At 35.7% G+C, this 72089-nt stretch overlaps 3 protein-coding genes and 1 non-coding gene across 4 annotated transcripts in view; 2 read left to right on the top strand and 2 right to left on the bottom strand.

Moving 5' to 3' along the window:
* Positions 1-30784, top strand: part of LOC120631569 — a 39195-nt gene extending 8411 nt beyond the window's left edge. The window contains exons 2-5 of the mRNA XM_039901204.1: positions 22534-22633; positions 24961-25128; positions 29241-29370; positions 30049-30784. Of these exons, the coding sequence (XP_039757138.1) occupies positions 22534-22633; positions 24961-25128; positions 29241-29370; positions 30049-30146 (496 nt within the window). The 3' untranslated portion in view covers positions 30147-30784. The remainder of the gene's footprint in view (positions 1-22533; positions 22634-24960; positions 25129-29240; positions 29371-30048) is intronic.
* A 1788-nt stretch (positions 30785-32572) lies between these two features.
* Positions 32573-47218, bottom strand: LOC120631480. The gene is made up of 5 exons (XM_039901088.1): positions 47087-47218; positions 41085-41179; positions 37785-37958; positions 34117-34270; positions 32573-32775 (listed from the first exon to the last, which is right to left on the bottom strand). The coding sequence occupies exons 1-5, from the start codon at positions 47094-47096 to the stop codon at positions 32651-32653; spliced, it is 558 nt and encodes a 185-aa protein (XP_039757022.1). The 5' UTR covers positions 47097-47218; the 3' UTR covers positions 32573-32650.
* Positions 47219-49394: 2176 nt separating this feature from the next.
* LOC120631787 (tetra-peptide repeat homeobox protein 1-like) lies at positions 49395-71879 on the bottom strand. The gene is made up of 2 exons (XM_039901466.1): positions 71793-71879; positions 49395-50099 (listed from the first exon to the last, which is right to left on the bottom strand). Exons 1-2 carry the CDS (start codon positions 71877-71879, stop codon positions 49395-49397), a joined length of 792 nt encoding a protein of 263 aa, XP_039757400.1.
* Trnap-agg lies at positions 69935-70006 on the top strand. Its single transcript has one exon. It is a non-coding gene; the product is annotated as a tRNA-Pro (tRNA).
* Positions 71880-72089: the final 210 nt, after the last annotated feature.

Genomic DNA, 72089 nt, shown 5'->3' with positions numbered 1-72089 from the left:
ATTCGAATAATAATTATCGGAAACACACACAATTAACTTTTCTAAAACAGAATGTTAATGACGCGATGACATGATATTTTACCTATCCAAACAGACAACCACGCTTATTTAACAGTTGAGTATATAGAGTGTTTTTTATATATGGGTATTTATATGAACAGGCTGGTTTGGTACGCGTTTCTAATCTGGCGCAATGTCATGAGCATGTCAAGGTCATCGGTGACGCGAGCTCTAAGTTTTCCACTACCAAAAATTGCTCCATAGAAAAATTTCACTTCGAATTCAACTTGCACTGAAGCGTTCCTACATACGAGTATTGTTACCTATTGGTGATAGTGATAACTACAAAATAAAGCGGTGGTCAATGGTTAGGACTTCGGCTTCACTTTCGGGGGGCCGAGTTTGACTCCCAGCACACACCTCTAACTTTTCTATGTTATGTACGCTTTAGAAATTAAATATCACTTGCTTTAACGGTGTAGGAAAAACATCGTGAGGAAACCGACATGCCGGAGAGGGGAACTCTCATAATATTGTCAAAGGCGTGGTGGACTAAGGCTAACCTATTAGTGGGCCGGTAAAGGGTTGATAATGATAATAATGCACCTCAGTTTATGAAACTGGAGCATCCTCAGGTGATGTTGACTTGTGTTACAGTAATTTTATAACGTGGGTAAATATTTAAACTTTTGATAACTATTATATAAATAGATATTTGCCAGATATTTTATTAAATTGATTAAGGACTTTAACAAATGCTAAATTATTATCTATATATATATATAATGAAAATGGTCTTCGTTTGAGGCTCAATCACGCATAACTTATCGATATCCCACCCCAAAGAAGATTGCGGGGGCGTTAACAATTAAATTTTTCAATTTCCAAGCGATAGCTCCTATAGACTCCAAATTTAGTGAGAGTGTTCTATATGTAATATAAAAATGATCTTCGAGCGGATTTTACAATGAATCACCTCCAATAAGGTTCGCGGGGGTGGGTGTTAACAATAAAAAATTTCAATTTCGAAATATAGCTTCTAAAAATTCTAAATATGGTAGGAATCTTTTATTATTCACATAAAGAACATCTCAAAATGGATTTCAATAAAGTCTACTTCCGACAGGAATTGCGGGGGTGGGTGTTAAAATCAAAATTTTTATTTCTAACCTGTAACTTCTACAGACTCCAAATTTGGTGGGGATCTTCGTGTATTTCCTTACAACAATCGTCTTTTTGGCAGCGGAGAAAAAGTCATTGAGAGGTTTCAAAAACTTAACTTTACATGTAGCTATCCAATCAACGGACTAAGAATTTTACATTCATTTTACTTTTGCAGACTACATAACCGACGAATTCTTTTATTGCGGGATCGCGGAAATGTAACAGATTAACATGAATGCATTTTCCAAGCACATGAGATGTGGAAAAGAAATTTAGTTACTTATTCCAATAGAATTCATAAAAAACATGCACAATTAATTTTCTATAAAAAATTGATGTCACGGAGAAAATTTTAGTTAACAGAAAATTCGTCGCACTTGAACCTAGACAGATTTCAACTTCACATATGAGACTTGCAATGACTTTAACTTAAACTTTCAATGCTCATTTCAAATTTTTTTCTTCATGTCAATTATTATTAATTTTTGGAAGAAAGGCACGGAAATGTTATAATGATTGCACATTGAAAGTTACAATGAATATTAGTGAGAAAAATCACCTGGATGAAAGATAAATCGATGGAATTTGGAATTTGAGTAAGTCTAAACAATATCGATGCTTACAGTTCTATCCGCGGGGCCTATTTATGTTCATACAAAAATAAAAAAAAAGGAGAATAATAAAAATATGAAAAAAATAAATAAAAATGAAACATAAAATGTAATTTATTTCCTTTTTCAATTCGCCCAGCGAAGCGGGCTGGAAACGGCTAGTTTAATTAATATATGGTTTTCAAGAAACAATTTAAATTATATTTGATTCACAACCAACTTTCTTGAATTGAGTTTTTGGTGATTGGTGGGTATTTTCATTGAAATATCACTGCTGACAAACATCACTTTTCCATACAATAAATAAACAAAAGTGACGTTTGACAGCAGCGATTGCAAGATTTACGCCTGTCGCATTGCTGTCGCGAGATACGTAATCACCCTGCCGGTGTCTTAGTTCGTTATAATCATTATACAACGTGTAAATGAAAACCGAAATAATACATCGCAGGCTTAAGAGGTGCGTTATGTTAAGTCTCCGAGACTTGTCTATGAAACCAACCAAATAGTTTTTGAGTAAACCACAGCCATAGATGTAATAATAATATCTTTATTTTATCAAAATAAACGTACACATTTCATGAGTGTGAAGCTCTGTCTCCTGCGGTAGTTTAAACTGTGTTACAGGAGACAGTGTCTTCCCTATATCTATGATCTTCAGGTTATTAACAAACGTTTGACAATTTTATAGGGAAAATTATATAAAGGAAAAAAAAAAAAAAAAATGAATTAAAAAGAGAATTTTGAGTTTGTGTATAATTTTTTTTTGTTTCAATTCTAATTTTAATTTCAATTTGTAATTTGTTTTATTTAAATAAGATATTCGTATGAAATATTTTCTCTGAGATAACAATATAGTCTGGAATAGCTCGTAGGGGTCTTTTATCCCGGAAAAGCGCACAACTCCCTACAGGATAGCATCGCAATTTTTTCCGCATATATCTTTCAAAATCCGCGCAACGGAGTTGTAGATTGACGTAGATCGGCATAGTTGTAATATAATAAAGCTTTTGAGTTTGTTTGGTTGTTCAGCCAAACAAACTCAAAAGCTAATCTCAGAAAATGCTGTCGCGATTTCGATTTTTTTTGGATTGATACGATCAATTAAGGCTATAAGTATATCATTAATGAGAAATGTTGCAAAAACTGCAAAAATATCCTTTTTGATAGATTCCGGTGCGTGCGATGTGTGAACGGTAAACGTTACGCCAAACGACGGAATTATGTAGTAAGTATCGGAATAAAATAGTAAAACAGTCCGCGACAACATACGACTATTTTTTGCCTTTTTTCGATCCTCTAGTTTATATTATATAATAAGAACACTTTCGCGTGAAATAGTGTCAAAGCACTGAAGATCAGCCACGCGCGTAAATATATTTAGACTTGGCAAGTGTTCATTTAGATCAGCGATTTCGGTTTCAGAAATTGCAAAAATATTTGCTCAGTTAATAAAAATAGCGTCTCAAATTTTCGGTGAGTTGGAGCGAAACCACCACTTATTACGTGTGTAAGATATAAATCTCTAAATAATGCAGACCTTAATACGATTACTTACTCCATAAAAAGTTCTCTAACTGTCTGTGAAAGTCCGAATCAAAATTGTTTATGCTTTGCTAAGATTGGCACCTACCTAACCTGATAACAAATAAAAAAAAAAAACCAGATGTTATCATTTCAATTATCGAACATGATCGGGATTGGTAGAGTCACAGAATTAAGAACATACAAAAACCGTGTACGAACAAACGGTTAGTCACTTCATACCATTTAGCTGTTGACAGTAATTATTTTACCTCTAATGTTCTAAAAGTTTACCATAAAATGGGAAAAAAATTGTCAGCTAGCAACATTACGCGGGTGTAGTGAGACGTGCGCGAGGCGTTTTCACTCTTTTTGGACACAATGCACTGCATACACAATTCTATAGGTAGAGTATATTATAGAGACTCCCTTACAGATAAAAAAAAAATATTAATTTTACTGTATTTTACAGTAGTACTTGGCACCGGCATTGAAATATAATGTACTTAGGTCAATTTCATAAAAAACACACTTGATCCACACTCCAAAGAGTTATTAGTGCGAATACATAAAAGGGCTCTGACATTATGAGGCTTCCGTTTTTGCTATGAAACGGTTAAAGGGCTGTTACGTTATATGATTTCAGTTTTTCTACTTGTCTATGGATGGCTGTGACGCTATAAGGCTTCAGTTTTTGATATTTGTTTATGGAACGCTTAAAAGGGCTGTTACGTTATATGATTTCAGTCTTTGCTATTTGCCTATCTAGATGGCTATGGTTTTATAAGGCTTCGGTTTTTAATATTTGTCTAAGTTACAAAGAGCTGACTTCAGTTTTTGCACTCTGTGTATGGATGGCTGTGAAGCCATAAACTTCAGTATTTGCTATATAGACGGGCGATTGGCGCATTGGGCAGCAACCCTGCTTTCTAAGTCCAAGGCTATGGGTTCGATTCCAACAACTGGAATATGTTTTTGCAATGAAAATTAATGTTTTTCCGTGTCCGGGTGTTTTATCTGTATCTTATAAGTTTTTATGTATAACACAAGCTACGCTTACTTATCATAATTTAATAATTTATTTGTCTATGGAATGCTACAAGAGAAAAAGAAAAAACACTTTATTGCACGTATAACATACAGGAAAAGAAACAGTAAGGAGTATACAGTACACAATTTAGACATGCAAAGGCGGCCTTATTGCTGCAAGCAATCTCCTACAGTCTACAGGCAACCTTTGTAGATAGGAATTACAGCAAGAGAACGGGATAGAGAGAAAGAGTATGTTGGTTTAAGCTTGCCCACTGTCCATTGTGAGTGTATGGCGTATTAGCTTGCCTATTGATATCATTACTTATCTCAAATTGTAGTTTATTATGCAGGGGCGTGCGGAGCAGAACACTTTAATAACCTCGACCTTAGCATAATAGTATGGACATAGATATGTGACCTTCTAAGGTAGTGACCTCCCGGGATGCGCATTAGTGAGCGCTGTGGTCAACAATAGCCAACATTAATTTATAACTAGCGTTTGCCCGCGGCATCGCTAACGTCAAATTCAATTTTTGAATTGGTAAATTTTAACTACAAGCGGTTAAAAAGTCTTGCTGTCAGAAAAAATATGAACGGAAGTTACTTAAAAAATCAGAAACTTTCATAAACATTTTCATCTCCTATTTTTATGCCTTTGCCTATAATCAAAGTTTCTATGTAACTTGCATAAAAAATTGTTAAATGAAGGATTCTATACAAACTTTCATCCCCCATTTAACCCTCTTAGGGGTGGAATTATCAAAAATCCTTTCTTAGCGGAAGCCTACGTTGTAATTACTATCTGTGTGCAAAATTTCAGCACGCACCGTCAAGTGGTTAGAGCTGTGCGTTGATAGATCAGTCAGTCAGTCATCTTTGCCTTTTATATATATAGATTAAAGCCCCTTTAGTTATCTTTGACTGCAATCCCACTGAGTAATAACTGATGATGACTTTAAATACAAGCGATGGAAACTGTTAGAGGGTATGACAGTGATATTAAACCACCCCTGATCTGTTACTACACAGTATCGTACGGGAACGCAACATCGCTTGTCGGTGGGTTAAGGCTTCGGCCGTGGCTAGACCAAAGGAAATTCAGAGATTATAAATTCCCAAATTGCTGGGATCGAACGTGGACCTTCGCTAAAATTGCAGCGCTTACCTGATGACCTGCGCTAAGCAGGTCATCAGAATATTGTCACTACTACTTTTTTGAACGTCGTGTCGTTAATAAGGGCCCCTTGAGCTTATGGGGTTAAGGGCACTGCCACTCAGCCCTAGGCTACTTACGCCATTAATTGGAACGGAATTCGGATTGCCACGCGATAGATTTCAATTTCAATTTATTTCATTCATCACAATTTTACATTTATAATACAAGATTTAAGATAAAGTTAATTATAATAATGTATCGTATGAAGAGTTTATAATATATCTTTTAGTTTAAGCAATTTAAATATTATATATATTAAACGATGGAGGAAAACGTCGTGTGGAAACCTCCATCCCTGAGAGTTCTCCATAATATTCTCAAAGGTGTGTGAAGTCCACCAATCCGCACAAGGTCAGCGTGGTGGACGCCTGAACCCCTATTCATTGTGGGAGGTGCCCTGTAGTGGGCCGATAATGAGTTCATATGATGATCATGAAGATCGTATGAATGTACAGTTTGGGCGCTGCGATTTTAAAATTTAATACATGCATTTCTATGTAGGATATAGTAGGGAAACCGATTTTATTGTTGAATGGGGTTGTTCTATAATATCAAAAAAATCATTTACTTAAAGCATTGAGCAATACAATCAGGTGATGTCATAATTTTCATTTTCTCTGTTCCTAATAAAATCTGATTTTTAAATATCATAATCAAAGTCAAAAATATCTTTATTCAAGTAGGCCATAGGTGGCATTTTTGATGCGCACATGAGAATTACACGGTAGTGAGTTGATGGCGATAACCACATTGGTAAACTTCAAACTAAAGCTACGAGGGTTCCGAACGCTGGTCTAAGAAGAAGCCCACAACAAACTTAGCCGGGTGTTTTTTTTGTAATCACCATCTCATTTAAAATTATTAAAGAGCAACCTAGTTAAGAGTAATAATTCACACCCAAGCTTTTTTATCGACTACGTAGTCCTTTACTATAATAGGACTTTTATATAAGCTTACGTTCAATACAAACTTTGATCTTATCTTTTAGATTACTCCGTGTTTATGGAACCCTCAAAACACAGATAGCTTGCTACTCATATAACTTATACATATAATACAGTACATAAATTACTTATGAGTTATGACGCAGTAAATTGTGGACTGTAGAAGATGATTCGCGACCTCATTATCTCCACAACACGAATTGTAGTTCATTACACAGTACGGCCAGCGGAACCAAACACATTGTAATACTACTCGAGCATAACGCCTCGAGCGCGATATGCAGCATAGACAAGCTGCAACCTTCAAAGGATTATATAAATTATACAGCCTACATAATTATAAATAAGGGAAATCAAATACGCTTTAGAAAAACTGAAAAGGAAAATTATCGGAAGAATAATTGAAAAATTTCTTATTATTGCTGATATATAGGTTATGTTTATATAAATTGCAAATTGTATTTAAAAAAAATATTTCACGTGAAAACGCTCGCCGGGTGTCATGGCCGCACTTGTGACGTCAAATTAGAGTTTTAGTAAGTCTTCGTTCCATAGCATTGATAAAAAAACTTAGAAACTGATTTACTTACTGACTTAGTTTGTAATAGCAAAATACTCGTTCAAGCGGTACGGAATTATGTTTATAGAGACGTGACGTCATAATTTAGAATTCGGCGTTTTACCTGTCATGGCGGATCGAATATAAACAAACTTTCACGCTTATTGTGTACTAGAGAAAAAGGCAACTATACTGACGGTCCTTTTCTCAGTTACGCAAATAACTTCAAAGTTTGTTTAAATTCATTATTTATGTTCGTTTGATGCAGTTAACCTTATTCATTTAGAGCATCAAAGTGATGTAATAAATATAATTTTCTCATTCTGTTGGTCTAAAGTGTATATGTATTTTAACAAAGCTACTCTCTTATTTAATATTTATTTGAATACCACTACAAGTTAAAGAGACAAAAGAATAAAAGAAAAACGTAACTCTTCACAAAAGTAGGTACGTGAACAATACTGTTATTAGGAAAAAAATAGTTTTCAGAATTTCAATTTAATTAATCAAAAGTGATATATTTTGAAGTAGTCTATGACTTAACTAAATTGTGTTATAAAGAATTGAAAGACATGTTTTTTTCCATCAATAAGGTGAAGCGAATAATAATGGGAAATCCCGAGTAATCTTGAAAATTATTAAATAAAAAATATTATTATGCATAAGTAGAATAACTGCCGATTGGCGCAGTGGGAAGCGATCCTGCTTTCTGAGGCCGTGGGTTCAATTCCCACAGCTGGAATATGTCTGTGTAATGAACATGAACGTTTTTCAGTGTCTAGGTGTTTATGTGTATATTTTAAGCATTTATGTAGATTTTCATCAGTCATTAGATTATCACATATAATAAAATGTTAATGTTTTATAATATATAGTATATAGATTAACATGTCGAGCTACATTTTCGTGACACCTAACAAACAATGCCAAAATACAATTAAACTCAAAAGAAAGTAAACTCTATACTAATGGCATAGAGTTAACATTCATTTATAATTTAAAATTCAACGATACGACACAACGTGCCCACTTTCTCATGACCGTCATTTTCTGCCCTATTCATTAACTAGGACAATCTTTAAGGCGCAGCGCAAACGTAGACACTTTTTATTACCGAAGACGACGACGGCGTCGCGACGGGACATATAACTTGGTACGTTGCTACTTTTCGGCACAACGGGTCCAACAAGTACAGTAGAACGGGTAACAGTTGAACCTAGGTCTGGCGCTAGTATATACTTCTAGACACAGGTAACAGTTGATCACTAAGTTTGGCGCTAGTTTAGTAGCTACTTCTTGACACGGGTAACAGTAGGACAAAAGTTTGATGCTTATTTAGTTGCTACTTTTGGTTACGGGTAACTGTTGGAAAATAAGTTTGGCGCTAGTTTAATAGCTACTTCTGTACACGGGTAACAGTTACACAAAAGTATGGCGCTTGTTTAGTTGCTACTTCTGGACACGGGTAACAGTTAGACAAAAGTTTGGTGCTTTTTTAGTTGCTACTTCTGGACACGGGTAACAGTTAGACAAAAGTTTGGTGCTTGTTTAGTTGCTACTTCTGGACACGGGAAACAGTTCGAGAAAAGTTTGGCGCTAGTTTAGTAGCTACTTCTGGACACGGAAAACAGTACGACAAAAGTTTGGTGCTTGTTTAATGGCTACTTCTGGACAAGGGTAACAGTTAGACATCAGTTTGTTTAGTTGCTACATTTGGTTACGGGTAACAGTTAGACAAAAATTTTGGCGCTTGTTTATCTGTTATTTATCTGGTATATTACCTGTGTCCAGAAGTAGCAACAGTTCTGGACACAGATAACTGTTGGACAATACTTTTAATGTTCGTTTAGTTGCTTCTTCTGGTCGTGATTAACCGTAAATATTAAATAAATAAATATACCACGACAATGCTGGAAAGCATCCTTTTCAGCAATAAACAGTATCCTAAAAGAATTTATTAAAAATTGTCTTTGTTATCTGGCTTAGAAGATAGCTTTGCATCCCGGAGACGGATATAAAATTATTTTTATCCCGAACAAACTATCTTTCTGCGGGAGTTTTTAATGAATAGAAAAGTACGCAGATGAATATGGATTACAAAAAACTTTTCCCGCGGGTATCGTACGTAACTGAATATAACGGAGATCGGGCCTGAGCGTTGTCTGTGCTACTACTACTAACTAATTTGACCACCAACCAGTCTACCCAGCGTGGTTAATTATAGACAAACCCTCCCGTTGGGAGAGGCCTTTAGTCCAAGCAGTGGACTGTTATAGCCTTTTGATAATAGTAATTGTCATCGAATTAAACTACGTCGTATGTACTCACGTAACTATACACAAACTAGTTACGTGTAAATATAACCTGCTATGCTGATGCTTGTGCAAATTGTGTTAAACCCATTATTTGCACAATAATACTAGTAATTATGATTTACATTTGAAAACACGCATTCTAATGTGAAACGTGTAGAAAATAGAATGGAATAACGACACAAACTGATAATAATTATGTTTTACAGGCTTTCATTTCAAATTCAAATTCAAATTCAAATTCATTTATTTCAAGTAGGCCTACTTTATAAGCACTTTTTAAACGTCAAGTATGCATGTTTGTGTGACTCTACCACCGGTTCGGAAAGCAGATTCTACCGAGAAGAGCCGGCAAGAAACTCAGCAGCTGCTCTTTTCCAACATCAACATTTACAATCATTTTGCTATCTTGCGGGAGATCAGAGCGAGGCTGGCTGCTTCCATTCTACCTTGTCATTGAGGAATTCATCAAATGTATAGTAACTTCGCTGTACTAGATGCGTTTTTACACATTTTTTAAATGTATGCATTGGTAGGTCAAGAATTTCGTAATATGTATTTTATTGCGTTTATATTTCTTAGGTCACTATTCGAGTCTCCGTACTTCCTGTGGGGGGTCAAGCTGTACCGATCCCCCCCTCTTTAGCGTTGGGACTTGGCACTGGGTTGTGGGGCGGTTAGTAGATGTCCGGGAAGTATACAATAGGTTTCCCGGGCGGTTGTGTGGGAACCTAAAGCCTTTAAACCACGAAAAAAAAAGTTTGTTATGAACGCAGTAATAGTAGTAGCACGCAGGCTGCTCCTTCTCCGTTAATTTTTTTTGTAGTAGTAGCGCGTTTTGTGACAGAGCTCGTCCGAGTACTATCCCCGTGTTTATCTTTGCCGCTAAGAAGCATGATTGCAATGCTGTGTTCCGGTCTGTAGGGAGTGATTGCCGGTGTAATTACAGACACATGAGGCTTAACCTCTGAATCCATCCTCAAAAATCTAAATGTCAGTTTCAAACAGTACAAATTTGGAAGCCGTTCTTTTTTTTTAAATTTTACATTTACGACACTTTTTGGGGAAATGCGTATAGAAAAATATCCATCCCACCTTTTATGATTCTGTATTGGCTTCCTAAATAATTTATCTTTATCATAGTGCTATTTATAGAAGTATAAGTCTACAATGAAATATATAAAAATCGTAAAGAATGCGTAGACTTGCACCGAAATCGCATGAAAATGGCTAAAACGTGGTGCCGGTATTTGACCTTTATAGCGATAAAAATACAACGAAATTGACAAATCCAATTGATAAAATAGCTTTCTTGTTGCTTTATGAACATAAATTAACACCTACGTCTAAAATCGATGGTCACAGGGCGGCATGTTGCAGGACGTGCTCCTTGCATGCCCTGTGAAATGTTACTCTGTTTATATTTGAGGTGGGCCATCTGCTCGGTCCGTCAATTAATACTACAAAATAAATATAAGTATTTTTTTAAATACCGGGGGTCACAATTACCAGCAATATTCCGGCATAAATATTATCCTATGTCTACAGTGGCGTCAGTGGCGTGCATAGAGGGTATGCACAGGGTATGCAGATGATATTAAATTAAGAAAATCTCCAGTGCGAGTTATGAATACTTAAGGGTAGGCGTTTTATAACTCTTACAAAGCCTATACTTTCGTTTTTTATAACTCGTACTGGAGATATTCTCAATATTGTGCAGAGTTATAAAATGAAGAAAATCTATATACTTACTACATAGAATTTCACCGAGACAGCGCTGAAAGAAAATGTTATAGATGCATGGTCAGTGGCGTGCACTCCATACATGCACAAAAGCACTGCATACCCTAAAATTGGAATATAGCTCGCATTGGAGAGTATGCATACCCTGGTAAGAAACCCAGTGCACGCCACTGTGCATGGTAGGTGGTAAAATACATATATTATATACAGTGGCGAAACTAAGGATTGCAGGCATTGTAAGCGTTACAAAAAGCCGCCACTGTATGTTTATCCCCAGGATGCTCCAAGCTGCAATTGTGCCAAATATCATGAAGATCAAGGTAACAAACAAACAAACAGACGTACTTTCGCACTTACAGTGTTAGATTGGATAGGAGAATATATCGCATCGTTATTTTCTTTGGAGGTTTTTTATCCCGGGGCAAAATCGGCAACTGCGAAATTTTTTATAAAACCAAAATAAACGCGGACTATGTCTCGGGCAACAGCTGGTTGTTTTTGATTTAAAACCTGTTTTGAATCGAAAAACAACCTGTTCTTGTAAGTTGTTGATAAATAAATAGTATTAAAGATACCCACTTATCCTCGTGTTTACATATACTATGTTCTTTGTACTGACATATTGTTTTTGGTACATAAATGTTTTACATCTAAATATTATGCTTTTGCGAGCAGATACCGATAGGTTACGTAAATATGCAGCAAAGTCGCATATGTTTATTTATTAACATACCTATAGTTACCTACAACTTTTCCCGTTTTTCCATTTGTTTTCACGGTTCCCGCTGTTAGAATATGAATAGGTAATTTTATGATATTTAACGAATTTCCATTTCTACTAACAAAAAAAAAAATCTTTTCCATTAACTTTATTGAAGTTTACTTCCTTTTATGATGCTTTCTTTATGTTTTTTTTTTCTTTCTAAACTGTGATTTTAAAACCGGACTTCCCTCAACTCAATAGGTAGGTACTGACAGAATACCAGCGTTGTGGGCAGTGGTTCACAGGGTTTTTGACCAGGGTATGCATAACGAAGAAAGATGCCATAAAATAGAAAAAACCTTCGCATTTATGAGTGATACAAAAATTTTAAGTTAGGCAGAGCTTTTGTGCATCTATGAAGTGCACACCACTGGTTGTATCCGGAACATTAAGCTGAGTAAGAACCTTTTTATTGCCACCACGTTATTAATAACTAAGTATAAAATTTTAAGCTACTCTGTATGGAAGCCTGTTTGTGTTGTTTTGGTAAATAAACAAAGGCTGTTCCATTTTAAATAATCATAACATGAGCCAGCAGTTATTTTAAAAACACGGACGAAAACTCAAAAATTTAACTTATTTCTTTCCCAAGGTAATGGTTTTTTTTCAATACCTCATTTACCTAGGTCATCATTTAACTTGTTCTTTATCGGATGCACGATGGTCATCCGCTATCACATTCATATTAATTTACTGTATCATATCACATATCTTACAGTAAATTAATATGAAGTTAGACCAATTCTCACGCAAGTGTTTTATCTTTTAAGTAATCCCTAACATTTTAATAGGATTTTTCTGTAAGCTTACGTTTTATAATATAAACTTTGAACTTATTGAGACACCTCAAAGATTTCATTCAGTAATTTGTTATAAAACAATATACAGTTGCCCTTGAATGAATTAGCAATTGTATGTAGTCTAGTAAACTGCACAACGAGTTTATTTTTGCTTCTAATATTTATAATTTTACAGTCCTTTTTATTTTTAAATTTTGTTTTATTTTTATGGGTATAAATTAATTTTTCAAATACTTACTGACTATGCAAAGTCAATATTTTAACTTCTTATAGTTCTTATAGTATTATAAGTATTTATGTATATTATTCAAAAAATATTCAACAATCATCGTAGTAGCCATAACACAACATACGTTTACGGCTAGATGGCGATGTGTGTATTGTCGTAGTATATTTATTAATATATTCTTACATGTCTTATGAAAATATTGTTTTTTAATAAAATATAAAATTTGTTACTATCTTTTCATAAGACATGTAAGAAATAAATGAGTAGTTATACGAATGGTACTGTAATTCTACACTGTATGTAGGAATAATATGAGCAACATTTCAACAAAACATTACGACAGTTCATAATATGTAATTGTGTAAATGCTCCCATGGTAACAACAAAATTGCACGTACCAACAGATAAGTAATTACTAAATGAAATGATGTGAAAAGATGTTTAATGCACTGTATGGTGAATAATGGAAAAAATTACGCTTATCTAAACGATCATTTCCGTCTGTCTACAGTTCTATGATACCTACATCATCATATAGACCTATAGTCCGCTGCTGGTCAAAAGGCATAGGTCTTTTTTAGGGAGTTCGAAAATCCCGGCTCCCAGCGACCCGATTGATGTCGTCTGTCTAACACGTTTAGGGTCACCAACGCTGCGTTTACCAATGGACTGTTGGCAGTAACCCCCTGAGGGGTTGCTACGGCGTCAACGAGGGAGTAGACCCCGGGGCTCGACGATATCGGAGGGAAAAGTGGGGGATGTTGACCCGAGGGTGCCTCCATCGAGGACTCGGACCTCGGCTCGGTTTGACGTTGATCTGACTGTTCAGAGCGGGATTGCCATACCTCTATACCTACTACATTATTATAAAATTATTCAAGTTCAAATTCAAATTCAAAATTAATTTTTTTCAAGTAGGCCTACTTTATAAGCACTTTTGAAACTTTAAGCCAGTCTGTTTTAAGTGACTCTACCACCGGTTTGGAAAGCAGATTCCACTGAGAAGAGCCGGCAAGGAACTCTGCAGATTCCACTTTTCCAACATTTTATAGTTTAACAATCTTTAGAATTTTCCTGTTTTGTGAGAGATGAGAGCGGAGTAGCCTGCTTCCAAGCAGCCTTGTCGTTAAGGAATTCATCAATCGTGTAGTAACCACGATTTGTTTAATGGGTTTTATTATATTGTTTTAACTTAGGTAAAGGCAGATCTAATATTACCTTCGGTATCATGTTATATAAGCAAAAACCCATCCCCACAAATTATTTATGTACTTTTCTCAGATTTATTGTCTGTCTATCCTCACGTCATAGTTTATTTACCTACAACCTACTCTAGTCTCTAGGTAGGTATATATATCTAATCACGTACGTATATTTTTAATTGACTGTAAAACAATTTATTGGCTAATACATCGATAATGCATGCGATACGACATTATTTCATACTTTCACGAAAGAAAGTGTGTTCTAACAGTACATTATGATACTAGTTTGCTATGTTGAATGTTGATACTTTTATGATGATACTAGCTGATCCCAGCGCCATCTGTCGGGCTGATTTGTGAATCCAAACCATCCAGGGTGCCACCCAAACGCATACCGAAAAATTCAATCAAATAGGTCCAGCCGGAATTCAGTGACACACACACGCACACAAGAAATATATATATAACGATTTGCCAACGCGTTTAATAGGTTTTACGTTTAACACTTTTGCAAGGATATAACAGACAGGTTTGCTAGTGTGCTAATTGAATGTCAATCATTTTATAATGATAAATGCACGTGCTAAAAAATATAAAGAATGGAAGGCCAAGGTATTCAGATATTCACTTCAATACCCACAATGTTCAGGATGGCACTTAGATCCTTCATTAATTAACAGTATTATTGAAGCTAAATACCTAGTTTCTTAGCAGGAATTATTTATTCTAATGACTACTATTCTTCCTTACTATTAAAGTATTCATTTTATAAAAGACATCTTTAAAGCCCAGAAACCTGCTTTAGAGCAGTGTTGTGGGTCTGTACTCTATAAACCTCACTTCCCAAGGAGTGAAATAAAACAACTGTACTGACTCTAATACTGTATATTAAGCTTCTCTATAATTCATATTACTTGTTACCTTCAAATGACTCTACTACAAGTTTGGAATGCTGTCTTCGGCAGAGAAGACCACTGGCCAGAAACTCTACCGTCAACTCTACCGAAAATAACAGACTTGTACCTAAATGTTATTAATCACTATATATTTATATATATATATATATATATTTTATTTATATTTATATATTTGTATAATTTTTAAATCTTATTTATTGCACCACCTACCTCTTTTCTACGTTTTTTCCTTTTACGCCATTGGTTGCCTGGAAGAAATCGCTATGTAGCGATAAGGCCACCAAATTGTACTCTCTTGATTGTATTTATATCTTTGTAACTACTTTTTGTTTCTTTGGTGTACAATAAAAGTGTATTCATTCATTCATTCACTATTAAAAAATAATTAAACAATTATATCCGGTGCTTACAATTCTGAAATAATCCATGCAGTGTGAACTGCTGACTACGTCATAGAAACCTATCAAAAATCTCATGATTTCACAACCTATCATGAACTTTAAAAGTCAAGAAAGATTTATTCAAAGGTTTCGCCTTCAGACTAAGGTTTACTTTAACTTTTTGGGGCAGTTGCTATATATTTTTAAGATAAGAGTCGCAGGTTCGAATCCGGTTTGTTCCGAATAGTTTTAAATGCATTTTAAATTTAAAAAAACTTCACATACCTTTGTGAAAGTTATGGGTAACTTTCAGGCTGCTGAAAAGATACAGATGCGAGCTGGAGATCAAACTCAGCACTATTAGCACAGGAGACGAAAATTTGGCCCACCACGCTGGCCCAGTGCGGATTGGTGGACTCCACATATTTTAGAAAACATTATATAGAACTCAGGCATGCAGGTTTCCTCACGATTTTTCCTTCACCGACAAAGCAAGTGATATTTTTCATAACTTTAAACACCCATAACTTAGAAAAGTTACAAGTGCGTGCTGGGATTCGAACTCGGCCCCTTGAAATTAATAATTATAAGCATTTAAAATATTACAATGAATGAATGAATACACTTTAATTGTACACCACATAAACATATAGAAAAAATTGTAAATAAAACTTTAACAGAAAGTATACAATTTGGCGGCCTTATTGCTACATAGCAATCTCTTCCAGGCAACCAAAGGCGTAAAACACAGCTCAAGAAGAGAGGTAGGTGATGCATATAAATAAACATATAATATATTTGCATATATACCTATATATACATATTAAATATAAACATATAATAAACTTACAATATAATATATAAATACTGTTAATTAATATATACCTATAGAATGAATATCAATCTATATATATGTAAAAGAGAAAGTGTGTGGGTATGTTCCGTATAGGCTCCGAAACGGCTGGACCGATTTCAATGAAACTTTCGGGTATCTCCGGATTGACCTGGCAAGTAATCCTGTAAAATTGGGGACTATCGGAGCACACCTATTTTTGAACTGTCAAATACAGCTTTTATTTACTATGATGATATTCTATTGTTGGGTGTACATGGGTGTAGATAATGATCTTCACCCGCTCGAGAAGAGAATGAATAAGGAGAGAAATAAATGATTTAATATATTATGAGAATTAAATTAAAAATTTAATGATGTAAGTTTATTGTTTAAATAAAATAAAGCAAAATCTAGCCCGGCGAAGTCTCGTCTAGGCTGGGTACGCTAGTAATACATAAATATAAACACTATTGTCAAACCTTAAACAAAACAGAAGAGAATAGGCATTTTAAGGTTCCGGAGGATCAGGCAAAAAAAGAACTAACAAGTTTTTTAAAAATGGTAGTAGACTGTACCTCTGGGATTTCAAGAGGCAAGGCATTCCAAAGCTTAAAAGACTGAATAGTGAAAGATCGGTGGAATAAAGATGAATTATGTGAAGGCCTTAAGATCAGCTTCCTTGCAGTACGGAGAACTACAATGTAAGAAAACTAAATTAAAAAGAAAGAAAAAGTTATTTAAACTTGTAATTTTGGAGGATTGCATTCGTTCTTACCCTATTCGCACTACTGCTTCAGTATCCTCAATTTAGAATTATATAAATCAGATAGGCAAGTAGAGTCTGTCTACATAATCCAACATTGCAGTAATCCCCGGCAGCCGGTGTTAGTTATATACCGTTATGTAACCTAACCTACATTACTATGTTGGATATTACATAAATTTTATCTTTGTATCTCGCAGGAGGCACACGTAAGAAAATATCGGAAATTAATTTCCGTTTCAAGTACCTATTTAAATGGTGGAAAAATCATTTCCTTTCTTTATGACTTTGAAGTAGTCGGCTACTAAAAATCTTTTGGACCCCCCTACTCCTCTAAGGTGAGCCTTAGAGGCGCAGGGGGGTCGAAAGAACAATACATCAGGATAGTCAGTGAAACCACTATACATATACGTATGTTTAAACATACATTATACATAGAGTGTGTTGTTCTGATAAAGCTCGTTTTTCCTGATTAACGGTATTTTTGGCAAAAACTTGTTTGATTTCTTCAAATAGTTGAATGTTTAAACAAGATATATATAAGTAGGCAGCAAAAACTCAACCATTTCTTGTTTTCTAAACTAATAACTTCCTTTGTGGGAAACTTAACACAAAATATTTATATTTAAAATAATGGAGCTGCAAAATGAGGGACTGTTCACATTTATCAGGGTTTCCATTATTTTTTTTTATTCCAGTACAAGTTAGCCGTGACTGCACTCTCTTAGATTTAAGTGCGTTTATCTAGGTATGGCAGTTGTATTAAACCCATTCCCATATGGTTTCTACACGGCAACGTGTAGAAACGTCGCTAAATCGCTTAGCGAACAGTCTCTGTATGTAGGATGGCCGAAAACCCCAGACCAGATCAGAGAAAATTCAGAAATTATAAATATCCGAATTCCGCACGCCGGGAATCTAGATGAGATTTTGACCTACGGAAATAAATAAATAAATAAATATACTAAGACAATACATTATACACACAACGTCATCTAGTCAGCGTAGCTTGTTTTATGGGTACTAAGATGACTGATGAATATTTTTATGAATAATATACATAAATACTTATAATATACAGATAAACACCCAGACACTGAAAAACATTCATGTTCATCACAAAATCATTTTTCAGTTGTGGGAATCGAACCCACGGCCTTGGACTCAGAAAGCAGGTTCGCTGCCCACTGCGCCAATCGGCCGTCAAACGGTACCAATATTCATGTACAGTGGGTTATAGCTAAGTACAAGAAAGGATGATACGTATGATAGCCTAATAGCCTGACATCAAAATTAATATCTACTCTCGGATTCGATTTTTCAAAAATTTCTCATGGCACTGTACCTCGTTAGAGAAAACAAAACTAGCTCCATATTTTATGGCGAACCAAAGTTTCTAATATTCTACTAGGCTGTACACTTTCCCATAATTATACCTATACGTAATATAATTAGGTATGTTGAAAGCATTTAAGCAAATTAGACTTAACTAATTCTATTTAATTTTAATCTTGCACACGTTGCACAGAACTTTGTTTTTTAACTTTGACTTATTTAGCTTCGGTTAGTTTAGATTAGTCTATCATTCCATAAAATGATTATCCCTTTGTTTGTTATTCACTACGTTGGCATACAGTGATGGCAACTTTATGTAACTATTACCTTCAGGTTTATAGTCAAATCGTATATCAAACCATTACCGGCCCATTACAGGGCACGGGTGTCCTCCCACAAAGAGGAGGGAAAGGCCGTAGTCCACAACAATAGCCCAACTAATATTTTGAATTCATTAAATTAAAAAAAATATAAAACTGTGCAAAAATTAGACGCGCTGCTTTCCATCGAACTCGGTCACCCAGAAAGGGAGGCCGAATTTATTTACTACGCTCATTTATTTTTGACATATTTGATAATTAAGTTAAACCCATGGGTACATGCGAATTGCTTTATACAGCGTTTCATCAGGCGACTGGAAAGTAGACCGGCGCCCTGTCAGCACCGGCTTCCCCAGTAGCTACGGACCTTCCGACTAGTAATCAATGCTATTAAGTTTTTAAATTGTTTAAATTTAGAGTGAAACTGTTCGTACGTTGAAAAACTGTTAAGTGTGTGTTTACCTAGACGCATTGTTATGATAGTTTCGTACTGCGGTTACGCTCCCAACCATTACGGTAGCTATTGGATAATTGTTGTCATCTGTGCAATTTTATTGTGAGTTACGTCTGCCTCGGTTCATGGATAAGGTGGTTTGCGTGTTAAATACTTTCTTACCTATTAAAATTCAGTTTTTTTTTTTACGTTAATCTTCTTTGATTTTTGATATTTTATCACTATTCTTAAGTAACCTTCAAAAATGGTGTTGCTAAGAATATCGTCATCATCATCATATAAACCCATTACCGGTCCACTACAGGGCACGGGTCTCCTCCGACAATGAGAGGGGGGTTAAACATTATGTAGAACTCTCAGGCATGCAGGTTTTCTCACGATGTTTTCCTTCACCGTTAAAGCAAGTGATATTTTAATTACACAAACTTACTATTCTAAGTGATGCATATTATACATTATATTAATTTTAATTAGTCAGGGTTAAAAAGTACCTAGGAACTTTCCACGAACGTTAATATATATGGTCGCGATATCGTTATCGGAAGGAAGGACGCTTCCCCTCCATTATCCTTTGTATTTCGTAATGGCGGCCGATAACGTGGTCAGAGTGCAGTGTACCGGGGATGTTTTGATGAGCGGTTATTTTTTTTTATTAATTTTTTTTTCAGTTACTACAAAGTATTTTTAGTAAGACATTTTACAAACATTCCGTCAGACTGTTAAACATTTTGATTACGAGATCGGTTCTTATAATATATTTAGATGCTAAAACAAATGATGTTTTATGAATGGTTTAACGATGGGAGCTGCAAATGGTTACTTAAATAGCATTTACTAGTCCCTCACAAAAACATCTCCATACCAATAACTATAAAAAATCGTAGCTTGAGCCATTTGGCAGTCGATTGGCGCAGTGGGCAGCGACCTTGCTTACTGATTCAAAGGCCGTGGTTCGATTCCAACAACTGGAAAATGTTTGTGTGATGAACAGGAATGTGTTTTAGTGTCTGGGTTCTATGTATGTTATAAGTATTTTTTTGTATATTATTTATCAAAATATTCATCAGTCATCTTAGTACACATAACACAAGATACGCTTACTTTGGGGTTGGGTTTACTAATGGCAGTGTGTATATTGACGTAGTATATTTATTTATTTATAATTTACTGATTGGTCTATTATTGATACTTAAACAATCCTTAAGTAATGTATGCTGCATTTAAAGAATATGTTAAAACACATTTATTACAGCGATGTTACTATACAGTTGATGAATTTCTTAATGACAAGGTTGCTTGGAAGCATCCGGCTCTGCTTTCATCTCCTACAAGATAGAAAAATGAATGTTAAAATGTCAAATGTAAATAGTTGATGTTGGACAAGAGCAACTGCTGAGTTTCTTGACGGCTTCTTCTCGGTAGAATCTGCCTTCCGAACCAGTGGTAGAGTCACTACACACAGACAGACTTGACGTTTCAAAAGTGCTTTTATTAGGCCTACTTGAAATAAATGATTTTATTTCTTTTATCTTATTCCGAATTCGTTTAGTTTTGTTTCGTTTAGTTGCATCGGTTGAGCTGTTGACAAACAAACAGACACATTTGGTGATCGCAGTAGATGGCATTAGTACTAATAGCACAGGGGATTATGCTACCCGATCACCGTTATATTCCATTATTTACCTTGTAACACTAACTGTTAACTTTAAACCTTAAAGGGGCGGATAAACTAGTTTTCTTATAAGCCGGAAACGCATCGGTGGCTCCTCTAATGCGGCAGATATCAGCGGGGGTGATCACTTAACATCGTTTTCCCGCTATTAATATTTAAAAAAAAAACCATAAAGACAGTTATTTCAGTAGCTCCTTATCATATTGTATACACGCTCATTGTGTTGGCGTAATACAATGCCTCGGCTAATATGATCATTAAATTTTATCTTTAATTTCCATGAACTGTATAAATACACATCTAAACGAGCACAATAACTTCTAGGAATACCATTATTATCAAGGAATGTTGGCGATAAAACTGGGATATTATTTTTTTTATACAGCGTGTAACAGAATTACGATATAATATTGAACGATGCATAAGTATATTTCATAAAGAATCGCTCTGTAAAAATATTAAAACCAAAGAAGCAAATTAATTTTTTTATACAAACGGATTCAAAACATTCTAGGTAATTACTTATGACAACCCTATTGAAGATAAAAGACCGACACGCGCAAATAACTGTTGTCTAGTAGGCTAAGATCCTGCTTTCTAAGTCCAAGGCCGTGGGTTCGATTCCCACAACCGGAAAATGTTTGTATGATGAACATCTGTTTGTCTGAGTGCTTATATGTATATTATAAGTATTTATGTATATTATTCATAAAAATATTCATCAGTCATCTTAGTACCCGTAACATAAGCTACGCTTACTTTGGGACTAGATGGCGGTGTGTGTATTGTCGTAGTATATTTATTATTATTGTTTATTACTCTAGTTTTAAGCGGTGATAGCGCCGTGGGTAGGAGCTCGACTTCACTTTCGGAGGCCGAGTTCCAATCCTAGCACGCACCTCTAACTTTTCTAAGCTGTGTGCGCGAATCCTGCATGCCTTAGAATTCTACTAAATGTTCTCAAATGTGTGTGGAGTCCACCAATCCGCACTGGGCCAGCATGGTGGACTACGGCCTTAACCCCTTCTCATGGTCGGAGGAGACTTATGCCTTGTGGTGGGCCGGCAATTGATTGATATGATTATGAAGTATGGAATCTAACAAAATTCAAAATTCATTTATTTCAAGTAGGCCTAATTAATAAGCACTTATGAAACGTCAAGTCTGTTTGTAGTGACTCTACCACCGGTTCGGAAGGCAGATTCCACTTAGAAGAGCCGGCAAGAAACTCAGCAGATTGCTCTTTTCCAACATCATTTTAAATTTTAACAAACTTTAGAATTTTTCTGTTTTGTGAGAGATCAGAGCGGAGTGGCCTGCTTCCAAGCAGCCTTGTCGTTTAGGAATTCATCAATTGTGTAGTATGGTTACTACGATTACGATTTATTAAATGTGTTTTAATATTTTGTTTAAACTTAGGTAAAGGTAGATCTAATATTACCTTCGGTATCATGTTATAAAAGCATATACCCATCCCCACAAAGGATTTCTGTACTTTTTTCGGACGATATGCAGATATCACTAATTTATGTCCGTTTCTAGTTACTCGACTGTTTATATCGACTTTTTGTTAATTAATAATTACTTATGTTTTGTTTAATAATGATAATATTACTATAAATATATTGCGAGGACACTGTAAGTATACCTATTTCTTTAAATTTGGTACGAAGGGATTCGCGTGGTCTAAGTGTATATATCGATCGCACAGCTCTTTGCACAGCTTTAGTATAACGCAATTGTTTTTGTTTTCAGAGATAAGATTTGCAGTCACGTCGAGATCCCCATACTAACAAGATGCTGCTTCTGCTTACCCCTGAGAAAAGGTCTCATCGCCTTCGCCTACATCAACTTAGTAAGTAGAAAGTTGTATTTGCATGCTTGCAATCGTAGAGTCTGGTTTGAGTATCGAAACACTGTAACGTCAAAGAAAATAGCACCTTGTGACCTTAGTTTTCAAGTTGAATATCCCGAATTACTGGCTGTATTGTCGACGAGTATCGAAACACTCGTCAAAGAAAAAAGCACCTTTTGACCTTAGTTTCAAAGTCAAAGTCAAAGTTTAAAATATCTTCATTCAAGTAGGCCCATAGGTGGCACTTTTGATGCGTACATAAGAGTTACACGGTAGTGAGATGATGGCGATAACCACATTCGTAAACTTAAAACTAAAGCTACGAGGGTTCCAAACGCGTCCTGGTTTAAGAAGAAGCCCACAACAAACTTAGCCGGGTGTTTTTTTTTTGTTATCACCATCTCACATTGTCACTTAAAATTGTTAGAAGGGCAACCTGGTTAGAGCAATCATTCCCACCCTAGCTATTTTATCGATTACGTAGTTCTTTATACTATAATAGGACTTGTCTATAAGCTTACGTTTAATACAAACTTTGAACTTTTTAAGAGAATTGCCAAGATTTCAATGGGTAGTTTATTGTAGAATTGTATGCAATTTCCTTTAAACGAATTATGATTTTTTTGTAACCTAGTATATTGCACAGTAAGTTTATTTTTACTTCTAATGTTTAAGTTGAATAACCCGTATTTACTGGCTGAACTTGAGTTTTCAAAAAGGGTGAATTACTCTGTTCTTGAGATTATTATCGGTAGAATACTTTTTTTTTTCACTGCAAGTGGGCATATGATTAAAATCTCACTTGTGGTAAGTGACGATGCAGTCTTAAATGGTAGCGTGCTAACCTTTTAGGGGCATGGCTTTTGTAGTTAAACCATACGATTCTACGTGTCATCTTACCAGAACAGGGCAGTGGGCAGCGACGCTGCTTTCTGAGTCCAAGGCTGTGGCTTCGATTCCCACAACTGGAAAATGTTTGTGTGATGAACATAAATGTTTTTCGGATCTCCCATTAATTTTGGAATTCGTTTTATAATAGGCATGTGACAAATTTCATCAACATTGGTGCACTATTTGAAATGAAATAATATGTAAGTGTGTTTATTTATATGTTTGTTTATTTGTCCTTCCGACTCGCCTTAACTAAGGAACCGATCAACTTGATTTTTGGCACTGAGTTAGGTGAAGGGACGATGAGTAACATAGGCTTCTTTTTATCCTGGGAAACAAACAGTTCTCGCGGGATTTGTAAAAAACCATCATAAACGCGGACTAAAAAGCGAGTAACAGCTAGTATGTACAGTAAAGCATGTATGTAACAAACAGATACACTTCCAAAATTAAAAAACACTATTAAAAATTTATAAAAAAAAAAAAAGATTAAAAATATTATTATGAATTGGCATATTTGAATAAAGAAAGTTTTGACTCGACTTCGTTCTCACCACGAGATCGGCATTTATATTATTTACTAGTAAACGTTAATTGCACAACAAACCGGTTAAGTTTTTAAAGCATTTGACCGGGAATCTACCGAGCATCTCACATTATTTTATTTCTACAACGACCTTGTGGTGTAACAGAGATTTCTCGCTGCTTCATTTTATATACGATGCATTTTTCATATAAAACATCATACCGGAACGGAAGTGGTGATAGCTCAAAGGTCGACATCACTTTAGGGGGGCCGAGTTCGAATCCCAGCACCTCTAACTTTTCTAAGTTATGTGCGTTTTAAGTCATTGAAAATATCACTTGCTTCGACGGTGAAGGAAAAAATCGTGAGGAAACCTAGTTCTACATAATGTTCTCAAAGGTATGTGGAGTCCACCAATCCGCACTAGGCCAGTGTGGTGGACTACGGCCTTTACCCCTTCTCATTGTGGGAGACCCGTGCCCTGTTGTGGACCGGTAATGGGTCGATATGATGAACGTTACAAAATTATGTTTACATAGAAGTGACGTCATAATTTTGAATACGCCGTTTCACATGTTAAAAGTTTATTTATTGAAAAAAAAAATCAAGAGTCAGAAGTCAAATATTTCTTTATTCAAATAGGCACATAGAAGGCACTTTTGATGCGTACATTCCATGTAAAATATGATATAGAAGTGAGTTGATGGCGATAACTATATTCGCGATAATTAACTACGAGGGTCCTAATACCAATCTAACTACGATTATAAATAAAAATAAGTTTTAGTAGATTAATAGATAAATACAATATTTTAGCGATTTGTTACTGTCATAATGCCCATTTTATACCTGGCTATATATTAAGTTATTTACGCAATTTTTATTTTAAATCCCAATTATACAATTTCAGGTGCTGACAGTGGTGGTGACCACTCTGCTGTCGATGTACATCTCCTACATGAGGTACTCGGAGACACAGCTGCAGGACTCCTCGGAATACCCTCGACTGATCGCAGACACCACGGCACTGGTGTTGGAAGTCGGCATGACCATCGTCTTCATAGTGGCTTTACATTTGGTAAGTTATAAATCGGGTCTTCTAGTAACCTATAATATTAAAAAGGGTCCTATAAATTGGCTTAGAGACGTTTCTGTGAGCAGATAATAGACAACGCAGATAAATCTCTATCCCTACTAATATTATAAATGTGAATGTAAGTTTGTTTGTTACGCTTTCACGCAAAAACTACCAAACCGATCATCACGAAACTTTGTACACATATTCCTGAAGGTATTAGAAGTAATATAGGATGCTTTTTATTCTGAAATTAAGCTCAGTTTTCTCGGGAGAGGGGACGAAAGTATTTGACGATTTTACACTAGACTTAGATATCCTAAACACATAAAGTGCTGCCACATTTATGAGGCACATGTCTTTCGAAAAACAAAAACAAAAGCGGACGAAGTCGCGGGCAACAGCTAGTAGTTAATAAATAAATATATTACGACTGTACTAACATCACCATCTAGCCCCAAAGTAAGCGTAGCTTGTGTTATGGGTACTATGATGACTGATGAATATTTTTATGAAAAATAAACATAAATACTCATACCTAATATAGTAACAAATATTATAACAAACTAATCTTAGTAAAACAAAACATTAATCTTTATAAATAAAGTGGATATAAACAATCGACTTACTACTAGAAACGGTCATAAATTAGTGATTTCAGCATATCGTCTTATGAAAGTACAGAAAAATGTTGTGGGGTTGAGTATAAGCTTTTATAACATGCTACCGAAAGTAATATTAGATTTTATTTTTTACATTACATAAGTTTAAAGAATGTGTAAAAACACATTTAATACATCGAGGTTACTATACTATTGATGGATTTAACATGATATAAAATTAACATATTACATATTATTATTATAGTTTCGGGTTTATTTAGTTAGCTACCATAGTATTTATTTTATTACTGTTTTTTAATATTTATTTCGCTTGTTTCTTTTGTTACTTAAATAACTTTAGCTGAAATTTAAATATTAAAACGTGGTCAGTGGATGGCTACAAACAAAAACAAACATATCGATAAATAATTAAGATACACAGTGTAAAAGGTAAATACATAACTTAAACAACTACAACTACAGCTATATAATATTACAATAGAATGTAAAGTTTACAGACTATCACTAGAGAAAAGATGACTCCGCCACATGTCCATCTGTTTGGCCAATAAATATTGTTCAATTTGGTTCTTAAATCCAAACTTGTTTTCATTATTATTGCTTGCGATTAGACTGAACGGTAGACGACCATCTTAAGTTAGCAAGTCTAGTAACAAAAGTAGACTCACAAACTCACTATTTCAATGTCAACGTATGCACCACCACGTGACGCCAATGTCAGAGTAATGGCATCTTATGACGTCAATGTCAGTGCCAATATCCGACCAATTTAGTTAAGTAGCAATGGTATGAAATTTATTAATGGTTTGGTAATCGCTTGTTATCTTTATAATATTATAAATGTGTTTCTTTGTTTGTTTGTCCTTCCTTTACGCCCTCACTAAGCAACCACTCAACTCGATTTGAAATTTCGACATTGAAAGTTTATTATAACGCACTATCTAGTAAAATAAAGTTTATTTATCACAAAAAAATATTTCTACATAATTAAAGAACACATAATAATATAATTAAATTTGGAACACTTATTAGTTAAAGACAGTTATCGGAAAACCAAGTTTAATTCAACATTAAAATTTTAGATTTTATATTTATTGAATCAATTATATCACCGGAATGAGCCCGCAGATATAGCTTATAGCTTATAGCTAACTTATAGCTAACTTAAGGGTGTCGGTTTTTCGTGACGGTGTGCGCGCGCTTATAATTTTTCCCTAACGCGCCAAAAGAAATATAACTTCAAAAACCGTAATAATCGAAGACGAAAAACGCGGACAGTTACTTATATAGGAATATCTTCAATAGAATAACACTCGAGATCATAGCGAGACAGTTAATGTCGATTATAAAACATAATCGGCACAACCTCTGAAACTGACCTCAGATGCATTGACGTCTGACGAGCCTAAAAAAAGCTCTCCTTTTCACACCGTATCCCCTGGAAAAGCATAGTACTATTTTTTGTCGTGTCAATTTATTGAATGAAAGAAAACATTTCGTTGTTTACCACAGATTATATGAATGCAAGTTAGATAGAAACCACAATTTCGATTTAATATGATATACCAGCGACCGAAAAACACATTTGCGTTCTCTGGCTAGAACTTTTCTTGAGACAGCCATAGAACCTTTATTATTTATCTTTATTTCGGAAAAGAAAACTAAAAATGAAAACTTTATTCCCGAAAACGGTTTGCGTGAGATTTAAAAAACGAACAATGTAACCTTGAGCTTAGCAAATATCCGGAAATTCTTTCCATTCTGTTGTCTACTGCTTCTTTCTGTGTCATCTTCATCGTCATATCAATCTACAGGGCACGAGTCTCCTCCATGAAAACATAATAGAGAACTCTCAGGCATGCAGGTTTCCTTATGATGTTTTCCTTCGCCGTTGAAGCAAGTGATGTTTTAACTACTTATAACGCATATAACTTTTCTCAGTTAGAGTTGCGTGTTGGGATTCGAACTCATTCCCCCGAAATTGAAGTCCAGCTCCTACCCACTGGGCTATCACCTGCCTGTGAAGTTTTACAGTATTATTTCTGTGCGTTACGTTTCTTAATAAGCCTATGATAACTTTCACTAGATAGTGAAAACAGTTATAGCCTTTAAAAGAAATATTTAGGTGAAACGTGTTGACCCGGAAGAGTTAAAGCTATACGCTAACTAGATCTACAGAGCGGCCTTGCCGGTCCATTAGTCTCGTAAAATAATGAATGGAAATCACCAAATAAAGAAAGACTGTTAACAAAAGTAAACCTGACTTCATTAAAAGTGCTAATCGGTATGCAGTTGACCGATCGCCTTGTTTTCACTGTTTTCTTGCAACTACTGGAGATTCTATTGTCTAAAGGTTGTCTGTAATAGATTGCTTTCAGCGTTAAGGCCGCTTTTGTCTACTTTTTTTTTATTGTTATTTTTTCATCTCTATAATTTATTCGTTTTCTTTTTTTTTTTTTAATTATTAACAATGCTTAAAAATAAATTAAAAAACTATTAAAAATTTATAAAAAAAAAAAACTTCCACCCTCCGCTTGCGGGGCTTCTGAATGCCCAAGCAACCGGTGGTCAGGGTTTCAGAGTCCCTCCTCACAATACGCGCCGTTTCAAGGACTACTGCCTTCTGTATCCGACCCTTGATCCAACAACCAAGTGAAAGCTTCTTAAGATGTTGGTTATTGTTATTATTGTTACTTTGTGTTATCTGTTTATGTTTCGCTTGCAATACAGTGATTCTTCTTTCTTCTTCTGTTTTTATGTTATCCTTACTGATATTATAAATGCGAAAAAGATTTTCGAGCGGAGACCAATCCCCCAAAATCTAACATTTAACATTTATGTAGGGGTTAAATGTTTTTTGTCATAGATAGTAGCTGAAAATTCTCTAACAGAATGGAGTTCAGGTAATTTTATATGATAAAGGTATTTGACAGTTGAGAACGTAAATTTCGAAATTCCGCAAGTCTCCAAATTGCCAAAACAGACATCTGCCAAATCGTGGGTTCCCATTGTCTATGGTTGCCGTATGGCTTCTTGACCGAGACTCTATCTTGGCTATGAATTCCATTACTAAATCTACTCTTTATTCCAGGAAAACAAAGGGTTCCCTCGCGGTGTGTATATAAAAATCCGCAATAAGATCGGATTATTAACGCGGGCAACATCCAGTATGTAATACAGACACATATTTTATACGGTTTTTTTATAAACCCGTGGAGCTGATTTTTTTATAATAAAAGTGGGATAAAAAGCCTATTTTAGTCTCATTTTTGTTTGTATTTCTTTAACGCCTTTACTAAGCAACCGATCTGTCTATTTTTGGCCTATTTAGATTTTTATTTACAAAACAAACGGTTCCCACAGGATTTGTAAAAAAACCGTATTAGATGCAAACGAAGAACGCAGGCGACAGTTAAAGCTAAAACTCGCGCAAAACAAAAAAGGTACGTAATCATAGACAATATAAATCAGTGTTGTTTTTTTTAATTCCAGAAACGCGTACTTCTCATGAAGGTTTACCTGTACTTCGAGATAGTGTTCTCAATAATCGGTTTCGTGTACAGCATCGCTTTCCTCACCAGGGAAACGGCTAGCGAGCTGTTCCTGATACTTTTCCAACTGGGTAAGTTATACAAGAGCTAGCTTACTCTTTTTTTTAACGTAGACACTGATTAGGGGTAACTGCCATACCCCTAACAGGTTAGCCCGTTACCATCTTAGATAGATTGCAGTCAAGGGCTAATTTGAAGTGGAATTTTAGACACAGATTACTTTGTGATCGGTTTCTTCTACCAGGGATACAGCAGTTTAGCATGTTAACTTGCGCTTTTTGAATTTAATTTAACTGAATTTAGTTTTGTTTTTTTTATTAATCTCACTAAAATTCAGTGGCATTATTAAAATATAAAACCTTATATTAAGTTATGGTTGGTATGGCGTTAATAACTGCGACTCGTGCCCGTTTTCACTAATGACGAACAAGGCAATGCCTCAATAAGAAACGCCTAATTTAAGGAGATCCGGCGAATTGTTGATGTATGCTGTAAGTTGGTGAAACATTTTTTTTCATTGACATCGTCTAAGTCATTATGCATACCATTTAGGCGATGCCTAGGTTTAGTGAAAACGGGCATCAGTCTTGCACTGTCATCAAGCAGTGTTATCGATTTTGGGTTTTCTTGATGCACATTATGTTTATTTAATCTTTTATTGTTTTTGATTTATTATGTAACTGTTATATGAAATAAACTTATTGTTATTGTCATTTTTAAGTCTACATTTGTTTTATTTTATTTTCCAGTGGTACAAATCTATCTGGTGATCTTAATTTGGAGTTCCATAGTGAAGATGAAGAGAGACGGAACCGTGAAGTACACCCGCGATCAGGACCTCGCATAGTGATAATCATAAAGTATCATAAAGTAGCTTCTTATTTAGGTTAATTAAGTTACCGAATAATATTAAGCTATAATTTTTCCCAATATTTGGCTGTACGGTGACATACCTTTGCCTTTTCGAACGGGAACTAAAAAAAATTGTCCAAGCTCTTTAGTTCGTATCCGTGGAAATTGATTAAACATATAATAATTAAGAACATACAGAAACCGTGTATACGACTTATATTGAAGTACAGAATCACTCCACTCAAGTAGTGTTTCTTAAACAGGCGGTTATTCCATTTAGCAGTTCACAGTAATTATTTTACCTCTAATGTTCTAAACATTTACATGGGGAAAAATTTGTGAGCTAGCAACATTCAGCGAAGTGCAATAATTGCTGAATGAGGGTTTCGTATATTCTTAAATCTGTGTAATTAAATTGACTATTTTTTTTCCTGGTGATAAATGCACATGGTACCCAAACATATATACGCGCAATTCTATTGAAGATAACGTATATTTTTAAAGCTAACTATGAATTAATATACGATGTACAAATTGTAAGCTTTCGGAATATAGTAATTTAAAATCTGTGATTGCTACTAAAATTCTAAAGATAGGATAGACAGAGTCTGCTTTTGTAAAAAAAAAATACAGTTATATAAATAAATAAATATTTCTTGTAATAATTGTTATAACTTGTAGATGTCGCCATATTGTGACTTTTAATATTATATCAATGGTAATAAATTATATAGCTCCTTGACCAAATATACAACGTGTAAAGGAAAACCGAAATGATACTTCACAGGATTTATTTATTTAGAGCTACATTATGTACTGTCTCTGAGAATTTTCTATAAAACCGTAAACCTAATAGTTTTTGAGTAAACCACTGCCGTTGTTTTTACTGAAATAAAACAGATACAGCTCTAACATCACATGCAAAATTAAAATAAAAATTTGCGCATGCCGGTCTTTCATCTTCAATAGGGTTGTCATAAGAAGACACTTAGAATGTTTTGAATTAGTTTGTATGGAAAAATAAATATGCTTGTTTGGATTTAATATTTTTACAGGGTGATTCCTCATGAAATATACTTATGCATCCTTTAATATTATTTCGTAATTCTGTTACACGTTGTATATATTATTAAAAATCTAACACTTAAAGATCATTGACCAAAATCATATATAACGCATTGTGGCTTTACTAATTTTAATAAAATATACAATCTAGGTTTTAGTATATTTTGCCTTCTTGCATGAAACTCTGATGTATCTTTTTTATATTTATAATATACCAAATTTGTATAAAGTTGTGTCAAAATTTAATACGAAGTTACGACCCTACTACACAAATTTTGCTAGTAATATATTTATAATCAAAACATAATGGAAGAGAATAACAAATAGATTTCTTAAAATTATTTACTTATTTTAAAAGAATATTAAGATATATTTGTAAATATAATAAGATTATATTTTCTTAAGTCATTTTTGAAAAGATTATAGAAAGAAAAGAAAGTTTACGCCAAATAAAATATTTTTACATAAATGTTTTTTTTTTATTAGCTTTATATAGTCTTTTAGATGTGGCTTCCAACGGTGATGGATGTATGGATGGATGGTTGTAGATATGATAAGGATGAAATAATAAATAAATTATTTTTTTTATTGCAAAAACAATATATATTATATCACGAATGATATCGAAGGTTATTAGTTGTATACAATTTTAGTACTTTTCTGAAATTTTTCATAAATCTCTACGGATTTATGAAAAATTTGTAAAAGGTAACTTCTCAAATCTCCATAAATTATTTGAATAGTAACAATTTTTCTGGATTGAAATCCCTTTTTAAACCAGATAAGTGGTTCCTATTTCCTCTGATAGGCTCAAAGGATGTCCAAAAAAACTGTTCCATTAATGTCCAAAATGTCGCATTAAACAATATTAACCTTTCAACTCGCGTCATAATTTAAACTATCTTAAATGAGCTATGAATAAATAAGGCAATTTATTATACTTACGCCCTTTTTTTCTAGATATAATATCCTTTTCTATAGTACCTTATCGGGCCACGTTCGATCTAACGTTGGAAGCAATAACATGTCATATGACGAAAATAGGGCGTATTTAATTATAAGTTTGTGATATAGTTCCTAAGGTAAGCGCATTGCATTGGAATATACCTATATACCTAGACTAGAGATAACCAGTGTCATAGCATTAATTTTTTATTTATTTATTAGTATTATCAATAAGATCCATCAAGCCAACTACACTAATTAAAAAAACAAAAAAATTAATCAAAAAAGCCTAGTGTTTGGACTTTCAAGGGAAGTTTGGATCCCCGGCATGTGACTTTAACGCCTCCGTTTTTTTTTTCAAAATTAAATTTTTCCGCTATGGTATAATCCGGTTTTAGGAAAATAACTGTCAAAGCTACAATTTTTTTTTTTTTTTTATACAAAGTGCAATGCTATGCTCCGACGCAGCCAGTGTCTATTTGCGCTAATTCAAGCAGCGGTATACCAATGTTCAGACTTCACTAAATCCCGTAACCTCTCCCTCTCCTCTTGGGTTCTCTCTAGCAAATGCTTGTAGAAGCTGGAAACTATCATCAACATGTAGAACCGGACGGCTGAAATAAAAGAGGTTTTATTGTAATTCTCGCTAAATAAATAAATAAATATACTACGACAATACACACATCGCCACCTAGAACCAATTTAAGCGTAGCTTGTGTTATGGGTACTAAGATGACTTATGAATATTTTTTATAAATAATATACATAAATACTTCGGATATACATTTAAACATCCAGACACTGAAAAACATTCATGCTCATCACACAAACATTTTCCAGTAGTGGGAATCGAACCCACAGCCTTGGACTCAGAAAGCAGAGTCGCTGCAAACTGCGCCAATAGGCCGTCAAATAACAAGCACTAAATCCCATCTACTGTTTCTCATAAATGACAACCTCCTTGGCTCAACCTTCTTGTGAATTTACACTCAGATTAACATCGAACCGAGCCGAACCGAGGCAACCTCGGGTCGACGTCTCCCACTTCCCCCCGATGTCGTCAAGCCCTGGGACTCTTCTCATGGCGAGCTTTCGCGCTCGCCCCACTCCCCCGGTGACGCCGTAGCAACCCCTAAGGTGGTTATCGGCGTCCATCCGAAAATCGAAAATCGCTGTGAATTTTTAACTAGGGGGTCTCGGGTTTGATTTCCGAATTTCTGAATTTTCTCTGGTCTGGTTTGGTGGGTGGCTTTGGCCGTAGCTAGTTACCTTACCGGCAAAGACGTACCGCAAAGCGATTTAGTGTTCCGGTGCGATGTCGCGTAGAAACCGATTTATTTAAATATAGCCGGCCTATATAGGATTTTACACTATACTTGTAGTTCGGTATTATAAGTTATACTAGTGTCACCACCATTTTGCTAAGTCCAGGATGGTGTACGGAGAATTTTTGAACTGAAAAATCCAACACATAATATTTCTTGGTCGATGAGGGAATCGAACCTAAGATGTCGTGATCCGTAATCAAGCATGCTAACCACTAGACTAGCGAGGCAGACAGGTGTCAGTGCTCGTAACCGAAAAGGGAAGAGTTGGGTTGGAATTTAGTTAGTAGAAATAACTATAGTATTACAAAAAGCTATAAACATGCATTCAATATTCGCACATATAAAACCCTTCGTTTTTATAGTTAAACTTCAAGTTTCTTAAATATAGTTCAACGGGTACATGGTACCACGATAATATTTTTGTACTTGTCGATATTTCGACCCAGTTGCATGGATCGTGGTCACGACGGGACGGGATAAGAAATGTTGATTAACCACGAAAATCTTAGTTTAAAATTTATGTTACTTGAAAATCGGTAATTGCAGCCCCCCACCCCCTTTCACTCCCCATACACTACGAGTCACGAAGGAAAGGTGAAGTCCAAATGTTGACCTTCAGAAACTTACTCAAGCCCAAAAACTCGACGACATAGATGAGGAGAGAGTTATTCCCGTAATGTTTAATGACGCTGAGGGTAGACCAGAACACGAAGACCAGTAAAGAGACCAACACTTGAAGCGACGTCCAGATAATCCAGGGCTTCACCAGTTGGACTTTTTCCTGAAAAGATTCACTATATATTAGTGTAAAATAAAAAAATATGTGGGTACTTATTTACACGCGTTAGTAGTGGTACTTCTTTGGCATCTTTTTATATCTTGCCTTATTCTACGTTTGTAGAAAAAACGGCACTAACAATAGAAAAAAGACATTGAAATTTTTATTACAACGCATTAGACAGTTAAATAAAGTTTATTTAAATATCACAAATAAATACAATACAGTTGTCAGTTCTCACGCAAACAACCTTACTTTTACTTTGTTAGTAACTTTTTTTGAATAACTAGAATGTTGACTAAGTATATAGCTCCAGGGTGTCGGTTTTTTGTGACAGTGTGCGCGCGCATCTTAAAAATGTACTCTCATCATTTCTCCCTAGCGCCATAAGAAGTATAACTTAATACAACAGTTTTTTTTACTCATATGAAACTGAATAGTAGAGTAAAGTAGAATCTGTAGTGCATCAGCGATGTTCGCGGAGGCACGAACAGATGGCGTTGACGCCATCGGGCGTGAGAACACCGCTTGAAGATATGTACTTAATCAGAGGACCCCATGTTTTAAGGCACTAACATATTTATATTTATAATAATATAGTCTTTGTGAGACAAAATATTACTCTATAAACAAAAAGCTAAAATTAACAATCGACTTACCTACCAGAAACAGACATAAATTAGTGATATCTGCTTATCGTCTGCGAAAGGTGCAGAACTCCTTTGTGGGGTTGAGTATACGCTTTTACTACATGATTCCTAATGTAATTCTTGACCTACCAATACATACGTTTAAAAAATGTGTAAACACACATCTAATACAGCGAGGTTACTAAACATTTGATGAATTCCTTAATGGCAAAGTAGGTTGGAAGCAGCCAGCCTCGCTCTCATCTCCCACAAGATAGAAAAATGATTGTAAATGTTGATGTTGGAAAAGAGCAACTACTGAGTTTCTTGCCGGCTCTTCTCGGTAGAATCTGCTTTTCGTGGTAGAGTCGCGACAAACATACATACTTGACCTTTCAAAAGTGCTTATAAAGTAGGCCTACTTGAAATAAATGACTTCCAATTTGAATTTAACATAGCTATAAGCTTTCATCGTTACTAACCGAAATGAACGTTTTGTTGTAATTTTTTAACCGACTTACCAAAAAAGGAGGAGGGTCTCAATTCGATTGTTTTTTATGTTTGTTACCTGTCTGTTTGTTAACTCTGTCATTTATAATAATAAATCAATTTGAATTTGAAAAACTGAAATAATAAATAGGTAAGCCGAAGCTTTCCAACAAATATTTCTAAACAATGAAGAGGCCTCAAAGTAAAATAACGAACATATAATAACAAGGCTTCAAAGGTAAAGTTAGTGTAATGTCAATGAGTGCAGTGAATAAAACTAGTATTTGTGCTATTTAATAAGCTCACGTGAACAAAGTGAACGCTAAATCATAATTAAAGACTGAGTTAAGTCATTGGACTATATCTTAGTTGAAACTATTTATAAGTAGAAGTTTAAGTTAAAAATAAGTTACTTATTAGGCAAGTCAGTGAGATGCCTTATTGCCTACTACAATCTAGCCTATTGGCTAGATTGTAGTAGGCAATAAGGCATCTCACTGATGCTTTGTTATGGTTGAGAAAATATATAAAACACTGACTGAGGATAGTTTGGAGTACTGTTGTAGTACAGCTCTTTGTGACAAATCAAAAATTCAAAATTCAAAATTCATTTATTTCAATAAGCACTTTTGAAACGTCAAGTCTGTCTGTAGTAGCTCTACCACCGGTTCGGAAGGAAGATTCTACCGAGAAGAAGCCGGCCAGAAACTCAGCAGTTACTCTTTTCCAACATCAACAATTTACATTTTGCATTTTAACATTCATTTTTCTATCTTTTGAGAGCTGAAAGCGGAGCCGGATGCTTCCAAGCAACCTTGTCATTAAGAAATTCATTAATTTTATAGTAACCTCGCTGTAATAAATGTGTTTTAACAAATTCCTTAAACTTATGCATTGGCAGGTCCAAAATCACCATAGGAATCATATTATAAAAGCGTATACGTAAATCGACCGGGGAAGTGCTACCATCCTTATTTCTGTTGCTAAGCAGGATTGTTGTAACACTGTGTTCCGCAGGGTGATTAGGTATCTCGCGTCAGCAATGCGACATGCGTAGATCTTGCAATCACTGCTGTCAAACGTCACTTTTGTTTATTTATTTTACGGAAAAGTGACGTTTGACAGCAGTGATTGCAAGATTTACGCCTGTCGCAAACCTGTCGCGAGATATGTAATCACCCTGCCGGTCTCACCTACGGCTTAAGGATGTCACTTTTGTCTTCTCTCTATTAAAGCATATTATTCTCTTACTCATATTTAAGTATGTTTTAGTATATATAAGTTTATTATTTTTATATTTATTATTATTTGTATTTTATGTGTGTAATCTTGATAAGTATTAGCGTGTAATTGTTCGTATGTATGTATATAATAATAATACACCGCACAAATCGGTTTCCCTTGGTTTTCCTAATCCTAAGGTTGTTAGGAAGAGATCGCTACTAAGCGATAAGGCCGCCCTTTGTATCCTATTTTTTATAACAGGTGAGATTGCAGTCAAGAACCAATAAAGATAGATAGAACCTATAACCTAAGATAACTCACCATTGCGCCAGGGAGTTTGACAAACCTGATATCTGAGGAAGAATGGCGATGGAATAAGGTTCCTAGACATCACTAAAGACATACCTTCAGTACATTTACCAACGTGATAGTATATAGGAACAGCGTGATGGAGTGCGCGATTGTCACACAAGTAACGACGCCATAAGACACCTTGATGTCGACGTCGTCTGGCGTCCAATGCGGGATATAAACCCAGACGACTCAACACTGATTAAAGTGGGTTCGATTCCCACAACTGGACAATGTTTGTGTGATGAACATGAATGTTTTTCAGTGTCTGGGTGTTTATCTATCTTAATATATAAAAATCTCCTGTCACGATGTTTGTCCGCGATGGACTCTTAAACTACTTAACCGATTTAAAATTAAATTGGCACACCGTGAGCAGTCTGGTCCAACTTAAGAGATAGGATAGCTTAGATCTTTAATTATAATCACAATTTTATTTTATTGCAAATTATTTGTCTATAATTAATTGACAGTCACATGTTATATATATATACTACTATACTCATTTAAGGCTAAGCGATACTGAATACTTTAAAAACAAAATCAAACGCAGACGAAGTCGCGGGCAACAGCTAGCTGTTATTATATATTATAAGTATTTATGTATATTATTCATATAATTATTCATCAGTCATCTTAGTACCCATAACACAAGCTATGCTTACTTTGGGGCTAGATTGCAATGTGTGTATTTTCGTAGTATATTCATTTATTTATTTATTTATTTTACTGCATCAGGGAGTTTGACAAAACTGTTGTCTGAGACATAATGTTAAGGACATTATGTCCCACGTGTGTGGTGCTTGACCTCACTGAAAACATACCCGTAGTACGCCCACCAACATGATGGTGCTTAAGAACAGCGTGACCGTGTGTGCGATGGTCACACAAATGATGACGCCATAGGACACCATGACGTCGACGTCGTCTGGCGTCCAATGCGGAGGCAGGATGTTGAGTGCTGCCAGGCATTGTGCTAGCGCGAAGATGGAGTACAACTGGAACATTAAATCATAACACCTTTTATCAATTATATCTTATACTCAAAGTCAAAGTCAAAAATATCTTTATTCAAGTAGGCCCCTAGGTGGCACTTTTGATGCGTACATAAGAATTACACGGTAGTGAGGTGATGGCGATAACCACATTCGTAAACTTAAAACTAAAGCTACGAGGGTTCCAAACGCGTCCTGGTCTAAGAAGAAGCCCACAACAAACTAAGCCGGACTACGCTAGCTTACTTACTAATATACAACGTGTAACAGAATTACGAAATAATATTGAAGGATGCATTAGTTTATTTCATAAAGCCTTCCTTCCTTTAACCCTGTAAAATTTTTAAATCAAAATAAGTATTTTTATTTTTCCATACAAACATTTTCAATACATTCTAAATGTTTACTTAAGACAACTTTATTGAAGATGAAAGACCGACACGAGCATAGGACCTACGCTACGCGACACGTAGGTACCTAATAAAGTTACACGAGCCATATGATATCAATTTTGGATGTGATGACAGGGCTGTATCTGATTTCTTTCAGTAAAAACTATGGCAGCGGTTTACTCAAAAACTATTAGGTTTTCGGTTTCACAGATAAGTCTCAGAGACAATACATTATGTACCTCTAAAGATAAGTCACAGAGACAGTATATAATGTACCTCTAAAGCCTGTAAAGTATTATTTCGGTTTTCATTTACACGTTGCTGAAAGTTTGTTTCCTTATTTGTTTGTTTACTTTGACGCGATTATCTCAGTAATTACTGGTGCGATTTGAAAAATTATTACTTTGTTGGATAGCCCATTTATCGAGGAATGCTATAGGCTATATATTATCACGCTAAGGAGTCCGGTGGAGTTGGTGTTAAGCTCCAATAGGAGTATAACACCAACGAAGAATATTTTAAAATCGGTGTTTTTTTTCTTTTGAGATATTCGCTGCGTGCGCTGCATATACCGTCAAAATTTTGAAAAAATCATGTATGACAAAGTTGTACCACTTTAAAAGATTCGCACAAAAAAAAAACTATAAGAGGAAATGTCTATCTTTTAAGGTTGACTTATACGCGGACAGAGTCGCGAGGGACCGCTAGTATATCTTACTTTTTTCTATTTTTATTAACTCTATTACTCAAAAAATCTCTTCTCTCTATCACATGTATGCAGATGATATCCAAATATATCGCTCATCTACCCTTCAAAATCTTGGTTCTGCTGTTGCAGCTATAAATAATGATTTGGCTGCAATTTCTGAGTGAAGCAGGCAATATGGGCTAAAGGTCAATCCTGCAAAATCAAAAGCTATCGTTATTGGTAGCTCAGGAATGATCGCGAGGGTTGATTGGCTGAGCATTCCTTCTGTTATTTATAATGGCATCGCTATTCCTTTTTGTGACTCTGTTAAAGATCTTTGTGTATACCTCGACCGGGAATTGTCATGGACAGTGCATGTCAAAGAGCTGAGTCAGAAAGTGTTTGGGACGATGAGCTCGTTGCGAAGGCTGGAATCATTTCTTCCAATTCCGACCAAAGTTATGCTAGCACATTCTCTGCTTCTATCTATTCTCGATTATGCGGATGCAAGCTTTCTTAATCTGACCTAGGATCAGCTTAATAAACTTGAGCGTCTTCAAAATCTTGCTATTCGGTTCATATTTGGCCTTCGCAAATATGACCATGTTTCCGAATTTTGACAAAAACTCAAGTGGCTTCCTATTCGTCGTCGCCGGGATATGCATGTACTTTCACTTCTGTACTGTGTGTTATTTCATCTAAAAACTCCCTCGTATTTAAAAGAGAAGTTCACTTTTCTTGGTGAGCAATCTTATTTAAGATCGTGCCGTGCGCTGACGCTGTGTATGCCTTATCATAGGACCAAATTTTATAAGCGTTCGTTTAGCGTACGAGCTGTGGAACTGTGGAATGCGCTTCCATTGAGCATACGACGATCCAAATCACTGGCGATATTTAAAAGAGCAGTTAAGGCCTATTATATTGTTAACGACTATTAATAGTATGTGTATACTTACTCATTTATTGTATGTTATAGTATTTAAATATGTAAGTGTTGTTATTATATATATTAGTTTATTTTTATTTATTAATTATATTATTTAATTTTTATATTTTTGTGTACACTAGTTTATGTATTAGCATGTAGTTATTCGCATGTATGTATTTTAATATTTGTACCACCAGCAGTCTATTCTCCTCTTCTTTTTTTTTCTAATTCTAAGGTTGCCTGGCAGAGATCGCTATTAAGCGATAAGGCCGCCTTTTGTATTACTACTTCTTTCAATATGTTTCTGTTTTTGTTATATTTTAAATATGTTAATGTTGAGGTATACAAATAAAGAGTTTAATGAATAATAATAATATATCCATCCATAATACTAGCAGACCTCGCCAAGCGTTGCTGTAGTTTTCCTGTATTTCGTTCAATTAGGTACTAAGCAAATAATTCGCAATAAAATAATTTGGCAATTATATATTGGGATACAAACTAGCCTATCTCTGAAGTAGGAATCAGACACACTTGAACTTGACCCGTTTTTTCGCAGATCTACATAGATTTTGTTAATAGTTTTTTTTTAATATTATTAGCGGGCAAACGAGCAAGTGGGTGCAACCTGGTGTTAAGTGATCACCGCCGCTCATATACATCAGCAGTACCAGAGAGAAAACTCTTCATTATAGCGTGAGTATACGCTTTTACATGATTCCTAAGCTAATTCTTGACCTACCAATACATGCATTTAAAAAATGTGCAAAAACACACCTAATACAGCGAGGTTACTATACATTTGATGAAGCAGCCAGCCTCGCTCTCATCTCCCGCAAGATAGATAAATGATTGTAAATGTCGATGTTGGAAAAGAGCATCTACCGAGTTTCTTGCCGGCTCTTCTCGGTAGAATCTGCTTTCCGAACCGGTGGTAGAGTCACTACAAACATACATACTTGACTTTTCAAAAGTGCTTATAAAGTAGTAGCTTAAGTAGTAGTAGAAATAAATGAATTTTGAATTTTTTTTTTAGCTCTGAAGACCTAATTTCAACAGCAATCAACACCTTAACAGTAAATAGGTGGTGTTTTTGGTAAGAAGGTAGAAGATATACTTACAATCAAAATTAAAGCTGACAGAACACTTCCAAACTTCAGGGAGAGACAGGCGAAGCTCGACTGCGTCGGTATATTGTCCAAAGATAAATGGAATCCTAAAACATAAAATTACAGCGATCAGCAGGGCTAGTATGGAACTGAGACAATTATCTTTCCAGGGAAAGGATAAAAATTAAACTTCTCCCACAGCTTTATCAACTGTCAGAGCACTGGCGCACCAACCGGAAATAAACTAATAGACCAATAATAAACGAGGGTGGAAAGAAGCTTTCGTTTGGTTGTTGGGTCAAGGGTCAGATACAGAAGGCAGTAGTCCTTGAAACGTCGCGTATTTTGAGGAGGTTCCTCACTCTGGAGCCCTGACCGCCTGTTGCTTGGGCAATCAAAAACCCCGCAAGCGGATTGTGGATGCTTTATCTAATATATTTTTAATAGATTTTTGATAAGCATTGTTACGATTAAAAAAAATTAAAATTGATAAATGATAGAAAATTAACGGGGATAAACATCTATAACAGGGCTAGCACAGGCAGGAGATAAAAATTATATCCCCGGATTATATCCCCTGACAAGGGATATAATTAACGTGCCCACCTGCTAAAGCACGGGGACATTGAATAGGATGGCACGGGGACAATGGGGCACAAATGTAAATAATATCCAAATAATATACACATATATTTCCACTTGCTGTGAGAGAAGATAACATTTTGATTCTTTCCCCGGGGATATACTAGTAATTATCTCCTCAGGGCTAGCATGGGCGGGGGACACTTCTCCACGGGGAAAGGATATAACGTTTATCCCCTCACGCATTTATATCCACCCCCCGAGCATGGGCACACGGGTGGACAATATATCCACGGTGGATATAATAGGGGAAAGACGAACCCCCGGTAAATGTCACAAATTAATTATTCTAATCTGTGCTCATGGTTTTGACAAATAAATATTTCGTTTTCTGTTTTGTTTTAGTTGTCTAAGTTTTTTATTGTTTTTTTTATCTATAAATGTTCCTCGTCTGCGGCTGTTTTTTATATTATTTATTCTGGATTTTTCAAAGTGGTATAAAACCTACCTTTCGAGAAAATAAAATGAGTGCAAAAATGTAAGTCTTCTATTATAAAATGTTTGAAAAAGTGACTACCTATTGATTTAGAAGCGTACCTAATGAATGAATGTTTTACAGTGAAAGTAAACAGAGACGTTAATCATCAAGATCCAATCCTGTTTACATATCAAATTATTGATCTTGTACTATTTTATTTAAAGTTGTGCTTGCCTTTTTCTATGGCCCATTAGTTGACAAATTTGTGTTTATTCAGATCAAGAAGTAATAAAATACAATTGCAAATGTTGGTAGATTTCATGCCAACCCACAACCACCTTGCCACTGGGGAATTCACAGGAACTCTTAGGAGCCAAAAGGGCAGACTTCCAGTGGCAAATCTTAGTCATTACTGAAGGAGCATGGGCCAGACGGGACGGTCAATCAGTGGAAACAGTTAAGTCAATTTTACGGTAAAGTAAGCAAGTGCAAAAAATTTAAATTATTTATTAGTGTTGTTGGCATCAAACAAGTCTTGCATAATTTTTCTTTTATTTGCAGACGTGGCAGGACATTAAAAAAGCTGCAACAGCACGGGGACGCAGCACCACAGGCAACATATACATAGTATACATGTTGCTGTAAAGTCAACCAAGTGAAGAATTTATTTATTTTCCAGAGTAGGTATAGATGGAAGAATGCAGGATGCTCATTTATCACACAAAAATAAATTAAAAAGGATGAAAAGGTTAATTTAGAAATTTTATTAATTAAAATATGTATTTATAAATCTTTCTCTTTTTTGTCGAGCAACTGTTAACAATCTTGTTTGATCCATATTTGATGTCTGATGTCGTTCTTCGCTCGTATTTACAAAATTTACTGTCATTTGCTCCATTAGAGTTCTGAAATATACAAATTATATTATGCTCAATACTGTTGACCCAAATTAGTAGGGCAAATTGTATGTGAAAATGCAGGATCAATGATTTATAAGGAACCATTATTATAAGATATAATTTTATAATATTACCAAACATTAATGTGCCCAATAATAATAAGTTATGGGAACTTAAATATTATTTAAAGTATATATTTACAATACACGCCTATAATGATGCATAATATTATAAAGTGTTATGCAGGCATATATAAGTGGAGATGCTTTTTCGGGACTGTAATGAAGCACCCAGTCAATCCCCAAGCTGCGAAATGTGTCTTTGAGGTACCTATTGGCCCTTTCCACACAGTTTCTTACTTGGCAGTGCCAGTTTGTGTACTTCTCTGCAGAACTATTTGGTGCAGCTTCTAAATCCGGAGTCATCATCCAAGGCCCTAGAGCATAGCCTGAGTCCCCAATAAAATTCTACTTTGTTATTTAAACATGTAAATTAATTCCTACTTGTTTTGCTTTTTCAGATTTTCTCCAAGATTTTAATAAAATGTTGAATAGAAATATATGCACAATCCTACATTGTAATTTCGACGTGATGATTAACCCATGCCCATGTTAAATAATTTATCAGACATTTTTTTTTGTATTTTCTTATATTTCATTACTAAATACAGTATCTACTGCCAAGTTTTTGTACTAATTCCTCAAATAAACAATTTTATTATAATGAGACATTGTTTTTTGTATATTCATATATTATCTGAAAATAACCTGCATAACACTTTATAATATTATGCATCATTATAGGCGTGTATTGTAAATATATACTTTAATGTTTGGTAATATTATAAAATTATATCTTATAATAATGGTTCCTTATAAATCATTGATCCTGCATTTTCACATACAATTTGCCCTACTAATTTGGGTCAACAGTATTGAGCATAATATAATTTGTATATTTCAGAACTCTAATGGAGCAAATGACAGTAAATTTTGTTAATACGAGCGAAGAACGACATCAGACATCAAATATGGATCAAACAAGATTGTTCACAATTGCTCGACAAAAAAGAGAAAGATTTATAAATACATATTTTAATTAATAAAATTTCTAAATTAACCTTTTCATCCTTTTTAATTTATTTTTGTGTGATAAATGAGCATCCTGCATTCTTCCATCTATACCTACTCTGGAAAATAAATAAATTCTTCACTTGGTTGACTTTACAGCAACATGTATACTATGTATATGTTGCCTGTGGTGCTGCGTCCCCGTGCTGTTGCAGCTTTTTTAATGTCCTGCCACGTCTGCAAATAAAAGAAAAATTATGCAAGACTTGTTTGATGCCAACAACACTAATAAATAATTTAAATTTTTTGCACTTGCTTACTTTACCGCAAAATTGACTTAACTGTTTCCACTGATTGACCGTCCCGTCTGGCCCATGCTCCTTCAGTAATGACTAAGATTTGCCACTGGGAGTCTGCCCTTTTGGCTCCTAAGAGTTCCTGTGAATTCCCCAGTGGCAAGGTGGTTGTGGGTTGGCATGAAATCTACCAACATTTGCAATTGTATTTTATTACTTCTTGATCTGAATAAACACAAATTTGTCAACTAATGGGCCATAGAAAAAGGCAAGCACAACTTTAAATAAAATAGTACAAGATCAATAATTTGATATGTAAACAGGATTGGATCTTGATGATTAACGTCTCTGTTTACTTTCACTGTAAAACATTCATTCATTAGGTACGCTTCTAAATCAATAGGTAGTCACTTTTTCAAACATTTTATAATAGAAGACTTACTTTTTAGCACTCATTTTATTTTCTCGAAAGGTAGGTTTTATACCACTTCGAAAAATCCAGAATAAATAATATAAACAAACAGCCGCAGACGAGGAACATTTATAGATAAAAAAAAACAATATAAAACTTAGACAACTAAAACAAAACAGAAAACGAAAAATTTATTTGTCAAAATCATGAGCACAGATTAGAATAATTAATTTGTGACATTTACCGGGGGTTCGTCTTTCCCCTATTATATCCACCGTGGATATATTGTCCACCCGTGTGCCCATGCTCGGGGGGTGGATATAAATGCGTGAGGGGATAAACGTTATATCCTTTCCCCGTGGAGAAGTGTCCCCCGCCCATGCTAGCCCTGCAGGATTTTAAACCCACGTCTAAGGACGGGGATAAAATTGTCTCTTTCAAATGTCAAAAAAGGATAGTCTTTCCCCTTTCATTTCTTCCCATGCTATGGGCGGGGGATATATATCCACGAGAAATGTCAAACGGGGATAAATTTATCCTCTCCCCTGTTGCCGTGCTCTGGCAAGGGGAAAAGATAATTATATCCCTTGATAGAGGATATAATCGGGGGATATAATTTATATCTCCTGCCCGTGCTAGCCCTGCTGCTCATGTTAGCCGTGCAGGGGTCTCACATCCAAAGAATGTGAGACCCCTGCACGGATTAATCTGTATTATTTTAATATTCAAATTGAAATTACCGCGAGCGAAGCTGCGGGTAAAAACTTGACAATATAATATGAATTCATGTAATTTTATATACAAAGGAAGTCACTATCGATTGGTTTTTTCTCAGTATTAAATACAGATAAACAAGAATGTCTGTTTGTAAATGGCAACAATTATTGCTCCTTTCAAAAATCAGCTCTTATCTCTCTATTATTCCGACGTGTCATTAACACGTTCTAATTGTAATCATTTAAATTATGCTAATATTATAAGTCCGAAACTTTGTTTGTTTGTTCCTAATATGCGGCTCAACTACTCGAAAACATCGACAAAGGATTCGATGAAATTACCCAAAAATATCTTGGAGCTTGGAGATGGATATGGGATACTTTTTATCCCGAAAAATACTTTGGAATTCGATCCCACTGGATTTAAAAATAGCTTTTGTTACCTATGCAAAACTTAACAACTTCAGCAATTTTGGAGAAATTTGGCATCTTGCGAATCTTGCGTAAAAATGTTTCCCGCGGGATTTTTAAATAACGATTCACTCGTGGACAAAGTCATAGGCAAAACTAAAGCTAAAAGGTTTCCAAGCATACGTCCACTACAAACTTAATCATTCATTCGTTTTATTATCACCTTCGCACAGTGTCTCATAAATAAGTTTCAAAATAACGAATTAAAAATGTGTTATTGTCGGCTGAATTCACGTGAATTTTTGTCGGAGATTGTCAGACTAGTTTCGAGACCATTCGGGGCTATTAGTCATAATATAGTTAAGTTAATTAACATTAACAAATTTAAACTGACACTCACGACAAATTCTAAAATAACAACTTAAAAAAACAGTGTGTGCCTAAGACCGCGCGGGAGAAGTAAAAACCATAATAACTGTTTTTTTATAATCTTTAATGTTTATAATGTTTTTTCAACATATAATATAGCACGATAACAGGTCAAACACTAACCCGCAATGTAATGCAAATAATTGTTAAAATAATTACTATTACGTACTTACCAATAGATAAATTAACAAAGACTAAAAAATTAGGTATTTTTTTTACTCCACTACAAGATAACCCTTGACTGCAATCTCCCCAGTTGGTAAGTGATGATGCAGTCTAAGAAGTTAGCGGGCTATCCTGTTCGCAGTGGCGTGCACTTCATACATGCACAAAAGCACTGCATACCCAAATTATTTTATATAACTCGTATTGCAGGGGAATTTTTCCATTTTATGCCATGCCTGCTTTATGTATACTCTGGTCAAAAACCTTGTGCACGCCACTGCATGTTCGGGAGTATAGAAATATCCCTAAAAGGTTTCTAAATATAAATTTAGAAACATATTCTAAAACTTAATCGCTTAGCGTCTTAAAAATTGAATAAACTAAACACAACGTTGAAAAGCAAGATACTGTATCTTTTTCGCTCGTGTCCCGAGTTCACCCAATCGAGGATGTCACCTCAGAGCGTGACGCTTCAGCCTAACTTACTACCTATGGAAAAATCTGTGTGCGTAACGCCAAAAGAAGTTTTCACTTAAAAAAACAAAACATCACTCACTTGATTTCATCTTGACTTCTACGCAACTTCACTCAATATTTCTTAATAACCTGTAGTATATCGCACTACCTTGAAGTGATATTCAAGTCTCAACTACCACTAGCTGAGCTATATGCGGGAAACTGGTCTGTGCTAACAATGGACACTGATAACTTATCAAAACAAAGTTTAATCGCATACTAGATAATGGACACTATCGCAAAGTCACACGTATTACCGATATTTGTGTATTTAAGGATATCGATAAAACGACAGAAGGATTTTCTTTGTAATTTCACCTTAAATGAGCGTGTTTAAGTTAAGCTTGACATTATTTTAAACTAGAGATTGAGCGCGTAAAAAGCGGTGATAGCCTAAGCGGTGATACCGCGTTTGCGCATAATCGCGTAGAAGTCGTCCAATTTAAGAAATTGAATATTTTTGTGAGGAAACCTGCAACCCTGAGAGTACTCCGATTCTCCAAGGTAGGAGAATACTAAAAATCCGCCCTTGGCCAGCGTGGTGATCTACGGCCTACACCCTTCTCATTCTGAGGGAAGCCCCGTGCTCTGTAGTGGACTGGTGATGGGTTTATGATGATGATTATTTTAAACCATGTAGATGTCAAAATTTATTGAGAGGCAAGAATGTCTCTCGAAGAAGCAGTACTAGGACTTTTATGCGACAGAGCTTGTCCGGGGAAGTACTACCGCTCTGTTCCGGAATGAAGGACGTGGTTGCCGATGGCATAGGCGACAATTTGTAGGTCCTGTTCCTGAAATGCCCTGCGAAGTGTTTTCGTCGGTATTCCAAGTATTCTTATATCAGTATTATTATATCAGTCAATTGTTAAAAGAAAGAGAAGCCAGCAAGAAACTTAGCAGTTGGCCTTTACATGATATGGACGGAGCTGACTGCTTCCAAACAACCTTGCCAGTATGATCAATTGTTTAGTAACCTAGCTTAAATAAATGCGCATTTCAGATCCTATTGAACCATATTTTACAATAAAATTAAGGCAAGTTTTGAACAACTTGTTTTTATTAAAAACCTTATCAATCTGCACATACATTATATCCATAATGAAACTGTTGAACTAAATATTTAACACTTGTGTATCTTTAGAGATGGCACTGAACCTTTTGACATACCTAGACATAACTATGTTGTTATCGTCTTGACTTTATTGCTATTTATAAAGTTAAATACGTTGTTTAATTTTTTGCATTGGTAAGTCTAGAAATCATGTTATACTCAACCCCACTAATGACTTCTTCCTAACAGCATGAGTTTATAGAATATTAATAACAATTTAATTATCTATGCTAGCTAGAAATACTCCAAGATCTCTAAAAAGAGATATCGGAAGCATGGGAGAGTGAAATAAAATACAGCGTTAAAATCATCCATTTATTCGTCGACAAACGAAAATGTTCTATAATAAAATAAAGCATGACAATCAAAAATAGGTGGGAACATTAAGATCTATAGGAGATTTAATAATTAATCATTCCACATATTCAAACAACACCGTTCATTTTATTCACAATTAACTTTACGTTGTAAAACTTACTCTGCCAAGATTTACTTGCTACCTTACCTCACTTATCACAACTCTATAGATAATTTTGCAACTAGTATAAATAAAAAATCAGTCTTATCTATGCAATGATATCCAATACTAGACACTTGCAATTTCACATTGACCAAGCCAAGGACTTCATCTACATTTTCATTTTCCACTACAATCGGTATAAAAAACTTTGGGATCAACACCAAATCACTAATCAGTTCCAGACGAATTATTTTGCAAACAATTTCAATGATTCTCTCTACCTTTTCTTTTAGCAATCTATTTCTAAAATCCTTTCAAAAAAATGTCACTAAGTAGCTACAACTTTTGAATTTCTTCTAGTTTCACACATCCAGTAATGCAGCTGATACGTATATATAAGCGCCATCAAATATCTTTGTCTAACATTTTCTCGCCTTATTTTTATGAGATAAGATAAGAGAACTGTTCCAATGACCAGAATGATAGCCCACTATAACATTTCCATAAGTATTTAGACATCTAGTTGCAAGACTTATCTACAAAATATACTACTTCTAGCTTTAGCACACATTCTGTTTCCATATAGGAGTAGTCACTCCATTACAGCATCCATTCTTGAACCCCAAGCACAAAAACAACATAAAAAGGTCATTTGGACTAGATTAACTAAAACGAGGGACCCCTAACCGAACATAAAATTATTCCATTTACGAAATATCTACAAATATTTGGCAAATGATACCATAAGCTATTCCAAGTTTATTATTGGTAACCTTAATACCCGTGATGGTATAATGAGTGGCCGCCGTGATGCAATAATCCACCTCCATAACCTGAACCAATTGATGTGCCACCGATAACCGAATGGCCAATAGAACCAATCTTAGATGATACTATAGGAGCTCCAGAATAATAGCCTCCAATGCCACTGATCCCTCCGATACCACTGATGCCTCCAATGCCACTGATTCCACCAATCCCTCCGTAACCATATCCACCAATGCCGAGTCCTCCAAGCCCACCAATAGCAAGACCAGATCCTATTGAGCCAATGGAAACCGCTTGCGTTGCCACTGGCACAGGAACTCTTACAGGCACAGGTGCAGGAACACTGACAGCATAAGGTTGAGGTACAGGTATACCAACTCCTTGCGTGACTGTCACTGGAACAGGCTGCGGTACCGATATTGGAACTGCTCGGTCAACTGGCACGGCTATAGGTCTAGTGATGAGATGCGGTACAGGTTGAGGTACAGCCACTGGGACGGGGCGTGGACTATCTACTGGTACTCCAACGTGAACCGGTACGGGCACAGGTCGTGGTACGCTGACTGGTACGGGTTGCGGGACAGGGATGGCAACTCTATTATTGTATTCGGAGTAAGTATGCCGTACTGGAATATGGCCGTAGCCCGATGGTGATCTTTTCTTGGTTTCCGCGCTGGTTTGTGCAATGATGAGGCATGTGGCCAGGAAGATCTGAAAATTAAGGGCTTTTTTGATTTAAAATTATCTTGAGTTGTTCTTTTAATTTGAATGGGTTAAAATGTTGAGGAATTAAATGGCGTTCGATATTGGTGAATTGAAATATGGGTATCGTTGGATAATTGGACGGCGAATTGTCTATTGGTATTATTAAAAAAGAAACTGAGTGTAAAAATAAATATAATGCTATCTAAAAAGCAACAAATAAAAAAGTCAAAATACAACATTTGTAAGTCTTGATACTATACAACGTGTAACGGAATTATGAAAAACTGTTGAAGGGTGCATAAATATAATTCATAAGGACCCTGTAAAAATATTAAATCAAAAGAAGCATATTTACTTTTCCATACAAACTAATTCAAACATTCTAAGTGTTGACGATGACAACCCTATTGAAGATACAAGACCGACACATGCATAGTACCTACCAACGCTACGCGTCGCGTACCTATAAAGTTACGGGAGCCAATTGATTTTACTATTGCATGTGATGTTAGGGCTGTATCTGTATTTCTTTCAGTAAAAGCTATGGCAATGGTTTATCTAAAAACTGTTAGCGTTTCGGTTTCACAGAAACATCTCAGAAATAGTAAATAACCTCTAAAACCTTTGAAGTATTATTTCGGTTTTAATTTACACGCGGTATAATAAAGAACGGTATACAACATATATATAGGAATTTTAATGGTGTACTTGGCACCGACCGACCGATCTTGTCAGCACTAAACATCTGGTAGCAAAATACAAAGTAACATCCTTAAGCAACCATGTATCTACAAAAAATGTTACAAATAGAAACGTGAGGTTGACAGATTTCGCTTTAAAAACCTTTAAAAAATACAGTTATTATTTACAGTTAACGGTTAAAAATTACAGTTTTAATTACAGTTTAATATTTTAATTACATTATTTATAAACTGTCCTTGAGCCAATAGTCTCAAGGGCCTCCTAATAAGATGCATAGATAAAGAGGTACTTTTAGACTTTCTACTCAAGCAATATCTGTAAATACAGTGTTATATTAATTCAAATAAATGACGTCAACGCTTCAAGTATCGTCAGTTTTATTTAAGAACGTCATATGTGTAATAACTGATATTAATTACCTATTTTTAATAAACTTTTAAAGGTCTAAAAAAAATCCGCAATGCCATACTAGTATGTTTATTATATCTACACATAGTAACAATTTTTCATATTCCGCAATGACATATGTTTATATACACATAGTAACAATATTCGACAAAAAAAATTGGTCATTGACAAAACTATTTAAAAAAAATACAGTATTATTCCTTATCCAATTAAATTGCTTTACAGCATATTAATAAAAATAATATCTTGCTAACTAGAGGATATCAATTCAATTCTTGTTTATGGCTTTTGTCTGTGCCAACTGGGCACACAGTACTTCGCCAATGTCTTGTAGATCGAAAAGGTACGAAGGAGATTGATCGGTGAAACTAATGAAACTAGAGGATATCAAACCTATTATAAAAAGCGGGGATCGGGCGCGTTTGTATTTTTAAACATCATTCAAAATACCAAATTAATTTATTTCAAAGAATAGTTTGTGCTGCCATTTTTGTTCATGCCCGAATCATGAATTATTTTTCTATGCTTGCGAAAAATAAACAACAAAGATTGATATTAATAATATTTTCGTCCGACATATCTCATTCCCAAATTTCCTGGTTTATTAATGTTGTTTCCGATTTTTAATTTAATTTTAATAATTTAATTGTTTAAAAAAGATAAAAAGTACAGGACAAAATAAACATTTATTTAAATATCCGAAAATGTATCCTGGAAGATACCAGTGATATCTTCCAGGCTACCTTTTCGAACGTAGCGGGGAATTATTGGAAAATAGCACCCAACAGTAGACGGAGTTAAGTTGGAGGTCCCGAGTTCCCGTCCCGGATTTCCGGCAGGGGCAATTTGGGAATTTATAATTTCAGAATTTTCCCTGGTCTGGTCTAGGCTTTGGCCGTGGTTAGTTACCAACCGATCGACAAACACGTGCCGCTAAGCTATTCCAATACTGATTTGGTCCGACATTTGCCAAAGTTTCGTTAAGTATTTTATGTTATATAATAATGCAGTAAGGTACTTAGGCTTTCAAACAACTTAAGAAATGACCTTTTAATTTATCTTCAAAAAATATAAATAATAAATAGTTACAGATTGGACAAACCTATCAAATCGTCAAAAGTTAACATTTTCTTTAATTTATCATTAAATTATTAAAACTTATTGCTATAATAAAACTTACAAATTCGTGTTTGTACATTTCTAAGAGAACACAGTCTCGCGCAGTCCAATGTAAGTGAGACTTGGTTGGAAAGTGTTTCAATTTACGAAAGCATGGTATTTATATGTCACATGTGATTATAACATATTAAACCCGATTCTAGGCGGAAACTAGGCGTTTTACCTACACCACACATGATGGAAGAAAGCGGGAAAATTACGTGATAACTACTAGAGTTGCTATTACCTATAATGTTTGATGACCTCCTTGACTAAGTGGCCAGCGTTCGTAAAAATGTAGTTCAAAATTATAAATTCCTAATTCGAATGGAATTTCGATGAGAATTTATAATTTCTGAGTCTATATACTGCTAACGGGTTTATGCGCGGCATTGTATCCACCAGAATGCTACATCACGTAGTCGCATGTTTTTTCCGGTAGTTACGTTAAAAGCGTCCCACAAGACCAGAGAAAATTCAGGATTATAAATTCCCACAAATTACACTCGACGGTTATCAAACCTTCAATTACCTTTTTATGTTTTAAAGATTTCGCAGTAGGGATAAACGCAACAAGCAGCTCTCGTAATGTTGAATCTAAGATGGTAATAACAGCTTCAGTAGTTACTTTATGCCTCATCAGTGTAAAGGTTACCACACACGGGACAATTGGTCGCTCGACAATCCATCGGCAGTATCACGTGTATGTAAATTTTCGTATCTACATACAGCAGGCGATTTCTGAGATCGCTTGCAATCTAGCGCGATTCCACATGAAAGCCAACTCGCGTGAACGAATTTCTTACTATAAATGAGTGATATTAGGTCTCTTTTACTTATACAAATAAATTTTGGAAAGCGTCTTTTCCTTAACGGCGTCGTACAAGGGAGGCACCGGAGCGTTTTTGGGAGATCCCGGAGCCTCCCATTATGTGCTTAGGGCGGGCACCGAGAGGGTTTAGTGGGAAGAAATCCCACATAACCCAATTCACTAGAATTCGGGTTTCTCGTAGTCAGGCTTTTTACCCCCGTCAACAAAAAATAAAGGTATCTACGTTTTACATTGACGATACAGAGTTTGATATGAGCAAATCTTGTATTAAGGCTACAGTTTTGAAGCGATTGATCGCTGCGATCTTACAATCAATTGCTTCGACGGATTGCCTTTGTATTGGTATCTTAAGTACCTGCACTTACAAAGGCATAAAGCGTCTAGACCAGATGAAAACGTAATCGTCTGTAACCGATGTTTAGTTACACAACGATCTAACTTATTATAAAGATTTAGGCATCTTGTTTTCACTAACGACGAACAATGTGATACCTAATTAAGTAAAGCCTACTACTAGGATCTTTGAAGAAGTAGACAGAAACTTAAATATTTTCAATAATTGGATAGATCATAGAAACAGGCGTTACTATTCGGAAATCCATGATATATTATGAACATTAAGCTTAATATGCTATACTCCGCGAAAAACAGAAGAATCTGTACGTAATTTAACAATTATTCATGGTAAAGTCAACATATCCTGAGGATGCTCAGGTTTCGGAGCGAAACATGCGTAGAGGGTACCTTGCCGAGGATCTGTTTGGTGTGGAGTATAAGGATTGAAGAAATTATAAATTACACCATACAGATTCTCCTGCTTTTCGCGGAGTATAGCAAATTAAGCTTAATTTTCATAATATGAAATGTTTCCTACTAGCTGGCGCTACCGTCGCTATAAGACAATTACTAATTTTGGCATGGACGGTAGCTACGGCTCGCTTAAGCGCTCAGGCCCCGATTGCCAGAGAGTCGCAGGTTCAAATCCTGTCGTTTTCAAAAAATTTTATATGAATTTTAAACAAGGAAAGCCCAATGTAAGTAGATTCCAATGCATATTTTGACCTTTCACCAATAGTTATCACCTAATAGTTATCAACTTAGAAAAGTTAGAGGTCTGTGCTGGGATTCGAACTCAGGCCCCCGAAAGGTAAGTCAAGCTACTACCCACTGGGCTATCACCGCGTCATTATATTGAATATGTTTGCTATTCTAGACGACAACTTTTCTTTTTTATACTTTGTCATGATATAAATAATCAAAACCGGCCAAATGCGAATCGGATTAGGGTTCATTACCGTTGTCTTTAAAAACAGCAAAAAATTCAGGTATATTGTGGCCCCCTAAATGCTTCTAAAATATTTATTTTTTAGTATTTGTTATGACAACAGAAATACATCATCTGTGACAAATACTGTTTCAATATCACAGTTCATGAGATACAGCCTGGTAACAGACGGACAGGCGGACAGACGGACAGTAGGGTGTTAGTAATAGGCTCCCGTTTTACCCATTGGGTGTGGAACCCTGATAAAGAAATAACCTTATTCAGTATAATTTTCATTTAATTCCGCTATAATTTGTCAATCCACACTGCATGCGTGTCGTATGAATCGCAAAGGCAAAGGTACGTGATGAAATTCGTCACAAGGCAAATTTGTGGTAAGTATTCGCTGCTGGATAAAGCTGAACGCACACCTCGTCTGTCGTCAAACGAGTGGTAGATGGTAGGTCACGTCGTTTTCGAAAGGACAGTAGCTAATAACCACCTTAAGGGTTTTAACAGTGTCACCGGGGAGATGACAGAGTGACAGCTTGCCATGGGAAGAGCCCCAACACGGCTAGATAATTATATTCCCGCGGAAAGGATCAAAATTTATCTTCTCCCACAGCTTTATCATCTTTCAGAGCACTGTAGAAATAATCTCGTAGAAGTAGATGTAGAAGAAATAACTCTCAAGTAGAAATAATATACAAATACTAATGTGTAATAATAAACTTCTCCTATTCCATGTTCCCGTGCTTTAGCAGATGGAAACGTCAATTATATCCCCTGTAATGGGATAAAATTTTTGTCTCCTGCCTTTTCTACCCTTTCAGGGTTCAACCACATCGGTGGGAAGGGGGGATGTCGACCCGAGGGTGCCTCTTGCTAGGACCTCGGCTCGACTCGACTATTCAGGGTTTAACCGTAATTAATTTTAAAAACTTAGAAAAACGGTTGACCTAAAGGCCGAGGATACGTAATCACCAAGCTAGGGATTGGTGATCGGAGAAGATGACAGTAGCAAAGAGAAAGCGGCTGCCGTTCTCCCTTCCCTTTGACACCCGCGGTAAAAGGAGGGGTGGTGACAACTATATTCTGTATTGGATAGAAGCAGGCGCTGCTTTGCACAAATCCATGATATATTATGAAAATTAACCTTAATTTGCTAAACTCCGCGAAAAGTAGGAGAATCTGTGTAATTTATAATTTCTTCAATCCGTATACTCCACACCAAACAGATCCTCGGCAATGTACCCTCTACGCACGTTTCGCTCCGAAACCGGAGCATAATTAGACTTGCAGTAGAATGTTAAAGGTTTTTTTATAAAACCTCATTTTGGATAACTCAGCATCAAATGCGTTTCAAAAGTGCCTATATTACCTACTTGAAATAAAAAAAAATAGAATTTTGATCGAAGTGATGATAATTAAAAAGGGTGTGCGTGTAACCTTTACGCGCGATTGAAGTAAAACTTTTATTATTATTTATTGACGAAAGAGTAAAATGTTCCTGGGACTCCGCCATTTCATTTAATATTCACTGTTTCGTTTTATATTGTAATTTAAATTCATTAATATCACTTTCACATTTTATAAATATTTTCATTTGTTATATAGAATAATTGAGAGGAGAAAATTGAAGATTAGATCAGCACTTGTCAATATAACCTTGTCATTGAATATTATAGAATTTCAATTTCAATTTCTTCAATCGTCAGAAATTTTATTAATAAACCAGTATATTTAGAGATTTAAAAAAAAAATTGAATTTAAAATATTGAATTTTTATTCACTTTGCTATTCACAATTGATCCGTTTGAAAATATTGCAAAAAAAAAACCTAATTAATTATGATGTTTGCCACTAGCTGGCGTGTAAGTCAAAAAGCGTGGAGTATATGACATATACTTATGAACAATCGAAATTATTATTTTTAAATAGCGGAAACTACACAGACGTCTGACGTAAGCGTTACTTCCGTCAGAAAAACAATCTGAGTTACTTCCTAGTCGCGCCTAAAGAAGTTTTACTACGGAAACGAATTTATTAGTAATATGCGATCAGCTTAAGTAGTAGGTATTCCTAGTTGACTTACTTACTAACTTACCTGATGAATATTTATAAGTTTTCCTGTCGTAACGTCATCTGGGGATAGTTGAGATGCCGCCAATCACGTGCTCTGATTGAAATATCACCGCCTTATTGGGATTTTAGGCCGTTTGGTAACTTTTTAAACACGTAACCGATGATGTGCTCTGCAAGTCCTTACAGGCTAGGGTAATTTAATGGCGCAATATCCGGGATGCATTGCACTGCATTGTAGCTTTGATAGCCCAGTGGGTGGAGCTTCAACTTGACATTCGGGGAGCCGAGTTCGAATCCCAGCACGCACTTCTAACTTTTCTGAGTAATGTGAACAATTTTTATCAAATATTTATAATTTTTTTTTTTTTTTTTTAGTTTCACCTTTCTTTTTCTTTTTATTTTATTATAATTTCATTTCAATTCTATTTTAATTCTATTTTATTTTTTACCATTATAACCTTATTAATGAGTAAAATATTTTTATACATTTATTTTGTAATGGAGTTATATTTAAAATGTAATTTATTTTGAAATTATTTTTTCTTTGTGAAAACCTGTAATAAGCTACTCAAAACGTAGAAACTTGATAGCTGTCGGTTTTATAAAATAAATATATAAGTAGATAATTCAAAAATCGTTCATTTCAAGAAAGCCTAGTTTAACAAGCACTTTTGAAACGTCAAGTCAGTCTGTTTGTAGTACCTCTGCCACCGGTTCGGAAGGCAGATTCCACTGGGAAGAGCTGGCAAGAAACTCAGCAGATTGCTCTTTTCCAACATCATTTTACAGTTTAACAAGCTTGAGAATTTTTCTGTTTTCCTAGAAATGAGAGCGGAATGGCCTCCTTCCAAGCATCCTTGTCGTTAATACTTTGCTTATCGTGAGGAAACCTGTATGCCTGTGTTGTTCATAATGCTCTCAAAAGGCGTGTGGAGTCCACCAATCCGCACTGGGCCAGCGTGGTGTACTACGGCCTAAACCATTTTCATAGTTGGAGGACACCCGTGCTCTGTTGTGGGCTCTGTTTTAGGAATATAGAAATAATGTCTTTTTTCTAACAATATTATGAGCTTTGATGACTTAAATAAAGATTATTATTATTATGAATATTATTACAAAATATTTAATTGTTTCTGATCACACGATCACGTCAGACCGCAGATGGACAAACTAACACCAATTCTTATGCGATACAGGTAAACTTAATGGCTTCTCCTATACCTAAACCAAATCGACGTGCACCAGAAAATCTATTTTTAACATGTGGTGCAACGCGAATCGTTCTGTAGTTGGTTTTAAAAAACGGTCGCGTTCCGTGGTGCCTCTCGGAATATCTATTATTCCGCAAAACCAGATCACTTGGTCGACAGCCTAGTTTTGGGAAAATTACATCATACTGTCATTAAAACCCATAAATCTGTTAGAAAAAAGACATTATTTCTATATTCCTTAAAGATTTTCGTCTCATCAACCCATTAACGGCCCACTACAGAGAACGGGTCTCCTCCCACAGTGAGAATAAGGCTTTAAGGCTCATATTTTTGTTTGAAATAATTAAATAGTTCAAACAAACTAAAAAAACACGCTTGGTATAAAAAACTAAACTAATTTCTTTCTTTTAGTTTATTCATAATAGCGATTTTTTTTTAGTTTTTCTTGATCTATTATTTTTATTAGAGCAAAATTAATCGGTAACCCATCCACCATTAAAGAGATAAAATATTTTTTTTTTATTCAGTGTGCCCGTCTCTCGAAATGCAAGTTCTAATTATTATTTAAAACAGGACATTAAAAAGTAATAGCTAACGCCCTCTACCATCTAGTAGCTTATTGTTTTCTGTGGAATTTGTTAGGTACGCGAACGCCATAGGTTTTTTACATTTGGGTCTAGATGGCGCTGTAGTAATTAGTAAAAAATCTTATTTTTTATAGTGAAAATTGGAATAATCTTTTCAGATTAGTGTATTGTCATCGGTCCTCGATATGTCTACAAAGTTTGAAAGAAATCTGACCGTTTAAAGTGGGTCAAAATCGCGCCCAAAGAAGTCGGTTACAAACAAACATACAAGTGAAGCTAATATAAAGCGTGTAAAAAGACATTAGGTTAGGTTAGAACATAAATAGACGTGCCTGCGGCCGGGCACTGAGATTCAGTTCAGTGAAAAACACCTATTATTATATTCCTAAAAGATCATCGTCGCATCAACCCTTTACCGGCCCACAGGGCACATTGTGGGAGGAGACCCGTGCCCTGTAGAGAGCCGTTAGTGGGTTGATGAAGATGACGATATACTTGCACAATATACACAGAGCTCATGGGAAGCGTGCGGTGACGATGAAGCGAGTTTCAAGCTCACCCAAATACAGCTCAACGCGCCTAAAGAAGTTTTCGCTTCAAAAATATGTATGCTCGGATGAAGTTGCGAGTTACTGCCAGTAATAAATAACAGGGAAGTCGCTTCTAAGAAAATGAGCCGACGCTACGAGAAAAAGGTGAGTCGGGAAATGTTTCAGCCTTATTAGCGAACAGACAGACCGACATTCCTGCAGAGCGGTGACGTAATGTCGGCGGAAATGGAGGGGCCTAAAGGTATCTAGATTGAGGTGTTTTATTCACCTATTTCCAGTGAAATGTTATAAATTGTTATCTTTGGTGAAATTTCTCGATCGATATGTTCATGGCGACCACTAGAGCAAAGTCTTGATGTTCAACTACAGATCGTTATCCTAGGTTCGATTTCCGGGTCAAGACGTTGTTAATCCTTATGTTATGTTGAAGTTGGAAAATCCGCGGTATCCCCCCCCCCCCCCCCACCTCGAAAAGCACGATAAGCCATTAATCCTGTTTACCATCGCAAACAAGTTATAATAATAGTTCAACTTCATCATGATCATATCAACCGATTACCCACGACAGGGCACGGGTCTCATCCTAAAAAATAAAGGGTTTAGGGCCTAGTCTCACACGCTGGCCCTGTGCGGTTTAGTGGATGCCGCCTTATAGAGTATTAGATTACCCACGACGGGTCTCATCCTAAAAAATTAAGGGATTAGGGCCTAGTCTCACACGCTGGCCCTATGCGGTTTAGTGGACTCCGCATGCCTTAGAGAACATTATAGAACTCTGGCACGCAGATTTCCTCACGATGTTGTCCTTCAACGTTAAAGCAAGTGATTTAATTGTCTTTAGCGCACGTAAATAAGAAAAGTTAGAGGTGCGGGATTCGAACTCGGGCCCCTGGAAAATCTATCATTCACTAACTTTTAAATCGTCGCTACCAATGTCAATGTGATGCCAATGTGAATGTGATGAGTGACAGTAAGCCGAGCGCTGTCATACATATAAAACTGACTGTGACATAATCCGCAATCTGATTACCAAGTGATCCGCTGTATTGTTTTGTTGCAACATTCCATGCGTTTCGTGAATGAACATATTAGAACGAGCGGTCACTAGGCCAGTCGCAGAAGACCCATGCAATTAAATATGAATGATCCATAGGGAAGCTTTTTTTTAAGATTTTTTTTTAATTCTCCTACGCGTTAGCCCTAGACCGCAATCTCACCTGCTGGTAACTTATGATGCAGTCTAAGATGGTAACGGGCTAACCTGTCAGGAGTATGGCAGTTGTGTTAAACCTATACCACTAATCGATTTCTAGGCGACATCGTACCGGAACGCTTAATCAACTCGGCACGTCTTTGTCCATGACAGTGGCACCTGTCAAGGAATACAGCAACGCTAATTTCCAGAACGGACCCAATAATGTTCACAATGATTATGATTGTGATAAAAATATCGTCAAAAATCGTACAATATATTTTTCCACTACAGGTTAGCCCTTGACTGCAATCTGACCTGGTGAAAAGTGACGATGCAGTTTAAGATGGTAGCGGGCTAATCTGTTAGCAGGGGCGTGCATAGAGGGTATGCACAGGGTATGCAGATGATATAAAATGAAGAAAATCTCCAGTACGAGTTATGCAAAACTTAAGGATAGGCATTTTAAGAGAAGCCTACCCCTTAGAATTTATAACTCGTACTGGAGATTTTCTTCATTATTAAATCTGCATACCTGTGCATACCCTCTATGCACGCCACTGCCTGTTAGGGAATATGGTAGTCATACCCCATATTCAAATTCTACACGACATCGCACCGGAATACTAAGTCGCTTAGCGGCACGTCTTTGTCGGTAGGGTGCTAACTAGCCACAGCCTAAAGCTAAGACCCGACCAGAGAAAATTCAGAAATAATAAATTCCCCAGCCGGGAATCGAACCCGGGATCTACTTAAATTCACAGCGCTCACCGTTGCGCCAGGGAGGTCGTCAAATACACAACTTCGCCTGTAACTTCGCACGGTAACACTTTGTACTAGCCACAAAGAAATTCCCATATTAACATTCAATACGTTCACCATCATTGTCTCGGTTTGCCAACAAAGCTGTTGTTTTTATTACGATTAATGCACTTTGAATTTGTGGGTTTGTGTGATGTAATAAAATTCTTCTGACTTGATTGTCTATCTGTGGATTACTGATTGGTGCGAAAGGGTATTGTCAATGTAACATATACCTCATAACAAAACTTACAAGTTATATCAAATTACCGACATTGCAGTTTAGTAGCAGATTGCCCGAGAGTCGCAGGTTCAAATCCTGTCGGTTCCGTATTTTTTTATATGCGTTTTAAATTTATAAAATTGATAATTCCTCCAAGTGTAGGTAAAAACACTAATAAAAATTATAAAAATATAAAAAAGCAATGTGCCATCTCTTGTTTCAAACGTGTCTCATTGTAATATGGACTTTTGAAAAAGTAGATCGAAACTGCAACGTTTCCTACTAGATGACGCTACAGTCGCTATAAGGCTGTTGTGAAAGGCATATGCTAATTTCGGCATCGACGGTAGGAGAGTCGGAGCTTAATTGGTGAAAGAGCTCAGGCCGCGATTGCCCGAGAGTCGCAGGTTCAAATCCTGTGGGTTCCGAAATTTTTTATATGCATTTTAAATTTATAAAATTGCACTTTGTTATACTGCTAGAATTGCTAGACATAATTCTGACATGAACTATTTTAGAGTCAAAGTAAGTGACAAAGTGTACAAATTGAGTAACAATCAATTCCTCTGTAAGACCGTGTGGTCTTACTTTCTAAACACAAGTAGATAATCGCATGAGGTTGTATACCGAATTAGTTGCCGACACGACAAGACGACCCTTCGCGCCATTTTAAAAACAGGGCAACCTAGTTAAAATAAACAATCTACAATGTCAGTAATAATATATAACTTGTACGTTTTGTTATGAGGCAGTGGCGTGCACTTCCTACATGCACAAAAGCACTGCATACCCAAATTATTATATTAAACTCGTATTTGAGGGGATTCTTATTCATTTCATGCTATGTATTTGCTTTATGCATACCCTGGCTGAATACCCCGTGCACGCCACTGTTATGAGGTATATGTTACATTGGCAATATCCTTTCGCACCAATCAGTAATCCACAGATAGACAATCAAGACAGAAGAATGTTATTTCATCATAAAGCAACAAGTAGCTCTAATATACTAGATAGCTCTAGTTACACTACTAGAGTTTAGCTTCTTACATGAACTTTTTCAATGTCAAAGTGAATCAATGACAAAGTGTACAAATGGTGTAATCGGAAGGTAATCAGGAGATAAAAATTATACCTGCTTAATTACTGGACATGGAATAGGAGAGGTTTAACCCCCGTTTATTAATACACATATATTATTAGGATATTATTTCCACTTGTGCGCCAGTGCTCTGAGAGTTGATAAAGCTGTGGGAGAAGATAGATTTAAATCCTTTCCCCGGGGATATAATTGTCTCCTGCCCATGCTAGCCGTGCTGGGTCTTCTTTTTTGGTTGTCCAAGTATAACTGGAAAAAAGAACTGGCTTACAGTGGCGTGCACTGGGTTTCTTACCAGGGTATGCGTACAGCGGGAAAATTGCATAAAACGGCAAAAATCCTCCTCCTATCGATATATGAATTTTTGGTTAGGCAGTGCTTTTGCGCCCGTAGGAAGTGCACGCCATTGCTGTATTATATGCAGTGGCGTGCATAGAGGGTATGCACAGATTTTTTTTTTTAAATATTCTACGACAATACACACATCGCCATCTAGCCCCAAAGTAACCGTAGCTTGTGTTATGGGTACTAAGACTAATACCCATAATATACATAAATACTTAGAATATATATATATAGACACTCAGACACTGAAAAACATTCATGCTCATCACACAAACATTTTCCAGCAGTGGGAATCGAACCCACGGCATTGGACTCAGAAAGCAGGATCGCTCAAACTGCGCCAATCAACCGTATTGAGATGATATAAAACGAAGAAAATCTCCAGTAAGAGTTATAAAAAACTTAAGGATATGCATTGTAAGAGTTATAGAAAGCCTACCCTTGAGTATTTATAACTCGTACTGGCGATTTTTTTTATTTTATATCATCTGCATACCCTGTGCATACCCTCTATGCACGCCATTGCTTATATGATGCAAAACATTCCAGGCATCATTAAATATCATAATCTTAACACTATTATTATTTAAAGTTATTATTATTTAAAGTGCTTGATTTTCCCGCTTTCTAATATCAAGTTCGAATTAATAGATGTTGATGGAGCATGCACTGAGATTATGTCATAGTATTAGCAGTGCAATCTATGAGTCAGAATTAATCTGGTGGGAGTACCAATGCCGCACGATTTTCAGAATTGATTTGTGTATCCCCTATAATATTTATTATTATTATTTTATGATCCCTATCCCTACTAATATTATAAATGTGAATGTTAGTTTGTTTGTAACGCTTTCACGCGAAAACCACTCATCTGATCTTCATGAAACTTTTTATACATATTCTTGGAGTTATTAGAAATAATATAGTATACTTTTCTTTAAAAAAAAGTTACGTAAGATAAAAAAATGTTTGTGAAAAAATCTCATATATGATTATAGGTGTGTATATGTATCAGTACCCAAAATTACGCGGGCGAAGCCACAGAGCACATCTAGTCTTTATATATATATTTCTTGTGTGCGTGTGTATGTCACTGAACTCCTCCTAAACGGCTGGACCGATTTCAGTGAATTTTTTGGTATGCTTTTGGGTGGCACCCTGGATGGTTTGGATGCACAAATCAGCCCGACAGATGGCGCTGGGGTCCGCTAGTAAATTATAAATGTCAATGTAAGTTAGTTTGTTACGCTTTCACGCAAAAACTACTAAACCGATAATCATGAAACTTAGTACACATATTCTTGGAAGTAATATAGAATACTTTTTATCATCACATTAAGCTTGGTTCCTTTGGGAGAGGGGATGAGTGTTTGACGATTTTACACCATAACTCGGACAAATTATAACCGTTTTAAATAATTATTTTTGTACTGTAGGGGTTTATGATATGTGTTTAATTTTGTCCAAACTGTGGTTGGAGATAAGGGACAGAACTCCCCAGCGGACAGCAGCAAACCCCTCATTTAAGGCTTAGCGATACTGAATATTTTAATTTTTTTTAGATCAACAACTTAATTTAATGCCACATCAAAAAACAAACAATATTTTTGAGCGGTGATAGCCTAGTGGTTAGGACTTCGGCTTCACTTTCAGGGGGCCGAGTTCGAAGCAAGTACTTTTAACTTTTCTAAGTTATGTGCGTTTCAAGCAATTAAAATATCATACATATCGTTCATACATATATGTTTACATAATTGTAAGGGGATGGTGATAACTTCGTTCGTCAACTTAAATCTAAAGCTACGAGGGTTCCAAACGAGCCCACAACAAACTAAGCCGGGTACATTTTTTTTTGTTATCACCATCTCACAGTTAATTTATTTAGAGCAATTCACACCCAAGCTTTTTTATCGTTTAAGTAATCCTTAATATTATAATAGGAACAGGATATGATGAGTATATAGAGTATTTTACATATGTATTTTGTTTATAGAGAAAATTAAAAACTCTGTGTTAGTGACTGTCTGACGACCTCCTAAGAGCAGTTGTAGTTGTATAAGTGGATGTCCGGGTTCAGTCCCCGGCAGGGGCAAGGAATAATTTTAGTTTCGTGGGAGACTTCAGCCGTAGGGTACCAATACTTTTTATTACGGATTTAAAAAAAATCTTCGAAGAAACCTTTCTATTGTTGTAGTATATATATTTATTTTTATTATTATATTGTATATATATAATTGGAATCTCGGAATCGGCTCCAACGATTTTCATGAAATTCAGTATACAGGGGGTTTCGGGGGCGATTCATCGATCTAGCTAGGATTCTTTTTTAGAAAATGTCGTTTTATTTATTATGTTCCAGTAATAACAGATTTGGTGCAACCAACGGGTCAGCTAGTAAATAATAATTTTTGCAATTAGTTGTTTTGGGGTAATCGCAGGAATTCAAACTACTTCTTATATGACTTACTTAAGGTAGTTGATTATGTACTTACGTGACGATTATGTGATTTAAAGAAAAATAAATTAAAAGAAAACTTGATTCGAATCAATTAGGATAGTTATCTAAGTGCCTTATGTAGGTTCTGGAGCAAAAAGTCGTCTGGAATTCATCTTGTATAGTTAAAGAGCTAGTGGAAATTTTGGTGCTTATATAATTACTAAGTTGTTGAAAATCATTCTTTTTTAATTCTTTCGGTCATTAGAAATTGAAAATTTTACATATCACCTTTCAAGATCCAAGATATTAATCGCTGGACGCACATCGAAAGCCAAGGAAACGGCGACCAAGAAAAAAGGAAAATCCTTTAAAAAAAAAAAGGATAGCATGTTTGTAGTATATATTGTGTACTACGCCTTTATAATATTGAAATATTTTCCACAAAGAGTAGTCTGAAAGAGATTGGTGTAGGAATACGATAAATGTTTGTAAAATTACTTCATTTGCGTTTTTTGTAACGAGTTGTAGTAGTACTTTGAGGGATAGAGCTCGTCTGGGTAAGTACTACTGCCATGCTCGGTTTGCGGCCAAGCAGCAAAGCTGGTTGCCGGTAAAACACATGAGGCTTAACAGCTTGGCGCCTAAGGTTGGTGGACATGGAGTGGCACTTCGTTGGTCGTGTCACTTGCATACACTGTGAAGTTTGCAACAAAGTTTATATCGTTAAAACGTGTTCGCTTACCTCATAAAATAGGGCTCACAGTTACTCAGCGGTCGATGTAGATAGCAAAGCTGGGAGTATATCTACGTGATAAAATAAGGAATGAGGGGATCCAACGAGTATGAAGAACTTGAGATACCGATATAGCTCAACGAGTCGCTGAAGTGGCAATGGGCGAGGCACATAGCTCAGAGAACCGGTGGAACCCAAGGTGCTGGAATGGCGACCTCGCACCGGTAAATGCAGCGTTGGACGACACCCAATGAGTTGGACTGCTGACTTCAAGCGAGTCGCTGGATACAAGCAGCCATAGACCGTGGAAGTTGAAACTCTCTACAAAAGACATCATATGTCCAGCGGTGGACGCCAATCTGTTCAAGTGATGGTGATGAAAGTGTAAACCGATCTATTTATGACGATAAATAGATCGGCTTTGAATTGAATAGATTACTTGACCGCCGATTGACGCAGTGTGCAGCGATCCTGCTTACTGAGTGTAGGTTCGATTCCCACAACTGGAAAATGTTTGTGTGATGAACATGAATATAGATATTAAGTATGTATATTATTCACAAAAATATTAATCAGTCATCTTAGTACCCATACCACAAGCTACGCTTACTTTGGGGCTAGATGGCAATGTGTGTATTGTTGTAGTATATGTTATGTAGGAATAGCCACGGGATAGCCATAGTATGCCTGCCAATAAGCGGTCGTATCGCGTCATGTTTAAGTTACGTCGGCGCAGCGAATTCCGGAGGCTAGCTTTGAATCGTGATGCGATGCCTTTTTTTACCACGCTTCCTATGGTAAGATCCTAGGGAGCTCGAGCCACCAATCCGCCGAGCATAGTTTAAAGTTTAGTTTTAATATTATAATAATTAATAATGTAACTCTTAGACTAATAAATTAATATAAGTCTTAACACCTTTTTATTCTGCACCCTGCTGCGAACCTAAATATAAGTTATATTTAATTATTTATTTATTTTGTATTTAATTCAATATCTAACTCTTTTCTTTTTATTAAAAGAATTTTGCCACCGGCTCACGAACTATAACATGAGTATACGGTTATGTCACATTAACCGGTCATTACGAAAGTGGTCTAAGCCATATTCTTTTAAATTGAGTAATGCTTGCGACTAGCCTTGAACTTGTTAGATTAATATAAGGTAACTACCTCGATGGTCTAGTCGTAAGCGCGATAGACTACGTGAATGAGCTCGAGGGTTTGATTTCCGGGTGGGCAGACGTGTTTCTTGCATCCATGTGCGAAGTGTTGCACTGTTTATAAGCGATGATTTTCCACTTACCATCAAGTTGGCTAACTGCTTGGTAAATCAATAATTATAACTATAAAAAAAATTCCAGTCAACAATCTCAAAAATAGATATACCTAGAAGGGACATTCTGATTTCAGATGTTGACCAAAACAGTCCTTGGAAAACGATCAATGTGGAAAGTAGACCATCTGAGAGCTCTTTACAGTCAGGAGACCCTTGACAATTAGTTACCAACTATAAGCTCTATATACAACCCCTTAAGGTTAAGTTTCCATTGTTATTGTCATAGTTCATATGAGATTTAAGTTGATACTTTAAATACCATGAGACCCTTGCAACACATTTTGCAATGAAGTTTTAACTTTATGTACAGATTTTAAGGTTGTAAATCGATTGTATAAATTATTGTGTAAATGACATTTGATAATTATACCGGGTAATCTAGATCAGCGGTCTTAGTACAAAATTTGCTCGCTTGGAATCGAATAGTCGCTTGCGAGTATGAAACTCTATATTGTCAAAGTAAAATGGACCTAAATAACTCGTAGTAGAGTCGGTATTCCTATACTTTTCATTTTTTGTTTTACAAACCTTCTGTCAAAAGTCCTAGTTAGAGAATTCTAGTCCAATTTGAACTATAAAACAATTCAAATAAGTTCTATTTCCCTTCGATGTTCAAGTATTTCCATACTCGAAAACGACTCCTCAATTGCGAGCGAGCAAATCTAGTCCTAAGGCTACATTATTGTGGGAACAGAGGTCCTTTCAAACGGTGTAATTTATGGACCCAATCGTTACAGATAGGTAAGTCAATATGCAAATTAGTTAGCAAATAATCGTTGTACTTAAATAACTGGCAAGACACCGTTGCTTCACCGGCTCAACAAATTATTTCGCTTGTATTCATACAATTATGCCAGAACGGAAATAATTAGATCCAAAGCTTTTGCGATCACAATTTATATTTAAAAATAATAATAAGATTTCCTTCCAACATTTTTTTTTGTCGTACTTTTGTAGAAATTGTTGCAACAATGTTTTATTAATAAAATCAAAATTCATTTATTTCAGGTAGGCCCAGTGTAGAAGCACTTTTAAACCGTCAAGTCAGTCTGTTTGTAGTGACGCTACCACTCCAATCCTAAGAATCTTCCAATTCTCAAGGGCGTGTCAAATCCACACTTGGCCAACGCGCGACTGGTGGTCTACGGCCAAAACCCTTCTTATCCTAACATGGGCAGGAGAGCATTATCTCCCCGGGAAAGGATAAAAATTTAACTTCTCCCACAGCTTTATCAACTCTCAGAGCATTGGCGCATAAGTGGATATAATATGCTATGCTATAATATAATATATATATTTGGTCGGCCGATTGGCGCAGTGGGCAGCGACCCTGCTTTTTGAGCCAAGGCCGTGGGTTCGAGTCCATAAAATGTTTTTCAGTGTCTGGGTGTTTATCTATATATTATAAGTATTTATGTATATTATTCATATAATTATTGCTCCACCCATAACTCAAGCTATGCTTACTTTGGGGCTAGATGGCGATATGTGTACTGTCGTAGTATATTTATTAATTTATTTATTTATAATAAATGCGTTTTAAAAAACGGAGGTAAACTTCTCCTATTCCATGTTACCGTGCTTTAGCAGGTGGACACGATAATTATATACCTTTGTCAGGGGATATAATGAGGGTATATAATTTGTATCTCCTGCCTGTACTAGCCCTTTTTTTTTTTTTTGCCAAAATGCCTGACGCATACCACTCCGTTGGGGGAAACGAAGTAGTTATGTGGGACTTGCACCCACTAAAAACTCTGTGTGTCCCTCGATAGACCTATAAGTGAGAGCACGGGGTTCACTTGCGTATTCACCGCACTCGCCTGTACTAGCCCTGCTGAGCCGGCCCGTGCCCTGTTGTACCCGGTAATGGATCGATAATGAAGATGATGATGCATGAAGGTTCTCTGATGTGTTTCTTCACCGTCGAAGCGATTGAGATTTAAATGCTTAAAACGAACATTGCTCCGAAAGGCGTCGAATTCGGTCCCCCCGAATGTCAGGCCGAATTCCTAGCCGCTAGGCAATCGCCTCTACATACGCATGTAAACATTATTTAAATTAATTGCAATGACTTCATTCTGTAATTTTTTTTTATTACTTATGGCCTTTAGCCATGTATAATATCTTAGAAATTGCGTATAAGGGATATTTATGTAATGCAAAAAACCACATCAAAATCGGCCCAGTATTATTTTTTCAGCAAAATATACAGAACCGTTAACATCATAAACATCATCAGAACGTCGATATCCCACTACGGGGCACAGGCCTCCTGTCTAAAAGAAGGAATCAAGAGCCTAGATCCGCCACACCAATCCATAATGAGTCGGCGTGTTTTTAACGTTTGCGTTTTTTGTGACACGGCCCATTCTCTAACTACTGGTAATTTTGGTACTGAGAATTTCTTGAAAGGACGCAAATAGGTACCTAACTACTTTTTAATATTGACTTGATTTTATTTGAACTTTTGACCTAGTGATCTGGAATCGAAAATGCTAACTAACCACTAGACCAACGTAACAAACTGAAACACATTATTTAAATAAAATTCGCCTCTCTATTTCATTCATAAAATAGTAAAATACAATAATGACATTAATTCAAACTAAACGTAAGCATTGTTAAATATATTTAGGGATTTTTAGGTAGGTCTACATTCTACAATCTATAAAGTGTATATACCTAAAAGACTATTTAAAAAAAGAATGAATCCAAGAAATTTACAGTTTCACTGATAAAAAAATGTATGTCGACTCGGCGTTAGGCCGTAACTCAACAGTCAACACTTATAAATCTGCGAGAATGTGACGTCACGTAGGTGAGTGGCGAACTACTTTAAGATTCATTTACAATATTTCGGCACTTCTCATAACCGGCTCGTTGGTCTAGGGGTATGATTTTCGCTTAGGGTGCGAGAGGTCCCGGGTTCAAATCCCGGACGAGCCCAATCACTTTTTATTTTTTTTAATTTCGAATACAGGTTTCTTATATTTAAAGACTAACAGTTTATGCAAAAAAAATTTTTTTTTTTCGGTATTTAAAAAGTCACAAAAGCGATTGTTAATTAAGCACGCAGACGCAAAAAAAAAAGGTCAATTTACGACTTTATTTAAATATATTAATTATATTCTAATGAAATATTTAAATACAAAATAGGTAGATAAGATAATTTTTAAATATAGATAATACACAGATATACGAGAAGATTTACGTCTTTAAGGTATTCTGCTTTATTATAATAGTAAAGTAACTAGCACTACAAACATAAAATTAGATAGTTATGAATATAAAGGCATAAAATACATACTTAACTAATGGCAAGAATTTTACGGCAGGGTCTCATTGCGTCTTAGAAGACTAAACCTTAAAGAATAAAGATAGACGAAACATTTCTGGCTCACTTTCTACTATGCCACGGTGCCTAGCCACCGTCTAAACAGACAGAAGTTTGACCTGCTGCCCGATTCACCAACTTTTTCAAATATTCATTGATTTTACAACTGTCGCTATCAAATTATTCTTTTACCAAGACGATTAATGCAAAAGTTCGTAAATCGGGCAGGTGATACTGAGAATTCCTTGACAAAACCTCAATAGCTAAAATTGTTTAGGTGTGTTGTCTGGAAGAGTTTACTGTGTAGCAATAGGGACTCGAGTTGTATAATAACTAACCCTACAAGGGTTAGTATTTATAGGAAGGCTTTATTCTCTAACATAATATACTTTGAGTGGTGATAGCCTATATAGATAGATAGGTATAGATAGCACTTTCGTTTTGACCGAGTTCGAACCCCGGCACGCAATTTAACTTTTCAGAGCTATTTGCGTTTTTAAATTTAAATATCACTTGCTTTGACAGTAAAGGAGAACATCTTGAGGAAACCTGCACACCTGGAAGCTCTCTGTAACGTTTTCCTAAGGTGTGAGAAGTCTAACAATCAGCACTAGGCCATCGTGGTAGACTAAAACCAGAACATTGCTCATCTAAGGTGAGAACCGTGCTCTGTAGTGTTTTGATAATGATTATAGATCAAACCATTACAGGAGACTAAGCCTAACTTATTTTAAAGAAGAAATATTTAAATATTTTTAATGATAAATCTTATGTTCAATTGAATTGAAATTTAAAGTAGGGTTAACTTCAATTCAATAATTAACTATAATATCATAAAATTACAACTAATAAGAAAAACGTCTTGATATTACCTATATGTAGACGCGTTAGAAGTTATACTTCTTTGGCGTAATAGTTTGGCGAGACCCATTCTGCGTTTGTTGAAAAAACGACACTAATAATAGAAAAACGGTATATAATAAATTGAAAGTATTATTATAACGCATTATCTAGTTAAAAAAGTTTATTTAAATATTACAAAAATATTTCTACATGATTAAAGAAATGGACAACATAAACATAATTAAATTCGCTAAACTAATTTACTTACTAAAATTTTAAAGTAACTAATTCGGAAGACTTATTATAGGACAACCAAGTTTCACTCAAAATTTGAGATGTTTGTACAATCGAATCAATTAAATCACCGGAATGTGCCCGCAGACTTTGACAATTTAAAGTTTACACTGTCAAACCTTACAGCTTACTTCAGGGTGTCAGTTTTTTGTGACAGTGTGCGCGCGCAACGTAAAAAAATATTCTCATAATTTTTGCCAAACGCAACAGAAGTATACCTTCAAAAACTTTAAAACGCTTATAATGGCTTGATATGCTAACCGACTGACCGTACCATCTGTCTGCACCCTCTACTTTCGTTTCTGTCTGTGAATAGAAGGTTGAAGTTAACGCGCCCAAGTAGGCCATATTGCACTCCTTTTATCACAATTCACCAGCCAGGAAGAGATTGTTGGGCGTAGGTATCTGTTTAGGTATTTAACCTAAATCGGTTGCGGCCACGGTGATAATTCGACCTTTCGCTTAATTGCCCGGTTTCGTTAGCTTTTAGTACCAAGAATTCCCCGAAAATATCAACTGCTCATTTTTGTTGCTTTTGTTTAGGTATGGTTGCCTGGA

This window comes from Pararge aegeria, chromosome 18, assembly GCF_905163445.1.
Source record: "Pararge aegeria chromosome 18, ilParAegt1.1, whole genome shotgun sequence".
In the NCBI taxonomy this organism is placed as follows: Eukaryota; Metazoa; Arthropoda; class Insecta; order Lepidoptera; family Nymphalidae; genus Pararge; species Pararge aegeria.
Note: the sequence above shows the minus strand (reverse complement) of the source record. Positions and strands in the feature narration are given on the sequence as shown.

What these genes read in the sequence shown, in the direction of transcription:
- LOC120631480 (XM_039901088.1), bottom strand. An exon ending in TGTCAGCTTTAATTTTGATT is followed by an intron (nt 37,959 to 41,084) that starts GTAAGTATATCT and finishes TTAATGTTCCAG; the next exon opens with TTGTACTCCATCTTCGCGCT. An exon ending in CGTCGAGTTTTTGGGCTTGA is followed by an intron (nt 32,776 to 34,116) that starts GTAAGTTTCTGA and finishes CTTTTATTTCAG; the next exon opens with CCGTCCGGTTCTACATGTTG.
- LOC120631787 (XM_039901466.1), bottom strand. Translation starts at nt 71,879, where the DNA reads ATGGCCTACTTGGGCGCGTTAACTTCAACCTTCTATTCACAGACAGAA. An exon ending in ACAGATGGTACGGTCAGTCG is followed by an intron (nt 50,100 to 71,792) that starts GTTAGCATATCA and finishes CTTAATTTTCAG; the next exon opens with ATCTTCCTGGCCACATGCCT.